At 36.4% G+C, this 72,089-nt stretch overlaps 4 protein-coding genes and 1 long non-coding RNA gene across 18 annotated transcripts; 1 reads left to right on the top strand and 4 right to left on the bottom strand.

Moving 5' to 3' along the window:
- Positions 1-14,799: 14,799 nt before the first annotated feature.
- LOC110694434 (NAD(P)H-quinone oxidoreductase subunit L, chloroplastic-like) lies at positions 14,800-16,739 on the top strand. Its single transcript, XM_021871604.1, has 5 exons — positions 14,800-15,134; positions 15,256-15,345; positions 15,435-15,545; positions 16,210-16,304; positions 16,463-16,739. Exons 1-5 carry the CDS (start codon positions 14,997-14,999, stop codon positions 16,608-16,610), a joined length of 582 nt encoding a protein of 193 aa, XP_021727296.1. The 5' UTR covers positions 14,800-14,996; the 3' UTR covers positions 16,611-16,739.
- A 1,686-nt stretch (positions 16,740-18,425) lies between these two features.
- On the bottom strand, positions 18,426-22,944 carry LOC110694433. Its single transcript, XM_021871602.1, has 10 exons — positions 22,249-22,944; positions 21,971-22,108; positions 20,976-21,164; positions 20,314-20,451; positions 20,075-20,196; positions 19,856-19,988; positions 19,648-19,777; positions 19,457-19,536; positions 19,216-19,350; positions 18,426-19,008 (listed from the first exon to the last, which is right to left on the bottom strand). The coding sequence occupies exons 1-10, from the start codon at positions 22,735-22,737 to the stop codon at positions 18,778-18,780; spliced, it is 1,785 nt and encodes a 594-aa protein (XP_021727294.1). The 5' UTR covers positions 22,738-22,944; the 3' UTR covers positions 18,426-18,777.
- A 5,532-nt stretch (positions 22,945-28,476) lies between these two features.
- LOC110694432 (tRNA 2'-phosphotransferase 1-like) lies at positions 28,477-40,489 on the bottom strand. 4 transcript variants are annotated; one of them, XM_021871601.1, is made up of 7 exons: positions 40,174-40,489; positions 38,384-38,643; positions 36,983-37,147; positions 36,559-36,670; positions 36,232-36,379; positions 35,280-35,369; positions 28,477-28,760 (listed from the first exon to the last, which is right to left on the bottom strand). In XM_021871601.1, exons 3-7 carry the CDS (start codon positions 37,041-37,043, stop codon positions 28,743-28,745), a joined length of 429 nt encoding a protein of 142 aa, XP_021727293.1. In that variant the 5' UTR covers positions 37,044-37,147; positions 38,384-38,643; positions 40,174-40,489; the 3' UTR covers positions 28,477-28,742. The 4 variants fall into 4 exon arrangements, 1 of the variants encoding a protein (XP_021727293.1); XR_002505849.1 differs by having other exon boundaries at positions 28,477-35,369; positions 36,232-36,431; positions 36,559-36,675; XR_002505851.1 differs by having other exon boundaries at positions 28,477-35,369; positions 36,232-36,431; positions 36,559-36,675; positions 37,034-37,147.
- A 10,152-nt stretch (positions 40,490-50,641) lies between these two features.
- LOC110694430 lies at positions 50,642-56,897 on the bottom strand. 11 transcript variants are annotated; one of them, XR_002505846.1, is made up of 5 exons: positions 56,207-56,897; positions 54,027-55,996; positions 52,554-52,646; positions 51,457-52,467; positions 51,263-51,323 (listed from the first exon to the last, which is right to left on the bottom strand). It is a non-coding gene; the product is annotated as an uncharacterized LOC110694430 (long non-coding RNA). The 11 variants fall into 11 exon arrangements; XR_002505848.1 differs by having other exon boundaries at positions 54,027-54,142; positions 54,728-56,896; XR_002505845.1 differs by having other exon boundaries at positions 54,027-54,760; positions 54,840-56,896.
- Positions 56,898-59,297: 2,400 nt separating this feature from the next.
- On the bottom strand, positions 59,298-60,676 carry LOC110694345. The gene is made up of 2 exons (XM_021871519.1): positions 60,438-60,676; positions 59,298-60,342 (listed from the first exon to the last, which is right to left on the bottom strand). Exons 1-2 carry the CDS (start codon positions 60,674-60,676, stop codon positions 59,298-59,300), a joined length of 1,284 nt encoding a protein of 427 aa, XP_021727211.1.
- Between the last annotated feature and the right edge of the window lie 11,413 nt (positions 60,677-72,089).

Genomic DNA, 72,089 nt, shown 5'->3' with positions numbered 1-72,089 from the left:
TTATTGAAATGGAAAGGGTAATGTAAGCACATAAAGAGAAATGTCTTGGGGATGCCTATGCTAGACTTATTGGGGAAGGGGAAAACAAGAATAAGAAAATAATCATGAAATCTTTGTCATTGGAGTCTGCCTCGTGCTTTGTGTTTATCATCACTTGGTCTTGTCAATCACATGACTCGAACTTGATTCAACATGCATAGATGGGGAAAGATCATTGTGTATGAAGGGAATGATATGTATGGGGAAAGCATGAAAGAGGAAAGTATGTGATGGTGGAAGGTTTTTAAGAAGGAAGGTGTAATGTATGAAAGTATGTGGAAAGGTATATGGAAAAGTCCGGGAATAGGATGGACCCTCAACACGAATGACGGAAAGGATGACTCATGGATGGACCTAAGATATGGCCATGGTGTGAAAAGAAATATGTACAGAGTGTGTGCAAAGACTCGTGAGTGAAGGTGATATTTACACGACTCGTGTCATGACCATGTGGTTAGACTCATACAAGACCAGGGAAAGACCTCATAATGACTTTAAACTGGTTAAACATGGAAATGGGACTCGATGTGAAGACTCGGAAGGAAAGACAAAACCAACGCGTTGCATTGGGACTGTCGCATGGCGATGGCTCTATCGCGGCGCGTCAAGCTTGACGTGTCGCTATGGTCGCCATCGTCTCGCGCCACAACTTAGAAATATTGCACCATGAATGGAACATTACAATTACTAGTTTTCAGTCGTTCCTTCGAAGGGTTTAAGCCTAAAAGTCTTCTAGGTTCGAGCGTATTCATAATTTAGGTTCGTTTTAATTAACCAAATTAATTAAGCAAAGTCCTTTGGGTAGTATATATAAGTCATATGTACAAGAATCAAGTTAATACAAAGGTTAGTTTAATCACAATCAAAGGGTTAATTTAATCACAAACAAGGTATGCACAAGTAAGATATGCACAAGTAGTCAAGTAGTCACAATATGATGCAATGAGTTCGCCACCAAACCATGGCTCTAGTTCTCTAAGGTCAAGGATTATAATGTCCAAGAGGGTCCATGGTTAAGAGTCTAGATGCATCGCGCGGAAGCCTTACCTTAGAAGGGTTGGCATGATGGATGGGACCCCGCAAGTTAAACTCAACTCCATGGTTTGGTGAATTCAACAAACTCGGATGCACCCATTATTGCACAGAGCGTTTATTAGGGTGGATGGAGCGTGAATTCCCAAGGGCTAAAACCATATGTAGAAAAAATTTGGGTTTCAAAAAAACTCAATCAGGAAATAAAATCGTTGAGACAGTACTAGAATCGGGCAAAACAAGAAGATAGAAAGCTGGCACGGAATCACCAGATCTGTCGCTGGAAGGCAGGAACTATCGCACAGCGATAGATCCATCGCGGCGCGATGAAGCTATAGTCTGGCAATGGTTTCTGTCGTCCTGCGATGGTTCTGACACTCTACGGTAATTTCTATGTTCAATATTTTTTTCCGATTTTTCGTAGTGTTTGTTCGATTTTAGTTTTGAAAGATATTTCCGGCCTTTCCTACGTGTATATTCCTATGTTTTGACGCATTACGGATGGTCTTTCCAATGCGAATCTTTTCATGCTTATCCCACAATGTTAATCAAAATTACGCACATGAATATCTACAATCTTTCAAGTCTCATCATCTCATTCTAAATCAATTGCTAAAAAAATTAGGAATCAATTTAGAAATCCTCCCCATTGTAATCGCCAAAAACTGTAGGGCATTTTTTAAACTCATATTTGAGCCTTACTGTGGTTCATGATTTTAGGCATGGCGACGTTCCAAAGAAAAAAATCTAGAGATAAAAGAGTCGCCAACAAGTTTTAGGAACTTGTAAACCGTTCACATGTGTGAAGGTTACACCCCATTCACGATCATGGAGATCACTAACTCCACAGTGGTCTGGAACCATGACTGGATGTTCGGGGACAATGGTACGAATCCAACCTAAAAGAGATTAAAACTGCCCTAAATAGGCCTCTACATACTTCTTATGATATTTATGTGCGCTTTTCAATCAACATTCATACGTCAAGTTAATTCTAAACCTGTTTTATCTACGTTGGTTGATTATTAATGCACAATCAAATCTAATATTGGTGATCACTTGAATTAAAATCATATTAAGCCTAAATTAAATAATTAATTATCTTATTAGGCGTGATTTCAAGTACAAATTCCCTTTAAACCTGCAAGAAGGGGCGTGATCAAGCAATAGCAATAAATCATGAATAATCAAGCAACATATGATATTCAACAATTATCATCATAATACATCATCAAAATATTATTAATAGTAAGATCCTAGGCATGATACTAAACGGATTAATAACAAATCCTAGCATGTCACTAATAATCAAATCAAAACATTATCCTAAATATGATACTAGAAATCATAATCAACATCCTAAGCATGATACTAGAAATCATAATCAACATCCTAAACATGATACTAGGAATTAAAATAATATTATAAAAGTGATTTCTACTCCAAAATCTAAGAATAATTAAGGGCAATTGAATTACTCACTTTGATGCCTCAACCTTCAAGCTATTAAAATAATACACATGTTAGTAAACTTCAAAAAAGTTAAATCAAGAAAGTAATAAATCAAATATGAATTGAAACATAGATCTGGGACCAAACCCTCAGAACTATCAACCTTTCACGTCGAGGATGGCTAGGAGTATTCAAGTCTCGCGAAGGAGGTATTGTGGATGATTTGCGAGAGTATCAAGGATGTGTTTAGGCTAAGGCTAAGAACATGAGGATCAAGAAAGAGAAAAGTTTATTAAGATGATTGATGATGGTTATGGATGATCTGAAACGGGGTTAAACGACCTCTATTTATAGGGAAAAAAGAGAGTCTGACGATCAGAATTTTGGAACGGAATAAAATAAGTTCCATTACGGGGCGACCGGTGTATCACAGCTCGATGGGGTCCATCGCGGCACGATGGTCCTGTCATCCTGCGATGGTTTTCTAAAGATAATAATGCGTACGGAGTTCGATTTCCAATATAATTGGGTCAATGAGACATCCGTACGTCTTCTATTTTGACCGGGATTAGGATTATCAAAAAAGAGAAGTTTTATTCGGCTTCGAACTCTTTTGATCTTTATCTTTTCAGAAAGGATAAATTAGAACCTTCTAGAGGGTTCTAGAAGCTCCTAATGAATCCTAATGAGTTTAGGATTAGGAATATGGTATTTGGACCCTCACATGATCATTGGGTCGTAGGTAAAGTGGACCTAGGCTCGGTTTAGTATTTTGGCCATAACTTATTCGTTTTAAGTCGGATTTGGGCTTATAATATATCGTTGGAAAACTCTTTTCAATCCCCATACAACTAAGCATAATTGGACCAGGATTATGGACCAAAATAATCTGGTTGGGACGTATTTTATGGATTGGATACAAAATAAACGATTTTAAGGATACGAAATGAATGATTTTGGGTTTAAAGACACGAAATAAACGATTTTGGATTAAAAATTTAGAAAAGGTTAAGAATATGGTCAAGGCTTAAGGAAACTTCACGAGACTCGTCAACTCTTTACCGAATTCGTTAATCAAATACATGAAAGGTACCCATCACTAGGTTTATTTGGTTTTAGGGAGACACAATCAGGTGTCTACACAAAGCCATTTGAAGATTTTACACAAGGAGGAATTTGCTGGTATTACTTCAAAAGTTGAGCAGGCTAGAATTGATCTTGATGATATTCAATCTCAACTTGTTAGGGATTATTCTAATCTTGAATTGCATTATCGTGATAAGTTCTGCATTGGTAATTTGAAGAACTGGCTGAAAATAGATGAGGAAGCCTGGAAACAGAAATCTAGAATTAAGTGGATATCTTTTGGTGATTCTAATAGTAAGTTTTTCTTTACTTCTATTAAACAAAGAAGACATATTAACAGGATCACTTCTCTAGCTGTATGATGATGTTGAGACCAAGCTCATTGATCTTGTTAATGTTTCGAATGAGATTGTTGGATTTTATAAGAAGCTTCTTGGTTTTACTGCTGGTGTTCTTCCTATGGCTAATTTTGTTGCTCTTAGATCTGGTCCTAGGTTATCTAGGCATTCTGCTGATTTTCACTATGCTTCTATTTCTTTATCTGAAATTGACAATGCTCTTATTTATATTGATGATTCTAAAGCTCCAGGTTTGGATGGCTATAATTTATTTTTCTTCAAGAAAACTTGGAGTAATGTCAAAGATGATATTTATTCTATTGTTCTGGATTTCTTTGATAATAATAGAATGTGTTCTAAATCAATATTACAACAGTCACTCTTGTCCCTAAGGTTGAGAATGCTTCTCATGTGAAGTCTTTTAGGCCAATAGCTTGATGTTTTGTAGTGTATAAAATAATCTCTAAGATTATCACTAACAGGCTTTAAGGTGTACTGTGATTTTTGAGGTGGTTAGCGAAAGTCAATCTGGGTTCATTTCAGGAAGGCATATTGTTGATAATATTTTGCTTGCCTCGGAGCTTATAAAGGGGTATGGTAGAGCTCATAAGTCCCCTAGATGTATGGTGAAAGTGGATTTAAAAAGGTATATGACTCAATTGAGTGGGGTTTTCAAAGGACAATTCTACATGAGCTGGGTTTTTCTGGTAAATTTGTCGATTGGATTATGACTTGTATTTTTACAGTCTCATACTCTATCTTGATTAATGGATTTCCTTGTAAACCATTTCCTACTAATAAAGGGTTGAGACAAGGGGATCCAATGTCTCTTTTTCTTTTTGCTATTGGCATGGAAATCTTATCTAGATGTATGAATTGAATCAGCTTCAGCAGGACCCTAATTTCAACGATCATCCAAGATGTGAGAGGCTGAATGTGACTCATATAATGTTTGCAAACAATCTCTTAATGTTTGCAAGAGCTGACATAAGCTCAGTTACTCAGTTAATGCAAGCCTTTCAAAAGTTTTCTAAGGCTTCAGGTCTTGAAGCTAATTTGGACAAGAGTAATATTTACCTTGCTGGAGTTTCTGCTTTTGAGAAGGATGTTATTATTGCTGCTATTAATAACCCTGAAGGAACCTTTCCTTTTAGATATTTAGGTGTTCCCTTGTCTTCCAGGAAACTTTCCTATGTTCAATGTAAGCCAATTATGGAGAAAGTTCTTAATAGAGCTAAGTCTTGAGCTAATAAATTCCTGAACTATGCTGGTAGGATGCAACTTATCAAGTCTGTTCTTTTTGGGATGCAAACTTTCTGGTGCTAGATTTTTGTTTTGCCAAAAAAGATCATCAAGGAGGTGGAGTCTTATTGCAGATACTTTTTGTGGACTGGAAATGTTAATGCTTCAAAAAAATCTCTTGTTGCCTGGGAGAAGTTAATGCTTCCTAAACTGTCTAGTGGCTGGAATATCAAGAATACTGATTTATGGAATAAAGCTGCTATTGCTAAGCTGCTTTGGGCTTTAGCTTACAAGAAAGATAAGCTCTGGGTTGGGTTTACAGCTATTATGTGTAGGGGAGGGATATTTTCACTACTATGACTATTCCTAAGACCTGCTCTTGGGCTCTTAGGAAGATTTTTTAGTCAAGGGAACACCATCTGGTATTTCATGGCCTGAGGTTATGGTGAAGGGCAAATTCTCTATTGGCAAAATGTATCGGAAGTTGCAGGGGTCTTTTGAGAAGGTTCCTTGGAGAAGAGTTATTTGCAACTCTAAAGCTAGCCCTAGAAGTAAGTTCATTTTATGGCTTGCTGTTCAAAATAGGCTTGCTACTACTGACAGATTCAGCTCTTGGGGTGTTGAGTGTTCTGTCAATTGTGTGATGTGCCAGGATGCTATTCTTGAGTCTGTTGAGCACTTGTTTTTTGCTTGTCAGTTTTTAGCTGATATTTGGAAAGGGGTTCTTCAAGCTATTGGTCTACAGAGAAATACTTGGCAGTTTGAGGTTGAGCTGAGACTTGTTGTTATGATGAGCAGGAAAGTGACTGGCCAAGCTAAAATTTACACAATGTGTTTTTTGTTGAGACTGTTTATCAAGTGTGGATGCAAAGAAATGCTAAGATCTTCAAGCAGAATTCGGAGGCTAAAGAAGTGACTATTAGAAGGGTTATGTTTAATGTAGCTTGTAATTGTAATGGGGAAATGAGGAGATGGTTGACTAGGTGTTAGTTGATGGTCTGTTTTTCAGGCTTTGTTTGTTTTAGTGTTTGATGTTTTGTAGGACAGTCTTGTCAAAGTTGCCAAAAAAAAAATGTTCAACTACACCTTAAGCATTATTCAAACTCCCGTAACTAGCATAATTAAACTAATCCCAACAACAACACACACAACAGAGTGCTCCGATCTTCCATTTCTTCCTTGCATTTCTCTATTAATCTTCTTCTTGTCAAAGTTGAGAGCCTTGCATTTCATCTTCAAATTATCTACTTCATTAAGCAAACACCTCATTTGTCAACCAAGGCCAACTTCCCTTTTATAGTCACTAATTTCTCCCTTTAATAACTTTTTATCCAACAACAGATTGTTGATCAGATCACCTTTGTTTGCCAGGCTGTCCCATCAAGTTGATCCACCCATTAAAATGATTTACAACCCTTTCTTTCAGTTATTGGATCATAGAACTTGCACGTTCTGAACTTCTGCAAGGATTCTCCCTTGTCCAACTGTAGACACCTACTTTTGGCCTCCTGTCCCGACGGAAAGTGCGATGATGTTACAAAAACTCGTTCTTCATGCTAGATCAAAATTGAAGTTTTTATGGACTCCGAAATGCATTATGAAGTAATTTAAAACCTGTATTTGAGACCAAATTATCTTAGAACCTAGTCCGATTACTAATTAGGCCTAAAACATGTTCATACATGTTTAATCTTGATTATTAACGGACCTAAATGCGTCATGTGCAATGATTGGATCAAATGGATCTTACATTATTAAAAATAGAGCCAACCAGAATATTTAACAACCAAATATCCGTTCATGGCCTATATATATGGTTAGCCCTTTCAAATAGCTTTCTAACGGTATATTATAAGCCCAATTCCGAGTTAAAACAAAGAAGTTATCATCAAAATACTAAACCGGGCCCTAAAACCGACACCCTTGCACTCAAACGGCCATTTAATTTGATCCATTACAGATTTTAAACTAATTTTAACAGAATTAGAAATTAGACATTCAGAGCTTTCCAATGATATCTTATTTTTCTCAATCCGACTTCGCAATCAAAAGTTATGGAAGTTTTTAATACGCGTTTTCGTATAAGGCAAACCGCACCGCGTGCAACTCTCAAAGTTGCGCGCGCCTGCTACGCGCAAGTGTTAAATTTGCGCTTGGCACTCCAGCGCAACTCTGAGAGTTGTGCGCGCCACCTGACGCCGCGGCTCTAAAACCCAAAACCTAGATTCCTACGCCTATAAATTGGGGTCTTCATTTAGCCCTAAAGATAACAGAAATTTCAAAAATAAAAACCTTAAATTCTGAAATCCCTAATCTCTCAAACCCTCTTACTATCATAATACTTTTCCTTTCTCTTCCCAACTACTCTTCAACCATAATCCATTCTTTTTAAATTCCTAGGAGGTATGAAGAAGGAGGAAAGTCCATAAACGCTAAAAACGGAAATCTGGCAAAAAAGGAGAATAGTTAGTTTCCTGAGTACTTAATTAAATCACTTTTCCTTTCTTGTTTAAATAACTTTAATCAATTAATTAGTGTTGTTTGATCATTTTAAAATGGTTTTTAATTAATTAATTTTACATAGTATTCTTGCGCTAATTAAAGACTAGAATTGAATAATTAATTGATTATTTTATCACCTAAGCCTAGGCGAATCTTGTTTATTTATTGTTCTTTTCACGAATTTGGAATAAATAAGAATAACGACAACCGTTGCAATGTAATATTTATGTGGTTGACACGTGTAAATAAAATCGACTAACTTAATTTTAAGTACCACGTTGCATATACTGTTTGGTGATGAAATAGTGAAAGGAAGAGCTAGTAGAGGCTGCACTTAGGCTAGGATAGCGATTCCCCCCTAAAGGGAACGTTATTTTAGTACCCTCACTCCCGAATTCATTTTTGGTACAAGTAGACCAATTTGGGCATGGGTACACTTATGATTCATGCTAAATATCCCTTGAACTTTACTTAGGAGAAAGGCATGGACGAGGTTTATGAGTTTTCGTAAAACTCATTGGCGACTTCCTATTAGTTTCTTACAAAAAAGCTTAATGATAGAATCAATTCTAACTCAAGCTCCCTCAAACAGTCAGGAATTCAAATCCTAACACACCTTCAAAAATGTAAAGTCCTAGGATTTTAAAGGGTCATGGGCATAGAGGAAGTGGGATCCCCAATGACGGGCTACCCTCCTCACACCAACTAGTGAACTTCGCAAATGAAACACCACATTTACACTTCATCTCTCTTGAAGGAGACGAGCTTATGAAAGACATCATCTGCATCAATATGCCATCCACAATCAACCACATCAATTTGCTCTCATCAACTAAGCATTTGAAACAAGGAAATTAAAGAATCAGTCCCAAAAATCAAAAACGCCCAAATCAATTTTGCAATAAACCCTATTTTTAATTTTTGACCAATTCGGAGATAATATAAACAGCTACATCATGAATTAAGCAACAATATCATGATTAATTACACAGACCTACCGCACTATGCAATTAATTCACAAGAAATATAAATTTACAACAGATTGAAGTATAAAATATAGGGGTTTTTTTTTTTGGAGATTTGTGTTCACACTGTTTGCCAAAATCCTCCTCCTACCAACAATTACTAAACACCAACAATGTTGTTTAATTTGAATAAATTTTTGCAGTTTGATTGTGGATTTCCCCAAATTTGAAGCATGTAATTGTGTTAACAATTCGACAAATGAATGAGTTCGAAGGAAATCGCAAATATTTAAAAGAGTTTGAGCAAAATAGTTGTGATAGTGGACCCCAATAACAGTTCCTCTAACGGAATGCTAAATTAGGTGGTGAAATCAATTTTTCATGATTTTTAATGTGGTTTTATAATAAAACTTTTAGATTTTGTGGTGTTATAATCAAATTTGTGTTTTTTGTGGTGTTATAGATCAAAAAAATCCTAATTAAAATTTTGAAAATTAAAGGAAGTGGAAAAAAAAAGAAATGTTTTTAAATAAAAACCTCAAACACACACATACACCCCACCACCACCAACCATGGTGACAGCAGCGGCAACTAGCCAATGTTGGTTGCCCCGTGGTGGCTGGAGCTGATGGTGTCGATGTCAATGGCCGGCTGCCGCCCTTGGTGGTGGATGATTGCCCTGCTTCCTTTCTCTTTTTTTTTTCTTTTCGAAAACACATAATAATCATAATGCTTATTTAAAAAAAAATAATAAAAAAAAAAATGGGTAAACTTTAAAATTTATGACTAAAGGGTATTTAAACTACTCCTTTTGTGTCATATTAGCCTTAAAATATTTTAGCTTGTCCATCATGTTTAGTGAATTGACATAAATTAAAGGGAAATTCTACATGGTAGCCTCCATGTTTTAATTTTTCTACGTGGAAGACAAACTTTTTTCCAACTCTCTCAAGTGGCACTCTGGTTTTGCAAAATTAAGTGTAGTGTCCTTTTTTAGGTTTTATGGCTAACTTTTATAATTAAAATTTTTAACCTAAGGTTTTAAAAATTAATTAAATTATATTTTAAAATAATAAAATTAAAAAAAAAAAAAACAGCCCCCAACCCACGACCACCCTCACCACCACCATCCACAACCCCAACCGAAATCCCCACATACCGCCGGCGCCTAGAAACCCTTTTCCGGAGCCGGCGACCCCGTCCCCCTACCCACTGAACCCACCACCTGAAAACCCCTTATCCCCAACCCGAAACCCCTAAAAAAACCCTCTCCCACCATTTTAAACCCCAAATCAGGCCCTCCCCACCCTCGAAACTCCATCGCCCAAGGTTTCGAGGGTGGGAGAAGGTCGATCTTGGGGTTTAACGTGGTAAGGGAGGGTTTATTGAGGTTTCGGGTTAGGTATTTGGGGGTTTCAGGTGGTGGGTTTAGTGGGTAGGGGGGAGGGGGAGGGGGACGGGTTGTCGGGGTGGGGGCGGGCTGGGCTGTCGGAATGGTGAAGGCTGCCGCCTTCCAGGATGGTGGTGGTGGCTGGTGAAATTTCCTTTTTTTTAAATTTTATTATTTTAAAATATAATTTAATTAATTTTTAAACTAAAAAACCTTAGGTTAACCATTTTAATTATAAAAGTTAGCCATAAAATCAAAAAAAGGACACTACACTTAATTTTGCAAAACCATAGTGCCACTTGAGAGAGTTGGAAAAAAGTTTGTTTTCCACGTAGAAAAATTGAAACCTGGAGGCCAGCATGTAAAATTTCCCTAAATTAAAAGAGCATGAATTACGGTGAGAATTTTTTCAAAATAGAAGCTTTAGGAAATTTTAAAATATCTTCTAGAATAAAATATATATATTGCTTTATTTAATAATTTCTTCTACAATCTATTAACCTATACTAAAAGCTAACCTAAAATGACACTTGTCACAATGTCATTAATTATTTTCCTGCCACTTTCATTATTTCCTTATTTAATTATTATATTTTATTATATTATTATATTATATATGCACAATTCTATTACATGATATTATCAATCATAAGATTCTATTACATAATAAGATTCTATTACATAATATGCGTGATTAACTATGGATTTATAAATATTGATTGACGCAATTTTTTTATTTTTTTTTTTTTGAGAAAGGATTGATGTAATATTTTGGTTAGTGTATAATGTGTTGCTTATTTTTCTTACTGTAATTGATTCTATTACATAATATTATCAATCATAAGATTCTATTACATATTATGCGTGATTAACTATGGATATAAATCATTAAATCTTATGATTGATGCATGATGATCTAAAATGTACCCATAAAATCAAAGAATGATAATCTAACATATACCCATAAATCTTCGCAGTGCTTTTTTTTTTTTTTTTTTGAAGGGACCCATAATCTTACTTTATTAAAACAATTGAGTGATTCATTATGAGTATATGCCAATAGCTAAGCTATAATATCTCAATTAGTAGATACTCCACTTTATTTGGGATAAACCCATATTTTTATTATTATCAAAGTATTATTTATAATTAAGAGAGATCAAAATATCATCATTCCACCCTCTTCCACCCCTTTTAAGTTCTAACATGTCAATTATGCTTTTTAGGCTAATATTATTGTTAAATAAACTAATATAAGAAAATATATACATAGTAAATATATCAATCATATCGTTTATTAACTATCACAAAGTAAAATAAAATTGAATAAATTTGCATAATACATTGTGTTGAACAAAGTATCTTAATAACAAATTAAATTAGGGACGAAGGTTATATCCTTGAATGTGTATCGTATGGGTAGTAATCTAAAATTTTCATTTTTTATTAGGGTTAATATAAAACCTCAAAGTCCATAAATTTCTTTTATTTTATTTTATTTATTAAGTCTTTTGCATCAATAATATTGACATCTTTGGCATGGGTATAAATTAAAATTCTAGATATTTTGTTTCCCTTAAAATATACTTCGTAATATTTTTTTGGTACATAATTGTTGCAATATAATTCATTAATTATAAAATTTAGTAAAAAACCGTGCATGGCACAGGACTTAAACTAGTATTCACTAAATAAGATGGTCATGTTATTCCTTAAACTTTAATGATCATCATAATTATTTAGGATATTATTTTAGAATATTCTACATATATTCTACATAATAAAATCTATGTAATAATAAATTAATATTGAAATAATACATTTAAGATATTTAGTAAATTCTTGAATAAATACTTACTACAAAATTTGTATTTTTGTATGGTATAAATACTCTACAAATATGGGGAATTATAGGTGTTCCAAGAAAATAGTTTCATATCAGGTTGCAAGTAGATACATTCCTAATCCTTTCATAATCAGCAAATTGAAAGGGCAACCCATGCTTGACAATAGCAACAACAAGCAATTCACGAAAAACTTCATAAATAAAGGTAGGACGATTATTCTTAGTTTTAAGACCATCAGAATTAGCTTGCAAAAGCATCCGACCAACGTCTCTACTAACCTTCTTCTTACAATTAGATGAATGTCGAAGCAAATTACCAGTACTATACTTGTTATCCGCACTATAAATCTGGCCATTTTTCTTACACTTACACCACAAATTACCTTCTTCTAGGTTAGGTTCCAAAAATTTTAAATTCACCCATACACTAGAGGTAAGTTGTCTAGAGCTTTTGAAATTATTACCAAGCTTGTAGAGATGCCCGAGTTTCTTTCCTTTATGTTTATTAGCCCAGGTCTCCTTAAGAATTTCAAACTCTAGCTTGCCAGATTCTTCCCCAACAATTTAAGTTGATTTAGGATCCTCAAATTCCATCTGAGAGGGATGATATTAATTAGGAAGCAAAATTGAATCAAAATCAGTAAAAGTTGAACAAAGTAATAGATGAACAAATGTATATAATCAAATCAATAAAAGATGTAACATATCTAAAAAAAATATAAATTTAGATTCATAAAAGAGATTACCTTAAATAGATGAAGACTACAACATGAGTATTTGAGTAACATATCTAAAAAACAAAAAATATTAGGACAAACTATATAATCAAATTGAAAGGAAGAAAAGTTATTAAAGATATTAGAGCGAGTGAGATGAGAATCATGAGATTAATGCGAGAAAGATGAGATTAAGGAAGAAAGCTTGCCAACAATGGCTGTTATAGGTTAAATAAGGTTTTTTTAATTTTTTTGATTGACGGTTGTAGTGAATGAAAATATTAGGTTATTTTTTTATTTTTTGGGCGATTATCTTTTTTTGGGCCATAGTGAATTAGAAGAATTTTTTAAAATCTTAAGTAGGTAAGCAGGTAAACAGGTTGACCCGAACACTACCAGCTTATTAACCGGGTTGGCTAGTCTTACTTTTGTGTTACAAACCCGACCCATTTAACTAGTTGTGTCGTGTCGTGTCGTGTCAACTCATTTAACTAAACAGATTGAAAACCCTTCCCCCCGCATTTTTCGTGTCGTGTTAAATAACATTAGTGTTATAATCAGTCTCTAATCTAGCCTTACTTTACTGTCATAATTAACCTAAAAAGGACTAACCATGATGAATAACATTTAATTTACTAAATTACCCCTTCAATTGAGTAAATGCAAAACCCAACCTTCACATAATACCATGGAATCCAACCTTAAAGCTCCAATTACCATCAATGCGTGGTGGTGATTTACTCTCCTCCATCTCTGTCACCACTCCAGGAAGAAGACTACTATGACAATGATGATGATGGAGTGTATCTTGGCTCATAGTTCCTAGGTGTTTTGGAAACACATAGGAGGAAAAAATAGGCATTTGACATTCATAATGGTATTTTTTATGGTTACAGTGGTATTTTTGGTGTAATTTTATGCATGTATATTATACCATTAGAGTATAGGTTATCTTAATAGTATTATTATATCTCATAGTGGTATAATATTTGATGTACAATTTACATACTTATTTGTACCATTAGAAAAATATTTATAATACCACAACATTAATGGTATTATTAACCTATTTAACGGTACTTTATACTCCGTTAATATTTATAACTTGACCATCCTATTTGTTTCAAAACAAATAAGTCCTATGCACCAATACTTATCCATGATGATGATTTTTACACAAGTCACTATAGAGTATTAGTTACAAAGAAATAAGGTAGTGCATGCACTAAAGTGTGTCTCTTTTAAAAGAACGTGATGATTGAAAAGTTTTACTATTTGTTTTATCTAGCTAGTTTAAACTTGAATATGGACCCAAAAAATTTAATTACCAATAAACCTTCTAAATCAAGCCCAAATTGAGCCAAAATAAGCGTCCATTGAATTTAAACTCAATCCAAACCCAATTTGAGCCTTAGATGATGAACCTAATAGGCTAACATGGCTCAAAAACCCATACAAATAACCTAATTAAAGATCGCTCAAAAACCTAGTAAAACCTCTCTGAGATGGCTTTGGAAGCTAGCTCACTACACTAGATTATATTCTAACCACTACTCTGGAATCTATCACAGTGCATTAAATCTCAGGGTGCAATGATGCACTGGCGTTAGCAGTGGCGGCGACAAATTTCACCAATTACTATCAACTTCAAATGGAATACACTCAAATTATGAGCCTAAAACCTTAGCTCCTAATGCACCATAATACACCCTACAAATACAATTCAAGCATTTCAATCTATCCTAAGACGTTTTTAAAGGTTCATTCAAGATTGTATTCAAGACAAATAATTTAAAAGACGATAAAAGGTATGATGTCCCATGTGGAATCTTACTTGAGAGATTCTAATGCAAATAAAATCTTGCATTTTAATGACTTTTTATTTTTAAAAATATCGTCATTTATGATCATGTTATTGTCGACTCGAAATTTAGTTGTCAAACATGAAATTTTTATAATTTTTTGTAATATGTAATATTATATATTATATATACAATATTGCATTAAAAATTGTACAAAAAAACAAATGTGACAAACATTAAAAAACAGAGGGGATGAGTAAAATCATACGAAGTAAAAGAGTAATATTTTTTGTATATAGATTCAGACGAAAATCTAACATGATCAATTTTTTTCTAACTTAGGATCATCAATATAGAGTCTGCAAGTAATGACAAAACTTAAAATATGTGAACTAAAAAAGACCTGAGAAAGTAAATGTTTCACCATTTCCATCCGTATTCATGTGGTGGACAACCCGTCTCAAAACAAAACCAAAAAAAAAAAAAAAGAAAAAAAAAAGGGACAAACCAATATCGTCCTCAGATGCATGGCATGCTTACCATGGAAACATTTGGTTCTGATTAGAAGAGATAAGACAGCAAAACCATGAATTGTACAATCTTCCACCCTCTCAAGGCTCTGCCTTTACTCTCTGCTCCGAAATGCCGAACCACTTTCTCCATCACTTGTGCGCACAAACACAAACTGCTTAGCGCTTCTAAATCCAACCAACAACCATCACCGGTATGTCTCCTACATTTTCCCACACACAGAATAAAAAAATGCCACAACAACTTTATTTTTTTTTTTTTTTTTTTTGGATGATTTTAATCTGTATTTTTTTTTTTTTTTTTGCTTTAAATAGATTAGTAATGGAAGCAAGATTTCATTGAAGCCTAGTGATGGGATTAAATCCAGTTGGGTGTTTCAGTTGGGACTTTTGGCCACCACAACTGTATGATCTTCATCCTTAATTCAATTGATGAATTATTCGAATCGTATTTATTTTAGTGGTTAAGAAGATGCAATAAAATGTATCAACAGGTTGCTGCAGAACCAGCATTTGCAGTTACAGGAGTAAATTATCATGAAGATTTGGTTTGGGTTTTGATTAAGGCTGGAGTTGTGGCTTTTTGGTACTTTCTTATTATGCCAGTAAGCAAAATCATCCACCCTTTTCTAATCCTTTGTTCAACATTTATAAATTGATCTTTTACAAAACTCGTAATTACTATGTCCGTTTGCATGATGTTCTTATTTACTACCTCCGTCTCAAATTATTTCCAACAACGATTGACAAAACTCGTAGTATTATGTTCTGTTTTCGTTTGAATTGTGATGTTTTAATCATAGTTGGGCAAATCTCATAATCTATAGATCATTCAAACTTGGTAATCCATACACCATAGTAGTGTATAATAATAATAATAAACCAGACTATTTAGAAAATGTAACCAAAATAAAAATGGAATTCAAACATTCTAGAATATTTAAAATGATTTGCTAATGTGGTTGGATGATTCTCATACTCTATGCATCACTCAATCTTAGTACATAGTACCTTAGTACAGTATAATAATAGATACTCGTACTTCATATTAATCATAAAAATTATGATAATATAGAGAACATTACGAAAAAATAATTCGACATACCATAGTAGCATATGGAGAAATAATCCGAACAAGTTGAGCATTTTTTCAGTTCATTATCGAATCAAAGCAAACAAAAAATGGTGATTTTTCAGGTTATTCAATTACTGATCATATACTCCGTAGTAGTTTATATTTGACATGCTTGATTTTATATTTCATGACAGCCGATAATCATGAACTGGCTAAGAATAAGATGGTACAGAAGAAATCTACTTGAAATGTACTTCCAATTTATGTTCGTCTTCTTGTTCTTCCCTGGGTGAGTACCTTTATGCTCCTTAAGTCAATTGTTTCTTCCTTCCTCTAATTTAATACTCACGTTAATAGTGTAATTTAAACTAGTATACGACAATTAAATTGAGTAGTATTGAACAATTAAAATTATTGTCATTTAATTATGGAACAAATGTGATGCAGGATTTTGGTATGGGCACCATTTCTTAACTTTAGGAAATTCCCAAGAGACACAACATTGAAGTATCCATGGTCTAAACCCGAAAACCCGTCAGAGGTTAAGGGTGGGTTTCTCAAATATCCATGGGCTACCATTGAAGATTACGAATGAAGAATTGTCTCTGATTGTCATTATCAATTGTATAGTATATGTATTGAAAAATTCATATTTGTAACTTCTCACTCTTTTAAAGGATCACAATGTGATTATACATATAATATATCCGATTTACAGAAGAGACTCCTTATTTGATTATCAATCATATTAGATTAAATCTTCATTGAGAAATGAAGATTGAAGAGGCTATACAAGTCATACTTCCTCCAGTTTTTATTTTAGAGACTGGCGCAAGAGATAGGGAGAATTTATTAAAAAAAGAAAAAAAAAAAAAAAAAGTGATGAATAGAGAGAATTTATTAAGAAAAGAAATTAAAAAAAAAAAAAAAAAAGCAATGAATCTAAATTGGTGCTTCCATTTATATTTTGGATGTTGCTGCTGTTTCAACTACTTTTTCCTATGCTAGCTTAATTTCCTATCTTTTGGATGCCATTCTTGTTGATGGCATCAATAAGGTCTGTAATATGAATCTTTTTAAAGGAGATTAGTCTCCTATTTATGTTGTGATATTTCCTCAAGTGGAAAAAACGGGGAAATTATCAATGGTATCCCCCAGGTTTGGGTTTTTCTCCATGGTACACTTACTCAATTATTCTTTATCAGTAGTACACCCAAAGTTTTACACACAGCTATCAGCGCTACACCTACCGTACCCTTTCTGTTAAAAAAAAACGTTAGTTTTGGCTTTTTTTACAATTTTTTTTTTAAAAACTAACACTGTGATTGGTCCAAAAAAATAAAAATAAAAATAAAATAAAATAACTGACACATGGCGACACCTGATTGGTCCAAATAATAAAATTAAAAAAAAAAGTTAAAAAAATCAATTAATTAATTTTTTTTTAAAATCTTAAATTAAAAATAAAAAAATAAAAAATAAATAAAAAAAAAAACCTTTCTTCCTGTTCAGTAGCCCCCCTCCACCTTCACCCCCCTCCCCCTCCCCGTTCAGACCCCCGCCACCTCAAAACGCTCCTGAACCTAATAACCCCGCCCTCCACCTCCACCGACTCCCGCCACCTCGAAACCCCTCCGAATCGAACCACCCTGACCATGGCAGCCCACTCCTCTTCCCGATCCCCAACTTCACCTTGAAATCCCACCCAACCCTAAATTGGAAACCCACCCCACTGCATCGAAACCCCACTGCTTGCCACCCCCACATCGAAACCCCACCACGTGATTTAGGGGGCTGGGCACGCTGCTTCAATGGAGAGCTCGAGGAAGAGGAAAGAGAAGGGGAAGGGGTGGGGATGGCTCGGCCGACGGGGAAGGGGAGGTTTCCAGGCTGACTCCGGCGGAGAAGAAGGGAGTTATTGCTGAGGCCGGGGGATGCAGTGGTGGTGGTGGTGGGGGGGTGGCGCCATAGTGTTGTTGGCCTAGGTGGTGGAAGGGGTTGGAGGAAGGCCATGGAACGGAGACGAAGGAGAAAGAATAATTTTTTTTTTTTGAGAAATAAGTTTAAAATAGTTAATTAATTTTTTTTTTTGTAAGTTAAAAAATTGAAAAGAAGTCAAAACTAACGTTTTTTTAACGAAAAGGGTACGGTAGGTGTAGCGCTGATAACTGTATAAAACTTTGGATGTACCACTGATAAAGAATAATTGAGTAGGTGTACCATTGAGAAAAACACGAACTTGGGGGGTACCATTGATAATTTCCCAAATAAGATGCATAAAAAAGGAGGAAGCAATAAAAAAGTTTCAATTCAGCAACTTTTTTTACTTGGTAGATCAATTTAGTTGTAAATAATTTTCAATTATTCTTGTTTTTTAATCTTATACCAGACCGAAGGGAGTACAAGAGACTTGGTAATTTAATAATTTCATAATATTAAAACCTGTAAATAAAAGCATACGAGTCTACAAATACAAGCATGTATGTCAAATATTCTAAAAGTTAACAGGAAGCTGAAAAAAAATAAAAACTAAAATAAATAAACAGAAAATCCAATCGGTCAAAAATGTCGAGGACCGAATTGAAACTATCAAATACAGCCGAAAGCCTTATGGCATCCTCTCATTCTAACTCCTTGTATCCGATGATCTATTTAGATGGTTATTGTTGGATGTAAACTTGCTGGTGTTGCTTCCTCTCAATCATATTACAAACCAAATGAACAGTAGAACTGACAGTGCACAGCCACTAAGCGTTCTTATTTCAGAAAGATTGGAAGGAGCTGAGCATCACAGACACCCTCTTCCAATCAAAGGACTCCACATTTGAAGACATAACAGCAGCACCCACAGCTGTTGCAACTGCAACAAATACCAAGGCTTTCACACAGCCATGACTTCGCGATAATCTCCCCAATAACACTTTACAGTACTTGTTAGCATCCTTGAAGAGAGCTGCTTGTCCCGAATGGTCACCGGCCAATGCTTTTTCATTCTACGAGAAAAGCAAAAGAATGTCAAATCAATGAATTATACAAAGTCACATACAATCGTATTATGGCCTGCTTTTTCAAGAACAGAATTAGCAGAAGCTGATTCTCTCTATCAATCTTTATTTTTTTATTGTATTTTATCCGTCAATCTACGGCTCCAGATGTGATTGAATAAAATAAAAAGGTTGAGTGAGGATCATGGAATCTACCTTCTGCTGGAAACTCTTCAGAGTCTGCTTTACAGTTTCAAGAGATGACTGGTTCAGATGCTGTTCCCTTCTTTCCTCAGAAAGCTTTTTCAGAACGGCAACACTTGCCTCCACATTATCCAGGTATACTTTGTCCTGCAAAAATGAGCACGAAAATCAAGTAAACCACAAAAGATAGAATGCCAATATAACCTGTCAAAGAATTGAATGCTCAATAGTAAGAGTAGTAAAATCAATTTACCCATTGCTTGTAGATATCACTGTTATGAGACAAGGACCAAACTAAGATGTCAGTGGCTTCTTTAGCCAGCTCAGGTTTGCCTGTGAAATCAGTAAACAAAATATACACATAAATTTCTCAACAGAGTTCTTTCTTAGAAATGCATGTTTATGTAAGAAAACAAGGATGCAAAATAGCATGAAAACAATTACCTTCTCCGGCTGCTAAAATTGCAAATCCAAATATCTGCTGAGAAACTTGTTTCATAGCTTTGCTTCCAGGCGCACCAGCAAGAGCAACTTCCTTCAGGACAGGATAAACAGCCTCAAATCTTTCAGTTGCCTGCAAAGAATCCCCATACAACTATTAGATACATATTCAATAAAAGGTCATGAATGATAATCTCTATGAATTACACACCTTTACTCTGGCAGATGATACAGGGAAAGTGGCCCGCATAAGGATCTCAAACTCAGTTGGAGGGATCAGACGTTCTCCTTTCCTAACAGCTCCGTTAACCAAGATAGAACGGGCCTTTGGGGCAGCCAAAATTCTGCAATCAAGCACATTTCATTACAAACGTACAATACATTAAACACAAATGATGTACTGTATCAAAAATATGCAACTGTTTCAAACCTTTCAACTAACTGCAAAATCAGATCCCTACAAAGTGGATTGCTAGTGGATTTGCTGTTGAGCAATGGCAAGAGGTTATGAGCCCATGCAAACAAGCCAACTGCCAAATCTCCTTGACAGGCCTATACAGAATAGATTACTTTGTCAGGATAAGACAGTGGCAGTCAAATAGGACAAGCATAATAACAATTCAAACTCAATACCCTTCAAATAATTTGAGGCATTTCTCCAAAGACTACCTGAGATATCATCCATATGATAACTGAAAGCTTCTCTTGTCCATGATACTTGGGGTTCTCTCTTAATGTAGGCAACAAACTCACGAGAACATCTGGTTTACGCCTTAAAACCATTGCCAAAACCGCAAATAAAGCAACCTGTCACATATAGCAACATCCATAAGACAAAAACAAAATGACTACATAGGATGCTTTGAGAGTGGAGAGTGATATGACCAATTATTGTGAAAGACCTATGAGCTAGAAAGTGAAAAGAGTGGCAGGCTGGTAGCACAGTTAGTGTTCTCCATAAATTCCAATGACATAGTAATTCTGGCAGAACTCGATACTTCCTTCCATAGTCTATGGTGGGGAAAAGGGAAGAGGTAAAACAAGAAGAGACCGGATAAGTGACACTAAGATATAATAAATATAAAATGATAATCATAAATCATTGTCAAAAGCATTAGTAATTACATTGCAGCAGACATGCTTCAAACCAGCATCAAAGTCATAATTTCAAAATAACATATATAAGCCTGCTGTAGTACTGTGTACTTTGAAATGAGGTGTAATCATAAACCAAGTGTAAGAAAAGCAAATCAAATTCTTAGATATAAGAAAGCATTTAAAGTTCTGCTAGGAGATAGACTTAAAGATGATCACATTCTGTACAAAATTACCTGAGATTTGGATGTTGGCTGCTGAGTTGCCTTTTTAGCATTCTTAACACTAGGAGCTTGAACGTTCAAATCTGCGAGAATACTATCTAATAACAAAATTGCAAAGGAACTAAGAGCGGGTACTGAACGTTGGCTGATCCAGTCAATTGATGTCTTATAAACAGCATCTGGGATATGGGAGACAGGGATCTATTCAGAAAAACAAGTAAAAGCGGATGAGCAGACAAGCCTAGCAAGAAATAACAGCTATGTAATTATACAAAATGTGAAGTCAAGCAAAAACCAGTTGACGAGGCTGATAATGAATAATAAATCGTACTTTGTATAAACAAAGAAAGGAGAGGCAAAAGAATCATATACAAAGGGAAAACCGGTTCAATGTACATAAAAATCAAATTACATAGTCCAAATATCCAATACCTAGAATCTTTTCACCAAAGAAAACATATGTTACTCAAAGACATCCAAACAAATCAATATAATATACAGAAAGTTATATTCCTCTACAGTCTATAAATTAGATAATACTCCGTACATAAGTTGTAAAGCCCAAAAAATTTACAGTAAAATTCTCAACCAAAAAAAAAAAAAAAAAAAGACATTCTTTTTAGTTGGAGAAAGATAAGGTAGTCCAAATGCCAGCAATTGTGGTCCGCGGATAATAAAACACATTCATGAATTTTATATACAATACAAACCCACGTGTTTCACAAGCACATAACTCGTATTGGACATCGATTTTGCCCAGCCAATTCAGCTCAAGCATTAGTATCATCGTACAAGATGTATTCAAAAACAAAATGGTTTCAGATTCAGGCTATACTAAATCTAAATTGGTACAGGATGCATTCAATCACTAACATATTTCGAGTTTTGAGCATGAAAGATCTAATTAACAAAGCTTCAACAAAATTAATCATCAAATTTGAAATTCAGCTAAAGATCTAATTGCCAAAGTTGTCACAGAATTCATCATTATGCTTAAAAATTCTCACCTCAGAAAGTTTAGCAACTGGAGATTCCCTGAATGTCTTAACCCACGGAAATTGGGCAGAACACACCCCTGAAAAAGCCTGTGCGAAATAATCTGCGAATCGCATCAATTGTATGTCCTCCTGATTTTCATAAGAACCCTAAAACACAAAAAACCACTCAAATCAATCAGATCACAATTGAAATTCAATTCAACGAAATTCAATTCTACAAAATTCAATTCAACCCAATTCAATTCAATAATCAAATCAAACATTGATCTACACCAAAAACAACTCACCGACAAATGGATAAGAAATGCAGATAAATTATCGGCATCCATCTTCGCAGCGGCTTCGGAAACCGAAACCTTAGGTTTTTTCTCAACCTTCTTCTTCTTTTTCTTCTCCTTATTATCATCCTTCTTCTCAACAACACTCACATTCTCTCTCTCCTCCGATTCACTATCATCGAAATCATCGCGCTTCTTCGATCTACCATTCCGACGAACATCATCGTCATCATCGAAAAGAGCAGATTTTTTCTGCGCCTCCACAATTCGACGATGCCGATCCTCCGACTGCTGCTCGATCGCTCGAAAAACATTCCCATCCTTATCAACACCAGAATCAGCGACAGTAATTCCGGAAGCGGCAGCAGGTTTCTGCTTATTCTGCTGCTGATTCTTCCTGCGCTTAGCGTAGGTAACCTTCTGCCATCCATGATTCGGCACGGCCGTGGCGGCAGCACTGACATCGTCAAACTCGTAGAGGTGGTTTGAATCCTCCATTGTTGTTTCAGAGAGAGATTTTAGAGAGAGAAAGAGGGTGAAAGAAAACAGCAGATTTAGAGTAAAGTTAGGAAGAAAGAAATAGAAAGAAAAGTAAGGGAAGATTGATTGTATTTATGAAGGAGGAAGAAGTTAGGAAAAGGTAGCCCGTGTTTGACTTGGGTTTTGATCAAAGTGTTTTGACATCGGATCGTGCGGACTAACAAGGGGGTAAGAAGGGGACGAATAGAATTGGAAGGTTACATATGTGTTGCTTTAGGTGTGGCGGAAGTGACGTGCAATTGAGATACACTATGACTATGTGACTATGTGTACATTATTCCATTAATCCTTTGTAATTCTTTTCCTATTTTGTATAATGTAATCTTATCTTACCTATTATGCTAAAATCCAATAATTTTATCCAATCTATATCATTTAATTTATCCAATCCACTAATCAAGTTGTCATAAGCCAATAAATATAATACTTGTAATTGATAAGAAGATAAAAATTATGACGGAGTTTGAGTTCTATTAAATTACGGTTTATTAATGTTTGATATAACTTTGAATATATAATCAATTAGGTTATTGAGTAGGTTTTGTGTATACACAATGATTTTAACTTTTATTACAAAGTATTTGTTATTTTAACCATTTTTTATAAGAAAAAAAAATAGTTTAGAAATATTATGAACAAAAATTGACCAAAATATATTTATTTTCTTATTATCTCATGTAAAAATATTGAATATTGTATGAAGCAGTTGATTATCGATATGTGTGTCTTTAAGCCTTAAATAATGCATATTGATATTTTTAAAAAACTTCGTTATAAATTGTTAGTGTTTTTCTTCTTGATAAACAAATGAATATTTTTAAAATATGTATTTAACCATATGAGGAAAAAAAATGGACAAATTAGTATTCCATTTTACTTTAATTTAGATCATCTAAGGTTACAAATAAGCTCACCCACTAATAACCATGTGTCCTACTTGTTGTAAATAGCGGAAGTGTAAGCACGAACATTACACTAAGCCAAGATTACCAAAGACAAAACAAATATATAAACTTCTTTCTTTAAAATCAAAACTAAGTATGTATGCGAAGAAATGAAATAAAGTACAGTAACACAAGATTGTGAAAAGAAAGTAGCATAAATCAATATCATAAACAGAAAGGATAATAAAAATCATAAAGCAAAAGGAAATTATGTATATAACTATATTGGTGCACTACAATTCAAGTATATAATAGTTTGGTGCACTACAATTCAAGTATATAATAGTTCCTCTATAGGATTTTGGCAATGATGTTAAATGTTTAATCTTTGTTTGTGATATTACATAAAGAGTTCTATAATCAAATAGTTAGTGGTATCACATCCAATTTAAGTCAAGAGACTGTAAGCTATATATGTCAACTAAGGTATTATGTGAGCTTAGAATATTCATATGCTTGCTCCAAAGTTTTTAGCTATCAAGTAATTAACCGATAAAGTAAAAAATGCATAAGGAACTAGACATATGCAATTAAGGTGGAAAGTAGTCTACAAACTGGTAAACACGGTAGGTTCATCGTTTAGAAAAACGATAGTAGATGCTCAAAAGCATGAGCAAGGAGGTAGTCCTGAGAAGATAATAGCCACAACAAAAGTAAATTCAAACGATATTACAATAGAAAAAACTTGGGAGAATTGTGTATGAACTCTACGTCTAGCAACAAGTCAAGTAATATTGATAGATAAATCAGGGTTACTTCATCGTGTGATAACTAAACCCTAGAATGCAAAGGAGTCTAAGTCTAAGAACACCAAGTCTAAGTAGACAAAATTTTAGCATTAGAATATGAAATAACGAGTACATGAAAAGTCCAAAGAGGAAGAAGCTAGAAAAAATATTAGCTTTTATAAAGAGAGTAAATTAAATGAGATATATGAAGCTAAGAAAACCTTAAAACAACCAGCAAGGCATAGCATAGATATTGGTTCATGCTCACATGTAAAAATAAATTAAAATCCTAATGAACTTATTATTTTATTGAAAAAAGAAGGTAATTGGATGCAAAACCAAAACTTTGAGTGAGCCAGTATATGAAGATGAAATTAATATCAAAATAGAAGCTTTTAATGAAGAGATTTAGACGATGCTTTAAAAGAGGAATTCGAAGTCTCCTAGTGCGTCTAACCGGGAGGATTCGCCCTGGCTAATTAATCAGGCGAGCAAAACCTTCGTCACGGCAAGGTTTAAGGGAAAAAGGAGGATAATCAACTCTTGTCCGCTCTACCAGGCAACTTCGCCTTGACAGACCGGTCAGAGCTATGCGGAGCCGAAAACCTATCTTTTAAGATTTTTATTCTTGTGTTAAAATACCCTTGTAAAACTTGATTAAACACACTTATTTTATTACTTATATTTTAAATACTTTATTTGAACTCTAGTTTCTTCTCTACTTAGGTTTTTAATTGCCCTTTGAAGATCAGATGTAAGCTTTTGTTATCAACAAATGATTCTCTTCTCAACTCAAGTATTAATATTCATGCATCTATATCTTCTCTTCTACTTTTATTTTCATGACAATCATGTTTTCTTCATTGATTATCGGTTTTGCTTTCATTATTATGTGTGAGTAGTTTCCCAATCTATGATTAAGTGGAACCCAAATATGATTGATGTGTGTGATACCTCTTTAAATTCTCCAATAATTGACTTAATTGACATGCTTAATAGATTGTGCTAATGTCAATACGAAGTACTAGATTAAGAATAATTGGTATTGTTATTATCCCTTTGTTTCTATCTCAATGAAAGTTAACGGGATTTATTATATTCAATGAAGGGTTTGGAAGTTCTTTATGAAAGTAGTAGAACAATATATTACGAAGTTAGAGTATAGAGTTTAATGACCTTAAGGGGATAATTTCCTATCAAATTGGAACCCACAAAGTTCATGGAAGATAAAAAAAAATGAACAAAAAGTTGTCACAAAAAGAATAAAGCAAAAGTGAGTAAATTTTATAAAAACAGATGAAAACGAAAAGTGAGTAGAACTTAGGGAAACAGAGGTATAATAACAATAATATATACAAACAAAGAAACAGTGGAAACTAGGACTATGCATAATGTAGATACTTTTGTTAATAACGAGGAGAGAGATAGCGACAAAGAGATTTATTAAATATTATTGAGCCTCATATAGTGGGGTTGTAGATGATTAAAAATGAATAAAAGGTTGGTATGAATTGAATGTATAACCTTTAATAAAAGCAAGAAGTGGGAAATAAGAATTACATATGAATAGTGTGTTGTCTATTTTGCCCCTCAAATAGTCTCACTACAATTTTGTCCTTTTTTCTTTTCTTTTGTCTATTCATCTTCGATTTTGGTCTAGCTGAATTCCCTTCCTCAAAATGTCGAATACACACTCTATCTCCTCTTCTACACACATTCTCTCCTCTTCAACACACATTCTCTCCTCTTCACCCATTTTTCTCTCCTCTTCTCATTCTCTCCCTTCTTTTAAAGATAGCAAGCGAAATAATGCAGGTGATGAAGAGCAAGCAAGCACCCAACCATGGCCAGGTAGTCGATCTTCTTCCCTCTTTTCTTTTCTCTCTTTTCGCGAAGAGGGTTTTAAACAACCATAAAAACTTAAGTATTGTTGTTGCTACTCCTCTCCTTCTCCTCAAATTATTCAATTTGTAGGGTTCTTTAATATGAATCTTCAATTTATAAGGTTAAATTCCCTTACTCGATATTCATCGATAAATATAGAGTAACTAATTAAATCAAATTAGTTGGAAATGTCATATAGCTAGTGTGTTTCCAAAGTATAATACATTGGAAATTAATTACTCGGTGAATAGTTGAGTCAAAGTTTTGGTGTCGGTCAAGTTACGAGTAGGCCTGTTCACGGACCAGATATCCAACTGAAATGTGATTTCGATTCGGATATCCGAATCTGATCCAAAAATTTTAGATATCAAATATCCGAAATCATTAAGATCGGATGCTTAGGATATCCATTATCCAATATTAAGTGAACTGCTAAACAACGCTCCCATTTTACAGGATATCGCTCCCTATTTGACATGGAAGAACGATATAGCCCTTTGTGTAAATTGTAGTATATAATGGTATAATATCATTCTCGACCCCTCCACTTACTACCACGTGGTAAAAAAATTTCCGACCCCACCACATCAAACCCCACCACATTCGATCCAACACCAAAAATCCGATTTTTTTTTTTAATAAAATTTTTTTAAGCTTTAGCGATGGGTTTAGGACGATGGACGACGACAACGGTCATACACCGAAGGCATCGTCGGAGTATTCTGTAAGTCCTCGTACTTTTTTTTTTGAAATAAAAACATCCGTCTAAAATAAAGGTGGATCCGCTTAAAGTTTCCGAATCCACCTAAATTTAAGGCAGATCTCCACATCCGCCCAGAATTTCCGGATCTTCCTAGGTGGATCCAAAATTTTTAAGGGGATCCACCTAGGTCGATCTGAAAATTCTGGGCGGATCTTTTTTCTTTTTTTTTAATTGATTAATTAATCAAATTTATTAATGTAATCTTTGTATTATTATTATAATTTTTATTGTGATCATTATTAATTTTGTGATAAATTGAGTAATTAGTATTAGTATTATTATTGTTGTTGTGATCAATGTTGTAATTAGTTGCTTATGTTGTTATTACTTGTTGATATTAGTTGCTCATTTAATCTCTCTAAAAAAAACAAATTAAGTAAAAAAAAAAAAAAAGTAGAGTTCCGCCTGAAAATTCCGGAAGTACCAAAGAGGATCCAGAATTTTCGGGCGGATCCACCACCGAACATCCGAAAATTTAAGGCGGATGGGTAGATCCGCCTGAAAATTTCGGATCCTCCTTGGTACTTCCGGAATTTTCAGGCAGAACTCCACTTTTTTATTTTTATTTTCTTTCCAGATTTTACATAATTTGATTTTTTTTAGAGAGATGAAATGAGAGTGAAATGCGTTGTGATTTCATAAATGAGTGTTGTGAGTTTCGTGAGTATTCATTTACGAGGGGTAAATAAGAAAGTTCATATAAAAAATGCGAGCGGTGCCTAGTAAAATGGGAGCGACGTTTAACAACCCCCAATATTAATTAAGATTGATTATGATTAATTTCTAAATTTAACTAATTTTATCGTTTTTTTATCTCTAATTTGTACAACGTATTTTAACAAAATAAAAGAAAATATATTAAGAATAGTATAATAAGTTAATAACACGTGGTTAGTTTCATATGGACATTTTTAAAAATTTATACTTCATAAATATCACTATTTCAATTTTTATATTTCGAATAATTTTCGAATATCGAATATCCGAAATTTTGAAAACCAATATCCGAATCTGCATCCAATATCCGCCTTTTCGAATCAGATATTCGATTCAAAATGAAAACTCAGATTGGATATTCAATTCGAAATGAAAACTCGGATCGAATATCCAAAAAATCGAATAGGTTGCGGAGCGAATTCTCGAATAGTTTTGTACAAGCCTAGTTAGGGGGTGTAAAGCTTATTCACTTCACCTTAAAAAATAATATTCTGTAAAATTAATTTCAATTCAATAAATATAATTTCAGATCAGCAAAAGTAATTTCAGTTTAGTAAAAAATAATTTCATTTTAGTAAAGTAAAAATAATTTTAATTTAGTAAAATTAATTTCAATTCAGTAAAAATAATTTTAACAAAAATACTTTCAATTCAGTACAAATAAGTTGAAGTGAACAAGGTCTAATGCTTTTTAAGAGCATAGAATACATTAGAGTTTTGTGCTTTTATCCATTTTGGTTAGTTTTTGAGTCATTTCGGGTCATTTTAGGCTGTGCATGAGTCAATTTAGACTAACTTGGAGTATTTTACCAATTTTTATCTCAAGTTTGGAAATCAAAACAGAGTAATTTGCCAGCAAGCAACATGGAGATCTGAGTACTTAAGCGCAGTGCATACCAGGGATCTCTTCAGCAAAAAGGATCAGCTTCAACAAACTCTCACTCTCTACAGATTAAATAACCAAAGAGAGAAATCACAGTAGATTAAACGATATGGAAAAGAGTTCAACAAGAAACATCTATTGTTTCCTAAAAAAAAAAAAAATAAATAAAAAAAAAAAATCAGTTTTTTAAGAGAGAATAAAACAGCAAAGCACTAGGTGGATTCCCCCCAAGCTCCTAAGACTACTTCCCAAAAACCTCACATGGAATGGGAAAGCCAAGGGCCATGGCCATATAGCTGTAGCCAATGTCCATGTGGTAGAAAAAGCTTGAAACAAATTTGGATGGCAATTTAATGGACCGTGGTGCAGGTCCTTACCTATGCCAGAAGAAGACAAAGAATACCCACAAAGGTTGGTGGCAACAACACCACCATCTCTGCAGCATAACAGAGAAGCCGCCAATAAGAGAGTGAAATGAGAAAACACATCAGCCAGTGAGCAGCCACTTAGATAATTTAGGGATTGAGAATGTACATAAATAAAAAAGAGGGGAGAGAGAGGCATTGTATCAAGCGAGTTTTCTTGAGAGTTGCGACCTAAGTCACTAATTAAAGAGTAGTGAACTAAACTCACTGTTTTGCGTGAACCATTAAGCGTTTGGTTAATTAAAGCTTTAATCTTTTACCTCAATTCTTTCTGTTTATTGCTTTTTGTGTGTGTGTGTGTGTTACAGGCAATATACTCGAAAATGGCCATTTTTGCAGACATATGTTAACTCTTCAAGAAATGGAAATGCAACCCTCGTTATGGTTGGGATCTACTAACCCCATCCCCCCCCCCCCCCCAAAAAAAAAAATAAAAAAAAATCCAAGTGTTTACAATCATTCCATTCCCCTATATTGCTATATATTGTTGAGGATTATATGGTGATAACAACTATCAAGAACAACAACAAGAACCTTCGAGTCGTGAATGATAATCACATTGTAATCTTTTAAAGGAGTGAAGTTACAAATATCAATTTATCAATACATATACAATTGATAATGACAATTAGAAATAATTTTGCAATCGTAATCTTCAATGGTAGCCCATGGATATTTGACAAACCCACCCTAATCCCTGATGGCTTTTAAGGTTTAGACCATGAATATTTCAATGTTGTGTTTCTTGGGAATTTCCTAAAGTTAAGAAATGGTGCCCACACCAAAATCCTACATCACATTTGTTCCATAATTAAATGACATAATAATTTTAATTGCTCAATACTACTCGATTTAAATGTCGTATACAAATTTAAATTACACTATTAACGTGAATGGGGAAAGTATTATGGTAAGTTGAGAACATTTGGCCAAGGGTTGAAGCTATGAGGTCCATGAGGATATATGTAGGATATATTTACAGTATTGGAGATATAATTAATGTTAGTTTTGCTTAATGAGCGTGGTTAAGGTGATGCTAATTAAGGAAAACAAAGAATTAGAGCAAGAGCGAAGCACAAGGGCAAGGGCGAAGCTCGCTCGATCGGGGTCATGCCTGCCAATCGGGCACACAAGCACGCTGGAATAGCGTCGCTCAACCGCTCAATTAAGCAGGATCCGCCGGTCCAGCCCGCATGCTTTTCATTCTCTTTGTTTGTTTATTACTCTCTCTAAGATTCATCATCACAAAAACTTGTTTTCTTTGAATTGCTATTAGACTACTCCTAATTGCAATTGCTTCGTTGTATCTCCTAAGCGATTCCGTGATACCCCAATAGTACAGGGTCAAAATAAAGCTTTTGGGAAAGTGATATCGTTCACGCCTCAAAGGTTCTCATTGTTGTTCTTGATCATAGTTATTTCCATCACCTTTGAGACCCTTTATTTCCATATAACCCCTAACAATCCAAAAGCTTTATTTTTAAAATAGATTGCTACCATCAAGGAATTGATGGCGAATTTTCAAAAGTTAGACAAGTTCGAGGGTGTCGGTTTTTGTAGATGACAAAAGAAGATGCACTTTCTCTTGACTTCTTTTGGTGTGGCTTATATTCTTACTACCCCAAAGCCATTGGAGGAAGAAAGTGAGACATTAGAGACCACAAGGAAGAGGAACAAATGGGATAACGATGGTTATATTTGTCGTGGTCATATTTGATGACTTGTTTGATATTTAACAATTTTATGAATCTACTAAAATTCTTTGGGATGATCTTGAATCAAAATACATGGTTGAAGATGCATCTAGCAAGAAGTCTCATCATAGTAATTCCAAAAAATTTAAGACGAGTGATAATAGGTCTGTGATGGAACAATTTTATGAACTACAAAGAATTTTAGGAAACTTTAGACAGCAAACATTAATGTTGATTAAACATTTGTAGAATCTTCTATTATTGAAAAACTCCCACCACTTGGAAAGATGTTAAAAATTCTTTGAAACATAAGAAAGATGAAATGAATGTAGAAGAATTGGGTTCCCATCTTCGAATTGAAGAGGGAATTTGAATTTAAGATGGACTTAAGGATGAAAATCCAAGTTCCACCGTTAATATGGTGGAGGATGGTAAGTCCAAGGATAGTCACAATCATAAGAGGGATAAAGACTCTAATGGAAACAAGGGCAAGAAGCCTAAAGTCGATGGTGATGCATCAAAACCACGAGCTTGTTGGGTATGTGGTAAGCCCAATCACTTAAAAAAGGACTGCATCATATGGAAGAAAAAGATGAGCAAGAAGAAGGCTTAAAAGGGAAAGGCAAGTTAAGCCAATCCCAAGACAAATAAGGTACTTGTACACAAGTTTCATTTAAATCAATATTGGGCTATTTGTGTGTGATTCCTAAAATCCATTGTGTATAGGGTAATTCATCGTGGTATATCGATTCAAGAGCATCAAGACATGTATGTAAGGATCGTTCTTTGTTTAAGACTTCCATTGAGATTACTAATGGAGAGATTTTATACATGGGGAATGATTCTACCGCAAGAGTTTTAGGCAAAGGACAAGTAAAATTGATGTTTAGTTCTAGCAAATCTTTAATACTTAGTCATGTGTTATATTCTCATGAGCTTAGAAGAAATCTTGTGTCTAGTGCTACTTTTAAACTAGTGTTTGAATCTGATAAGTTTATTTTATCTAAGCGTGGTATGTTAGTAGGACTTGGATATCTTTCTAATGGAATGTTTAAGTTAAGTATTTGTAATAATGTTTAAGACAATGTTTATGTTGTAAGTGATAACTCTTCTCTATGGCATTATAGACTTGGACATGTTAATTATAAGAAGCTTTACTTTCTGAATTATGTTGAAGAATGATTTAATTCCATTATTTGATCCAAAGTATAGAGAAGTGTAGAACATGCATGTTAATAACAAGGAATCCATTTTAAAATAATATAGAAAAGAATACTACATTGTTTGATTTGGTGCATAGTGATCTATGTGATTTTCATAATACTCCTTCCTTAGGCAATAAGAAATATTTAGTAACATTCATTGATGATTTTTCAAGATTTTGCTTTGTTTACTTCTTATTTTCTAAGGATGAAGCCCTTGACAAATTTAAATCTACAAAAATGAAGTAGAATCGCAAACAAACAGAAAAGTTAAAAGACTGATAAAGGTACTATGATACAAATTATTTTCAATCTTTAGGTATTATACATGAAACAACCACGACATATACACCACAACAAAATGGTGTAGCAGATAAAAAGAATAGGACTTTACAGGAAAAGGTTAATTCCATCTTATCCTATTCATGAGTGATGGATTCGGGGAGAAGCGGTGTTATATTTTAAATCAAGTTACTATGAAAAAGAATAAGGCAACTCCATATGAGCTATGGTACAAAAGGAAACCAAACTTGAGTCATCTCAAGGTTTGGGGATGTAGGGCATTTATGAAAGTGTCGGATCCCAAACGTAAAAAGTTAGGGTGAAAGAGGAGTTTGAATGCATTTTTATAGATACCAGTTTTATGTTATTAAACAAAATGACTTTTGGTCAATTCGCACCACCATAAAGTTAAAGGATGCATTATTTGATTAAAACAAATATTCATCAATTCCCAAATCAAAGGATGTTACTCCAAATACCAATGCTTTAAGTGTTGATAAAATACAGTGTTGATCAAATTGCACTTGATTAAGATTTAGATGGTTAAGCTTAAGTTGAAAATGAGGCATTTACATCATCATCTCAACCTAGGAGAAGTAAGATGGCTAGGAAAGAGAAATCTTTTAGCCCAATTCTTCAACATTCATTTCTACTTCTTATGTTTCAAAGAATTTCCAACATCTTTCCAAGTGGGTCGGAGTTTGTCAATAATAGAAGATGCTACAAATGTTTAATCAACATTAATGTCATTTGGCTTAAAGTTTCCTAAATTTTTTTGTAATTCATGAAATTGTTCCATTACAGGCCTATTATCAACCATCTTAATATTATTGAAATTACTAACAAGGAACTTCTTGCTAGATGCATCTTCAGCCATGTATTTTGATTCAAGGTCATCCCAAAGCATTTTAGCAGCTGATAAATATCAGACAAGTCATCAGACATACCGTTAAAAATGTGACCACGACAAATATAATCATCGTTCTCCCATTTGTTCCTCTTCCTTGTGGTCTCCAATGTCTCACTTACTTCCTCCAATGGCTTTGGGGTAGTAAGAATATAAGCCACACTAAGAGAAGTCAAGGGAAAATGCATCTTCTTTTGCCATCTACGAAAACCGACACCCTTAAACTTGTCTAACTTTTGAACATTCATCATCAATTCCTTGATGGTAGCCATATTTGCAAAAAAATAAAGTTTTTGGATTGCTGGGGATTATATGGAAATAAAGATGGAAATAAAGGGTCTCAAAGGTGATGAAAAAAACAACGATCAAGAACAACATCGAGAACCTTCAAGGTGTGAAAGATATCACTTTCCCAAAAGCTTTATTAAGGCCCTATGCTACTGCTTGGGTATCACGGAATCGCTTAGGAGATACAACGAAGCAATTGCAATTAGGAGTAGTCTAAAAGCAACTCAATGAAAACAAGTTTTTGTGAATTTGTGATGATGAATCTTAGAGAGAATAATAAAAAAACAAGGAGCATGAAAAGAAAGTTAATTTCTGATTTTCATTTCTTATCTTTCATCATATACAATATGTATATATATAGAGCAACTCACGAACAAAAATAACCGTCAACAACTACCTAGAAGTAGGTCGATCGAGCGTATACAATCCAGCGAATATAGCAGCACTCGCGCCCGATCGGCGGTCACACAATGCTTCTCCAGCGCACATGCGGGTTCGACCGGGCAGATCCTGCTCAATCAAGCGGCAGAGCAGCGGTATTCCAGCGTGCTTGCGTGCCCGATCGGGCGAGCTTGACCCCGATCGAGCAAGCGCTCTTGCCGTTGTGCTTCGCTCTTGCTCTAATTCTTTATTTCCCTTAATTAGCAACACCTTAACCACGCTCATCAAGCAAAACAAAAATGAATTATATCTCCAATACTCTAAATATTTCTACATATATCCTCATGGACCTCATAGCTTCCTGGCCAAATGTTCTCAACTTACCATGATACCTTCCCCATTCTTACGTCTGCAAGCGCAACACCACATTAAAGCTGAAGCATCAGCCACAACAAATCTACCCATCACCGTAAAATTAGCAGCTCATGGCATTTTTACCACCATAATAACCAGAAAAGAAACAAAAAGAACATACTTTAAAATGCCATAACAATGATGAGCTGTAAATGGTTAAATTTGACCAGCAAGACTCCAGATTAAGAGCCTTCATGGTCAATTCTACTACCAATGAGAGAGAGAGCTAGTAGGAAACTTGTGAACTCATAGAATTGTTAGCGCCTTAGCGGAGGGGACTGTGAGGTGGGAAAGGTAAGAGTGAGTTAGCCAGCAGATGGAGGTTGTTAGGGGTGAGGGGCTATAGAGAGGGAACAAGAAAGAAAATGTTTACAGCAAGACAAAGGTGAAATTGTCGGTGATGGATTCAACAGAAGACGCCATAATGAGGGAGCTGAGAAAGGGACACTTGCCTTGAGGGATTAAGGAGGTTTTATTCCTGAGTTAAACCACATCACCAAAAAAAAAATGAAAAAAAAAATAAAAAATTAAAAAAATTAAAAATGAAGAAGAACAGCATACAATGGCCCTTCCCCTCAAAACAAATTCCGTAAATTAGGGGTTTCCTTTGCCGTTCCCTTCTTTATCTGTACCTCCTATTTTAATCAAACAAACCCATGCTAGGAACAAGGAATATGTAGCATGGCAATGCCAAAAGATTGACTTCATCTGTTACTTCCATTTTCCATTCACGAAATAATTATTCATTTACACCTATGTATATCTTCCACTTCAAATTCTAAAAGTCCTCCATCATTTCCAGGATGAGTCAAGTCAATTTCAAATAGCTTATGAACTGTACTAAAAGTGGAATCCAACAATCTAGATCTTCTCCATTAGTCTAGAACATTGAAAAGATCAGGAATTGGAATAATATTGACTCATGGAGCAGTTCTTGACAATTTTAATTAATTTAATACACAATAAAACTACTGCAAAGATAGCTAACCTTTATAGTATGACCTTGGTTTGCACGTATCCACAGTTCTCCATCCTCTTCCATAAGGCTAAGCCTCTGCTTGTTGTCTATCCTTACAGCCTAAAAATTTAGCACATCAGTGTCAAAGTGTATTAAGAAGAACAGAACTAAATGAATCAATGCCAAAGACAAAAGTATGAGCTAATATAAAATGAAATAACATAAAGCCTTGAATTTATTTGCATGTTTTTAAAGAGCCAAGAAAATAAAAGCCCCAAATTACTTGTAAGCTTAAAATCTAAAAGAGAGCAAATTTCAAATAACAAGGTTTCGAATTGGCAAAGTTTATGGTAAATGGTACTCCGTAATACTATACTTGTATCAAATTTTGATTTAAAAAAAAATAATAATCTTCAATAAAAGGAAATTCAATGTCTAAAAATGTACTGTATATCTTAATGACTATTGCTTGTCATTTTTTTTTTTTTTTTGGGAAAAGTAATGAGTTAATATCAATACTTGATCCAAAAGGTTTAATCATGATATGTGAAAGGATTTTTTTTCCTACATAAATATTATAAATTCACTTCCAACAGAGAAAATTGTAGATAATTAATACCGAGTATGATGATGAGAAGTTGATCTCAGAGATTTTCCAAAATCTTTTTGACATTAACCAAATTTATAGAAATAATACATCAGACTTTTGGTCATAAATAAGGGGTAGGAAGGCACAAAAAAATTGAAGGGGAAAGATTGCAATGACACCTATAAAAGATAAACTAGAAAAAAATATGTCTATGATGGTTGATAAATGGTCAATGAAAAAAGGTGGGAATGGAGAAAACTGTGACTTACGCCTAAGGCTTAAATGAAAATTGGAAACACACTGGAGCTACAATCCTATCATAAAATCTGTATCAACTTATCTTAAAAGATTGGGTGATCATCAATGTGTGAGAAAAGCAGCGACAGGACTTACTTCTCTAATTTCATCAATAGCATGTGAGCTTAATGGAATATTTGACCGTGTTTTCATATTCAGCTTCAAAATATCTTGAAGCTTGACATATCCATCACTATGCATGTCCAAATTCAACTCCGTTGCATCATGTCTCAATACACGTACCCTAATAAACACAAAATGCTTGATCATGTTTCCAACTCCTATATTTCCAACTCCTATACAAAAACAATATGTTTACAGTCTTGAGCCTTGTGAAAAAAGGATTACAATGTTTATAAGAAAAAAAAGTCTTCAGAAGGCAAAAGAAATAATAGACAAATAAAAAGGTTGTGTAGTACTTACAACAGTCTACCAAGAGTATCAACTCTATCTGAAGTACCAGTAGGAGCACCACAACCACGGCCTCTTGATCCACCACGATTGCCTCTCGTATGTCCATGCTTTCTTCCTCCAGCTAAACTACAGAATACATATTACAAAACAATAACACAAAGTTTGAAATGAGAATTCTTAGACCTGTAAATAAATTATTTGGATGAAAAATTATGTTCATTCAATCACTTTATAAATAACTTTATTGATACGACAATTGGTTTTCAATTCCAAATTGTCAAATAAATTAATAATCACTAGGCACACCCATACATGACTTAAACTATCATCATTTTATAAGAAAACAAAACTGAATGTAATTCAAATCACCGTTATACTAAACATATTTATCAATCAACTTCAAACATAAACATAGAGAATGAAAGAGATAAACCTAGATAAATCGTGAGCAAAAGATGAGAGAAGAAGCTACAGCTTTCTCTACCTCTGGACATTGCCAGGAGAGAAAATTGTCTAGGAGTGAGACAACGAAGGAAAATTGGGTAATTGATAGGTGTTGATGCTATTGTTACCGGCTGTCTTCAGAGCATTAATGTTCCTATAAAAAGGAGTCATAGGTTAAGATCATACATTCATACTACATAGAACTGATAGAAGTCATAATATAACACTTTAATAATTCAACTTTTTGTTACACTACAAAATTCCACACCCATATAATTAATCATCAAATGTTAAATATTAATAGTCTTTACTAACCAACTTCTTACTCCTTATGCTAGATATTGTATGAACAAACATCCTAATTTTATGCACACTTTCATAAAGAGAGGACAATGATTTGTAAGCATGTTGGCAAAAAATTGTACGTTTATGTTCACAACATGACCAAAATAGTTGAATTACTTTCATTGATTTATAAAAAATAAAAAAAATAAAAGAAAAATAAATAATTTAACAGAATAAAGACAAACAGAAAAATGAAAGTCATCCGATTGCCAATCTTAGAGCTTGGGCACCGGTGAGGTCACCAGCAGAGAAGAGGCTTGGGCAAAGTAAATGATGTATGAAAATCTTGAATGGGGACGAGCAGTGGAAGTGAAGATAAGGAGGGACAAAGAGAACCAATGAAAGGATAGATACATAGAGATGGCTATGAAGTTCACCTATATACATGCCCATATGGCGAAAGACATGAATTACGCCAATTGTGACTTGAATTCTCTGTTATCTGATAGAATTCAAATGCTTTTTTAATGAACAATGACAAAGAGAAGTGAGCTCACCAAACAACTTTGATCAGCATATTAACCTAAGAGAATGGAATATTAGAGCAAACTTGAGAATTCTTCAAAATAACAAGTGTATTCCCATAAAAATTACTAATCAGCTACATTGACGACATTTTACAGTATCCATAGTTGAAATATGGAAGAGTTGTAACTACTCCAAATATTTCATGAAATCTTCACTAAATGGGAAATAGTTTTCTCATTGATAACCATCAAATGGAAAAGCACTGGGAACAAAATTGAACGAGGGTAGATGTTCTAGATAAGGAAAAGCATAAATCTGAACGTTTTGTCCGAATTGAAAGAGGGTATCACAAGACTCAGTTTCAGTAAATAATTTCTTAGCCATGGAATGAGTGATAGATCAAAGTAAGTCAAATGGGCATACCAACGAAGGAATCACAGATACTAGTCATACTAATAAATCATCATAAGATTTGTTTAACCTATGCAATATTTATTCCCAAAATTTAACCGCCCAGATTGCAATATAGAAGCAGAGTAAAACAGACTTTAAGTGTAAGTATTTACACCCTCCGAACCTGCATTGATGTCGCTGCCGTTACTGCTGTCAGCCAGCTGTGTCTGGCAGGGGCTGCTGCCAGCCTGCTGTGACTGCTTGGCTATGACCTGCTGCGGCGTGCAGTGGCTGGCGACGGCTAGCGCCTGCCTGCAAGGGCTGCTGCCGGCCTATTGTGGTTGGCAGAGGCTGCCGGCCTGCTGCGGCTGGCTTCCAGACGGTTGCTACGGTAGGAAGGTGTGCATCTTGGTACGTGTTGTGCGAGAACAATTACATCCGATCCTATACTTACCAAACAAATCCAAAAATGTTAAAGCGAATCTAAATAGCTTCAAATGAACTAATTAAGGCTAGAACTGAATGAAATTAACTATAAATGGGTAAGATACAACAATTTCACCCCCAAAATTGCTTAAAAGTTCCAAACTAATCAATAAGAGCCTAAATATATCTGAATGAACTAGTCAACACTAAAAGTTAATGAATTATAGTATAATGTGATAAGATTGAATAAGTTCACATCTAAGTTGGCTTAAAAACTACAATTGAGACAAAACAAACCTACATAGCTCAAAATGAACTAATTAAAGCCAAAACTTGATTAAATGAAGTGTAATTTGCCAAGGTAGAACAAGTTCACCCAAAAGTTGCCTAAAACTACACATGATACGAGACTAAATAGAACTAAGTGAACTAAATTAGGCTAAAAATCAATGAAATGAGCTATAATTTGGCAATGTAGAACAACTTCAATAGATCATAATGAATACTTGATAAAATGAGCTATAATATGGTAAGATAGATCACATTCACCCAAAATTTGCCTACAAAACTACACATGAGTGGATTCGATCTTAAATCGAAGGTGGAGATGTGAAACAAACATGTGATCAAAACTAAGATGAAAGGAAATCTCCCTAGGTGGAGGTGAAAACAAACAATTTTAACACATTATATACAGTATACAACAACCCTCCAATATTAATCCACAATCAGAACAAAAAAATAAAAAATAAAAATCACAAGCTAGCCAACTGAATAGCAACATTTGACCAAGCATTTAGAAAAAGGATTTGCAAATGTCAACACTCAAATCCATAGAAAAAGTTTAAGAAGGAATTAGGTGATCGAAAACCACCTTGCTAGGGAACCACAATCTATTAATACACTCCATACATGGGCATAAAATTTCCGGTTCATCATCTTCCTCGACGTCAATGGTTATCAATTATTTAGGTTAAACTAATAATAGCATAAACTTAATTATCTAATTTGATTTTTTTTTAAATCTAACTTTCCATTCTCACAAGTAAATTATTCCAATGCATAATATATCTAATTTGAAGAATTCGCCTAACATACTAAGAATCAATACAACAATACTGAAATTAAGAAAATTCATAAACTAATCACTTATAGGAAAAATAAAAAATAAAAAATAAAAAAAGGAATGTGCATGTATTAGCAAAAGATCACAATTCTAACTCATATAGAATTAGTTTCATAAGCTAACAGTTGAATATGCTGCAAACCCATTTTATTAAGAAACCAAATATCAACTAGTTGCAAAGTTATGAAGTAACAATATTATGAAGAATACAAAAATTCCAGATCGAATCCAAGTTAAAGTGCTCGCATAATTATCAAATTTCCAGAATTATCCTATATAGTCATAAATCATAATATTATAGTAATATCAAATGCGGAGTATAGTTGATAAATAAAATTGATTTTAAAAAATAGTACAGTATTTGATGAAATTGGAAATTCCAGAATTCAAGAACAACAATTAGGATCAAGAATAATCCGTACCAAATTAACGAACAGCAAGTAGCTAGTTGAGTCGACTTGCTGAACTTACTTGTCTTTGTTCCTTCCTCTACTCGCCGCTATCTTCATTCTACTTCATGATGATACCAAAAAATTTGTGTTATTTTCTAATTATCTTCACTATACTCCAAGAAATTATAAGATAATACAAAAAAAAATCGAATTTGGCACTCAAAAAAGCCAGATTTAAGGAAAATTTAATAAAGAATTTGGAACAAAAGAGGGCTTGATCTCTTGGGGTTTTACGAGTAATTTTTTAGCACTACCTTAAGTATGTTTTACGAGTAATTTTGTTGCATTACTTTAAGTAAAACGTTTTGATTATTTCAGTATTCAATTTATCTTACTAACGTTAGTGATTAATTAATATATGATAACAAAACAAAAGTCGTGTGAATAATGGTTGAAATCATGTCAATGAATAAATTATTAATATTCAATTATTACAATTTTTTTCTTTACATATTATTGTCAAAGCTTTGCATTGGCATACATATACATAAGAAACGTTTTACTTAAAAACTATAAGAGGGTGTTTTGTACATGGGAATTGAGGGTGGGAATGGGAATTTTAATTCCAAATAAAAAAATTAAAAAAAATCTCTTGTTTGTTAGATGGGATTGGGAATAAAGAAGTGAATATTGGGAACAAATGGGGTGAATTCCCACCATTTTATTACCTAGGGAGGGTAGGATGGGAATGGGAATAAGTGGAAATGACATTTTTGCCATTAATGAAAAGAATGGAGGAGAAAGGTTAGTAAGGGTAGTTTTGTATTTTTATTATTTATTCCCTATCTATTCCTATCCACCACCCAAACAAGCATTGTCATATTTTTATATATTCTCAACAATCAATTTCCAATCTGATTCCCACATTTTAATCCCCAAACTCCCATTCCCACACTCCAAACGCCACATAAAGGGAGTAAGTTAAGGGGACTATGGCATGTCGTATCCAGCTAATAAGACTTTAATACCCCTCCTCGTTGATATAAGTAATTTAAAAAAAAAAATCAAGCAATATTAAAAAGAAGGTAATTTTGTTAAAAACCACCTTTAAATCCTTGTTTTTGTGAAAACCCACTTTTTTAAAAAAAAAATGTTGTAAAATCACCTTTTAAAAAAATGTTGTAAAAATCACTCAATTTATAGTTTTTGTTGTAATTCACCACTTACTGTAAAAAAAAAGAGCTTTGACTGCTAACGATTTAATCGTCATTTTTCTGTTTTAAAGGTGGTTTTCACAAAAATAAGATTTAAAATGGTTTCTGACAAAATTTCCAAAAATAAAAGAACAATTGATCAGCACAAAAAGAAACCACATCAAAAATATGGCAAGTATAGATACAAGAATATTAATACATCATCAACTAATTAATCAATTAACTAATCAATCAATCAAATAAATCAGTTTATACACAAATATAAATTTTCATACCATCAATTTATTGGAAATTGTTCATATTAAATCAAGCATAATTTAAGTCATAATTACCAATTAGAAACAAAATAGATGGTTTCAATCATTTTAATTGGTGTTGTAATAATAATTTATAATTAATCAAGCTAAATTTAGGGATAATATTTATAAACCTACCTCATCAATCACCTCCCCAAAACTCCAAAAGTCAAAAATAAGCAGTAATTTCTACCATATAAATTAAACGCAACACCCTCCCCATTTTAATCACTCAGAATATCATCTCTTTTTTTTTTTTTTTCTATTTTTCTAATGCGTGATTAATTGATTATGTTACACATTTACTTTATAGAATATTGAGCATTATTAGTGGTTGTAATTTGGTGGTTATTTCCACTTTCTTTTGCAATTACGATTTTATACTTGTCATAAATACTTTTGATGGCTCTATTTTATCTACCATTTTAAGATTTCCAATCATTATTTTTATTATTCATAAATGTGTTTTTTTATTGATTAATCAAGTTCTTAGAATTTTAATTTTTGTAGCAACCAAAGAGTCAAACATGATGTTCATATGTTCTTTGCTATCCCGATCTATAAAACAATTTCACACTATAATTAACATTACTATAACAATTTTTTGATATTCTATGTATCATATAAATTGTTATTAAATCAATCATTGATGTAATAAAATTCTATCATTCTCATCTATATATCACAATGCATGAAATTATTTAAATGCAATTTGAAATTACGTAGTAACTATTCATAATGTAAAATTATTTATAAATTATTACTAAAAGAAATATCATGTTAAAAAAATTAATAATCTAGCACTTATGTAATAATAAAAAAATATATAACCAATATAAAATTAGATTTTTCATGAATTTTTTTATTACTTATTTATTATGCTTTAAACCTTAATCATGAGTAGTTAATAACATTAAATTAAACTTGCCAAAAACGTTAAAGCTTTTATTTGACATCAAAGGACATACCATTGAAGTTTATAGTTGTTTTTATAAATATTTAATTTTTCAATTAGTCATTTGTTTTTTTTTTTTCTTTTTAACGATTAGCCATTTGTGATAGAAGACTCAAAGCGATATACACCCATTACTCCATTAGTTAGGTCACCTAAAAAAAATAGTTAAGTTGACATTCTACGACATTAATTATTAACTTGTTAGTGTTAGTTTCCATGCATATTATATCACACACGTATCGCATGCATAAAAAACTAATAAGAAATTAGCAAATTCAGTTTAATCACCTAGATAAACCAATTTCCTTTATCAAATAGCGCTTTAGTAATTATTTTGCATTGAAAATCGTGTTGGGTATTAAAACTTAAATTTTCTTCTATTTATGCCAGGCGTCCTTGAGGCCTCTTTTAAACGTCATTCAATCACCATGGACAAAATTATTCCCTTCTTTCTCCTCCCCTTCCATGCCAACACCGATCAATCACCTAAAACACCGCTTCATGACTGTAAACCACGCGGTCGGCTGAATAAATGATACCCAGTAGCAAAGTATGTAAAGTGGGGTCATACGAACCTTTAGGGAAAGGATTTGCTAATTGTCGTTGTCGTGGGTCGTGGCTGACAATCATAAAAGAGGCGGTGATGGTTCTTATTATTGGGTTTGAGCAGTGTAGCTGGGATCATATAGTTGGAGCAGAGCAATGGTGCTAGTGGTCATGTGGTGGGGAAATTTGGTTTGGTGGTGGGTGGTTGTTTATTGTGGTGATGGTGATAGAATAGCTAGAGGAGAGAAAGAGGGTGGTTGTTTATTAATGGAAGAAGAAGTGGGTTTAGTTTAGAGGAGAGAGAGAAAGAGAGATTAGTATTAGTTTCTAATGGCAAATCCTACATTGTTATAATGGAAAATGACAAATGTCTCCTTATTGTTTATAGTTAAAAAGTCAAAGGTTTCCCTTGGTTATGAACTTAGATTTCCTCATAAAAATCAAATAAAGAATATCATAAAATACAACTTTGTTTCTGAGATAAACCTTTTTTGTTTATTACATGACATTTCTGTAAATAAATCAACAACTTTTTCAATAAAAACTGTCTCCGCCATCGATGATGACTGGATAAAGTTGATTTATATACCAAAATGTCATGTGATAAACCAAAATTGTCTATCACATAGATAAACTAGAGTATCCTTTCAAAATATTGAGGATAAATAAATACGTGATTTTGTCATAAATTTCCATCTTTATTCCATTTTAGAAAGTCTATTTAATGTTTATATGTCGTCGTATCATTACCCATAATAATACAAGTAATAATTAACCCTATATGCAAGCATCATGTAATAATTTAAAAAATATTTATCTTAACTATTTATATGATTTTGTCACACATATATAATCGAGAAAATGTTAAAGATAAAATATTATATGAAAATAAATATATTTATTCATGAATATGAAAGGATGAATGTGGATTGTTGGGCTTGGTACCCCAATTAACAATAAAGATGGTATGAGTTTGATTGACAATATTATGAACATCAATATTAATGCGGAGTATAAAACAATATCAAATTTACTAATATGTATAGTTATAATGATTTTGATTGTACAAATTAATTGATTGATTGAAAATGCAGAATTATTTATTAATCGATTGATTGTATAGACATAAAATATATATAATGTAACTAGTGACCCAGGTTTTACTTCGATACTTTGAATGATTTCTTTCTTATATATGATGCTTTAAAAGTTCTGTTAATTTTTTTTATTGTGAGTAAATTAGAATACAGTGACAACAATTAGGATTTTTTTTAAATTGTTTTTATTCTACATTCTAATTCTTATATGTATTTATCTATAAGTGTGGATTGATATGGCAATACGTGCATGTGCTTTTCATTCAATAAGCTTTGGTGTTCAAATATCTTTATATGCATTTTTACTTTATGATCTCATGAATAAAGATTATATTGTTGATTGATGATGTGGCGTGATGCTTAAGGTTGTTGAATGATGATATGGAGTGATATTGGTGTAAGAAAGGGTACACGTGGCACAAAGGCAATTTTAGGAACGTCTTATAATATATAATAAATTTAGATATATTTATTTATTTATGGACTTAATTCAAGTAATTGATTTTTAATTTATGTAATTATTTGCTAATTGATTAATCTTTACTTTTTTCTTTGCTGGTTGATTAATCTCCCTATTTCTTTGTTGATTAATTAATCTTTTTTTTTAATTGACTTCTTTTATAGTTATCTTGAATCAAATTTAAAAGGAAGATGAGTGTTATGGTTTCTTTAGGTGTACACCACAGCCTCCCCTTTCACTTATATAATAACTAGACTTTATTTGCACACGATACGTGCGTGAACACATAAATATCAATACTGATATAAGTAATATATAAAAGTACTATAATTTCATTATATAAGGTAATTATTTTTTTGTAGACGAAAAATTTGATTAATGGAGGTAATAATTTTACTATAATTGGGAAATTATGATTTGATTTTATGAGTTATGTGTAGGGGTGGTTATTGGGTTGGGCTACCCAATGGCAAAAGGGTCGGACCTAATATCAAAGGGTTTTGACCCTTTAATTTTTTAATGGACAGGGCTTTTATAGGATCTTATTTTGTAGGGCTTTTATAAGGTCTTATTTTTTAATGGACAGGGCTTAAGAATTAAAATATAAAGCCCAATAATAATGGTTAAGGGTCAGCCTTACTTCCATTTTCTCTCTCTTCTCCTCTGTTCTTCCGCCCACCTTTCTCTCTCCTCCATTGAAGCGCACTCAGAATTCTCCATTGAAGCCGCTTCAGCGTTCATAAGCTCAAAATAAGTTCAATTCAGATTGACCTCTGTTTTTATTTTTGTGAATATAAATTTCTGGGTTCTGACTTCTTCAATTACTCGTTTTTTGTTAGAACCTTTGATCATTTCCCAGTTACATAAATCAATTCCTTATTCTTCTTCATTCATACTTTGATTTCTTGGTATAGTATATGGTTTTCGTAACGCAATTTGAAATTGATCATCAAAAATGTTAGGAGATTTCATCGGAAGAGGACTTTTGTAAGTGATTTGTTTCATTATGTTTTTACTTGAATTTTCAATTACATTTGTTTGGTTTTGTACTCTTAATTCGTTTTATACAAAAAATTGCGATTCAAGTAAAACCGTCTGATACAAGAATTTGCAATAGTAGTAGTATTAGTTGATTCGTGTTAGAGAAATTTTGTGATTTTTTTTTTTTTTTTTGTTGTGTGTGTGTGTGTTGATAATAATTGGATATATATTGTTAATTGATTGATAATTATTGATGTGAAATTGGTACATTCTACTGTATCTTGAAATTTAACAATTATTTGCTAAATTGAATATTGATTATTATATTCTCTGTTACATTTTCCCGTTACTTGCATCAAGTTTTCATTGATTGTATACAATCTTTACGAAATTCTGGTTCAAAATTTCATACTGGAGTAGTATTATTATTAAAATTTCTTTGTTCAATTGCACCATATTTTGTATAGAACGGGAGTATTTCATACTGGCCCGTTAATGGCCCGTTTCACTTTTACCTTGACCCTGACCCACATTGACCCTGACCCGACCCTAACCCGCTAAATATTCACCTTGACCCGCAACCGACCCGCAACCGACCCGCTCTGTTAATGACCCGCACCGACCTGCCCAATAACCACCCCTAGTTATGTGATTGATGAAATTACGATGATTGATTGAAGACTATGGAGTAAATCATGACATAATCTTACGAGATCAATTGAATGAATTAAGTCCAAAAATAAATGTAGAATTATTTAATGAAAAATGGAAACTAATAATCCCCACCTTTGTTATTTCTGCTCAAAATAATCTTACTTTTTCGAAATCTAGAAAAAATTTCACATTTGACCCTCATCTGTTCAAAATGATCCTTTTTACCTCCAACTTGTTCAATTGGTAATTCTTTTTTTCTTTTTCTTAAATCTCTCTCCTCCTTCATCTCCTACCTTGACCACCTGAAAAACTCCATAACCACCGCTTCCTCAATAACCACAACCTCATATATAACCACCACCACACCATGACACTACCACCTAACCCATCCAAGAACCTTAATCCCGTATGTCCAGCAATCCCCACCCACCCAATCTCGAAACCCCTCACGTGGTCCGGCAGCCCCAGAACCCAGCTAACCCGTAACCTGAAACGCCAACCCCCCACCCAACCCACGTGGTCCGACAATGGGGACTGACTCCGGCAGGGGGTAGAACCGTAGAAGTAGGGGAAGGGAGAAGGGGAGGGAATCGAGGAAGAGGCAAGCTGGGGAAGGGGAAGGGAAATGACAGTGGGTACTAACTTCGGCAGTGGGTGCTCCGGCAGCGGTGGGGGTTGCTGGTTCAGATGGGTCGTGAAGAGGGAACTCGGGAAGGGGAACAGGAAAGGGAAGAGGGTGGGGCTGATTTTTTTTTTTTTTTTTTTATTATTATTATTTATTTTAATTTTTTAAAAAATCAAAATAGGACCAATAAAAAGAAGACACGTGGCATTTAACCTTCATCAACAAGTTAATAACTTGATAATCTGGTAAAAAGACTCATTTTGAGAATATAGGGGTTAAAGGTGGGATTGTTTCCAGATTTTACAAAAGGTGGGATTGTTTTGAGCAAAATTGACAAATGTGGGATTATTAATTTCCATTTTTCCATTATTTAATGACATTTATTTTAAAAAAAAAAATCAATTAGCGGCATAATTGATTGATAATTAATGAATGAACGATAAAAAAAAACAATTAATGTAGAATTATTTTTTAACCTCTTCTTAGTATAAATCAAGAGGGGTATTAAAGTCTTTTTGAGGGACACCACAGCCTCCCCTCTTGGCTTATATAGTAAAGATAATAATATTGAATGAAGTTTGGGTTGATCCATGACGAGTAAGGTTTGTTCTAGTTAGGTCATAATGGTCAAGATTACCCCCTTGACCAACCTAGGTTTAGGTAAGGTTAATTTTGAAACAGAGCAATACCTACCGGAGTTAGGCCGGGTTAGGATTAAGTTAACTTCAGATTGGTTCATACTAAGATTAGAGTATAATTAAGGTTCAAAACGAGCTTGAGTGGGTCAAGTTCGCGTCAGATGACTTTGAGTCGCTTTGATTACATTTTGTCAAATTTTGATTCAATATTAGGTCAATTTCAATTTGGACCCTTTCGGGTTTGATAGGATTTTGGTCATGGATGATCTAATGGCCAAATTGAATAACCACCTTTGTAAAAACACTATTTGATTTTAACCACCTTACTTAATTTTTTTTTTTTTTTTTTAATTTTTGTATTTAACCACCTTTAAAAAGAAAAAATTATAGATTTTACCATCACATGACGGTTTTCATCTAGGGAATCGTTAGTGGAGCCTAAATTTAAGGATGAGGGGGGTCATTTCCGCCTTAAAGGGCCAAAATTGTGCTCGAAATCATAAAAAAAGCAACAGAAATGTCTCGTTTTACTGGTTAAGAAATGTCTCGATTTGAGTGTCGTGTTTTTTTAGCCAAAAACATTACTCAGTTAAAGTTTTAGGAATCATTTTGGTCCTAAAGGATCCTAATCGAACTCGAAAATGTTAAAAAAAATAACAGAACTGTCTTGTTTTGCACAAAAACCGTTATGTGGTGGTAAAAACTATATTTTTTATTCTTTTTATGGTGGTTAAATACAAAAAAATTTAAGTAAGGTGGTTACTTTCAAATAGGGGTTATTTATAGGTGGTTATTTTCAAATAATTCAATATTCGAAAATATTTGTTTTTAAATATCGAGACTTATTATTATTATTATTATTATTATTATTATTATTAGAAAACAACACCCAAAAAAAAACCCGATTTTGATTATAACACCATAAAAAAAAAAAAAAAAAAAAAAAAAACTTTGATTATAACACCACAAAAAAAACCAAAAAATTGGTTTCACCACCACTTAACTTCGCCATCCAAAAAAAACCGTTAAGTGGGGCCCTTAATTGACACGTATCAATCATTTATTGGTTTAAAAAATTAAAAGAAAAAAAAGAAAAAAAATTAAAAAAAAAAATCTATCCCCAACCCCACCGCCGGAGCCACCTGCCCCAGCAGCTGACACCCTAACTTAGGCCGTCGGCATCCTCTGTCCCCACCTAAAACTGACGAAAACCAGCCCCACCACCCCGTTCTTTCCTTCCCACTCCCTGAAAACCGACGAAAACCACCACCCATTCTTGTCTCCTACCACCGCAACATCATGCCACCACCACCTACCTCAGCAACATCACCAAACTCCCCTCCCTTACCCAGATCTGTCGCCGAAACCCCAACCCACACCCAAACCCAAACCCAAATACCGCTTTACATCTCTCACCCTCACCGTCACCGTCACCTGAACCCAAACCCGCACCCAAACCAAATCGAATCAGGGCTGAGGCTGGGTTGTTCTGGTGGTCAGCTAGGCTGGCCTGGTTTTGTCGGTCGGCTAAGGGGAGTCGGCAGCGCGGGTTGGGGTGACGACGGTGGGCAGAGGGAACAAACGCCGGTGGTGAAGGTGGTGGCTGGGTTATTTGGGGTTTTATTTTTTTAAAAAAAGAAATTTTCTTTTTTTTTTTATATTTTTTTATTAATTTTTTTAAACCAATAGTATAGTGACACGTGTTTTTTATCCAATAAATAATTGACACGTGTACAATGTGGGGCCCACTAACAGTTTTTTGGATGGAAAATTTAAGTGGTGGTTTTGAAACCAATTTTTTCGTTTTTTTTTGTGGTGTTATAATCAAAGTTTAGTTTTTTTTTTTTTTTTTTTTTTTTTTTTTTGGTTGTGGTGGTGTTATAATCAAAATTTAGGTTTTTTTGAGGTGTTATTTTCTATAATTTCCTTATTATTATTATTAGGCCATTGTTAAGTCATTCATGGGTCATTATTATATCGTGTTGTTAGCATCTATTCATCTCTCATCATATTGGATTGTGTTACATCGAATATTTTTGGGGTCAATTTTGAATTGGGCTGAGTCTAGATTGAGTCAAATTGATGTCAAGTTGAGTAAGGTCATGAAAATTCCAAGTTGATTGACTAATTTCTAAAAGAACAATTGATTATTGGTCAGAGTATTATAATTGCATGATACTTATAAGAAATACTTTCTATATATGTTTCTTTTTAATCTACTAGTTGTGGTATTGCGCACGTTACGCGCGCTATCCCAAGTTATCGTAATTCCTTTATTGCAATTAATAATAAAGTTGATTTAATTTAAATATCTTGATTATAGTAAGATAGGTTCAAGACTAATTTATATTCTTATTTGGTTGGTAAGGAGAAGGGTTTTATTAGGTCAGAACCTCTCACATGTCCTTCCGGCCTAGGTTAACGGGTTAAGCACTTTAAAAGTAGGGGGAGGGGGGGGGGGAAGGGTAAAGGAATCCCCACTTCAAAGTACATCTAGTGGGGTATTCGCAACATATGTATGTGACACACTACTTTTGTATGAATGTGAATATTAGATCATTTTTTCAATTTATATATATGAAATATATCACTAATTAATCAAGGTGGAAAGAAAAAACATCTCTGGTCATAAGCACAACAAACTCCCATTTTTTAAACGTTGAAAACACTGTAAAAGCCTTACCTATTCCCTCTTCCATTTCAACAATGTCAAGAAATTATTTTAGATAAAATATACTCCATACTTTAATTTTTTATTTTATTTTTTATTTTTTTTAATAAAGAACTCCATACTTTAAATTATAGATGTCCTTCTAGTGGAGTACAATGTAGATGAATTATATATGTCTTTCTTCCATACTTTAAATCTCATATTCAACCTCTGAAGTGTATCAAGAAATTCATACCACCTCAGAAACAGCAAAGCAGTTTCTGCAAAAACTTTGTATGATGAGATTTTCAAACCATTTGACCAAGCAAAATTGTAAGTTTGTAACTATAACAATGCAGTGTAGACTACTAACTTCCTGAAATAATACTAAGAAAATTAAGCGAAGACAATATGAGAAAAAAATTTACAGAATGTGAAGTAAAATGAAACAAAAGGTAAAGAACACGTCACATGTAAATTTAATAAACACCACAATATGCAATCTTTAAAAAGCAAGTTGCTAGTCACAAGTAAGCTTGCTATATAAACTAAACACATCAAGCAGCCTCAAAGATTTTAAAATAGATCTCTTGGGTTCAGTTCTTTGTCCCGGCATTGCTATGTCAAGCCCCTTCTGGTTCCAGCTACTGATTTTTCATGCTCAGCAATAACCCTGTCATCAGGAGCATATTTACCATTATTATTGAAGACACTGTATATAAAGAGAACGGATGCAGTTCTGACATATATAGTGGATAAAAACAAAGGCTTTGAAATATGGTGAACAATGTATGTAAAGAGAAAGTGTTGTTTATCGGGTGATTCTTGAACAATGCAATATTCGCTAATCCTCGCTAATCCAAAACCCAGAACCTTACCTTAATCAAGTATAATTGAAACAGTTTAACAAAGCAATTAAAATCTATTTTAAAAAACTAAGCTATGAGGGATTCATCCAGCTTGAGTATATTATTAATTAATCAACAAATAAAAGAATTCATGCCTTGACAGAGCTCACTAAGGGTAGAATGGCTAACATCGCTCTTGACAAAGGTCAGGTCTTCCTGTTTGCATCCAAGACTGATGTTAGGTGATCCTTACTCTCAGAAGCAGATTCAATTATGGGCTCTTCAAACCACAATGAGTCCTACAAACCACAAAATTAACAGTAACCTAACAAAAAGAGAGGCTGCATACGATTTTGATTGTCTGTCCACAATGGGCTCATGGATCTTTTTGATGCTGCATATGTCTTCTGTTGGGTGGTTCAGTCATTCAGATTGATCCTCCTCCATGAATTTCTACTTCAGACAAAGAAGCTTGTCTGTGAGGTTAACAGCCTGAAATCAAAGACACCAAAGAATATAACTCATACTGTTAACTACTAATTATCATATAACTATTGTCGAGATCAATTGGGATAGCCGTATATGATTCTGTTTTGGCATATTCCGACTCAAAATGATAGCCGTTTCAACAAAATCATATCCCATAATCCATCATCCAAGTTCAACGTAGCATGCATGTCACTGGCCACATGAGAATCTAATTGATTATTTTGCTATAACAGTGACGAACAACAGAATACAACCGGTTAGAAATAGAAAAATAGAGAATGAAACATACAAGAAGAAAAATATCAACCTTGATAGATATTCCCTTTGCTCTCCCTTTACAATGACAAACTTGAGTTCGCATTGTAATAGAACTATGCTCTGCCTTGATCTTCATAAAAATAACCCTCCAATTTTCCATGGGAACTTAAAAACTCACTAAGGTCCTTAATGCCAATTTTAATAGCAAACTTGGTGAATTGGGAATCTTCTTTTTTATCCACAAAATGAGACTCCTATCAAAAGCCAACATTATACTGCATCTTAGTGTATATTGACTTGAAACTGGAGTAGTTACTTGAGAATCAATTATATATTCATTTGGAATGATACTTCTACAACTCATTACTGGTATAATTGCTCCAGGAATTGTGAAGGATGTCAATTGTGCCTTGAAAGATAAGCTTGACTTTGTATTAAAATTTCAGCTGGAGACTGACCGATTAATCAAGCAAGAATACTTGCTCAAAATGGCTTTAATGTTCTGCAGCACACTCCACAAGAGAGTGAAGAGCCTGAACCCTTTTGAGCTTTCAGAATTCATTGAGCTTTAACTCCCTAAAGAGCCTCCTTCTCGGTCTCCTTCTCTTTTGCCCTGAACTTTTACAAAGCAGACCAACAATAAGAAGTATGATCATTCTCATAATCAGCTATAAACCTATCAGAATCAGTTGTCCTTACCCCGGGATCAAATCTTATGCTTGAAATATTTACTTTATTTTGCTTCAAAATGTCGGCTAACATGAAGTCATACTTATCCTTCCAATTCCCCACCTAATTTTAGAAAGGAAAAATACATATTCAAAACTAAATTATTATTTTAATGCCCCGTGAGCATTGATTATCTTCAATCAAAATACAAAGCAGCAAAAATCCTACAAAAATCAGAAAAGCATAAACACAGAAAGCATCAGCTCAAAATCCTCGGATATTGTTTGAAGCTACATGTACCCACATTGGAATTAACGCAAAAAGTTAGTGCAGAGAGTAATAAATCATCTTAAAATACTTCTTATTACTACCATTTCCCTGCAAGAAACTCGGACTAATCACACAAAGTATCGATTTTAGTGACATACATCTTTCACAATGATAAGCTTGTGGGTGATCACATCGTTATTGCTCAAGGAAGAAAGTTTACCTAATTAACATAATTTTAACCTCTATATATCTCCAAGTGCTCTAAAATGAACATCAAACACAGCAAACAAAATGAATTTAACAGCACAAATCCAAAATTATAAGGATTATAGATGCAAGCACAATCTCATGTTCAAGTACTCCAAAAGAAAGTTGTGTTTGATTTATCAAATAATCCCATAATTGACTGAGTTATATGTTATTACTATGTACATAGTATAATCTAAGTATATTTTCATTCGTATAGGATCTGAAAATACATGCACAATACTTTAGATCGTCTCACTCAGCGTAAATATTCAAATTAAGAAATTTTGTAATGAATTACTAACTCCACTTTTGTACTCCCCCATGTCACAGGATACATACTAACATTCTGTATTTTTTTATTCCTAAAATCAAACCCTAATTCAATATTAACCTATATCAAATTAATTTAATTGAAGAGGCAGCCCAAATACTAAAAATGTTTGATTAGAATTAGTCCATGCCAAATACCATTTTTTGTATACAAAAAATAATAATGCCATCAAAATTAGAAGAAGCAAAATCAAATCTACAACACTTGTATAAAGGATTGGTATCCCGATCAGCCAAGGGTAAATTTGGTATTTTACATTAGCGAAGAAAATATGGCGAACAATCTAAGACAGGGCTGATTATTTGTAAACTTTAAGACGCTTCCTTATTGTGTCCATTCACGTCATTTGGTTCAGTCCCTCCTTTGAATGGATATTTATTAAAACAATAGTTGGTTGCTTGCCTATGAACAATATTTTTATCCTAAAATTTTAATGTCAATGAAAGCACCCCCTACCTCCTCCCCTCCCCCCCCCCCCCTCCCCTCCCCTCCTAACCTCCCCTCTCCTGGTCATGAACATTTAGGCATGCGGCAAAATTATACATAGTATCAAGATCAAGTTTGTGTATTAGCCTCCTTTTAGAAAGAACAACAGAAAAACAGTACTCCAACAATTTAGTGTAGACCGCACTACACCTTAACATTCAACATACCTTGTAGACCAGCAAACATGATGATGCATAGGTTTCCTTTCTTTGGAGTGTAAGTTGGCTTCTCGGGCTCCAAAATATTGCTGAGCTCATTAAATACAGCCTAAACCACATAGTATCTAATTGGAAAAACACTAAATAATTTCACTATATATACAACAAAGTATAAGTACCAAAGAAAACCAGTAAAACAAGGCAAATTACATTTTAAACAGGAAAATTGAGCAAATTATAAAATATACAAATCCCACTTAAAATTGAACAAATTACCATTAAAGAGGGAGAGAAGAGCAAGAGAAGACTTTCTACCAAATTACAAAGTTTATCACAACAAGGCAATTATCTGAAAATGATTTCAACAGCATTAAAAAACACATAACCTCAAACAAACTGGTCGAAATCCAATTATCCAACCCACAAGATCCCTGTAAAGGTCTTACAATAAGTCTAAAAATAGTTCCCAAGACATGTCAAACACTTAAACTTGCTTTAGGCGATATACATGCAGATGGTTTGCCTGCTTTTGTGACGTCAAGTGGAGAAATTCTTGCAGTATAATAATTGGCATAATTTAATTAGCTCTCAACTTATTGTTGACAACTTGACAATGAGATGATTAAATAATTGATTTATTATTTCAAGATCTTAGGCATATAGACAGTAGAGTATGGACTATGGAGGGGTATATGACATAGATTGGTTACCCAGAATGCAGGGGAGCAAGTAGTGGTGTTTTTCTGCAAGATACAAAACTTGGTGTTTAGTTGCATGGACTTTATTTAATGCCTAAGAAATAAGCAAAAGTTCAGAACAAACCTGGGCAATTTCAAGTCCTAGAATCGCAAATCAAACGGCAAACAATATGGCCAGTGACCCAGTGTACATTTTCTCTGATAGATACCTTATTTATTTACAGAAGAATCAGATCAATATTTCATAAGAAACTACACATGATTCAAATAGTAAGCAACATTCCGTACTTTGTAGGAAATTCTAATATTATTACTCCTAATAATAAGCAATACTCCATCACCAAAGAATAATTTCTAGCAAAACAGAAAACTCTAATAACAAACAAAACAATTCAATCTAAAGTTCTTTAATTTTCTACTTTCATAACTAAATCTTTTTTTATTCTCTCCAACCCCCCCTGTTTATATCATTTTCTAACCATTTCATCATTAATATATACGATTAGGTTCTAAACCTTAAGAAAACTAATACGTTTGTTCTGAATTGGTGAATTAAAATTAAAATTAAACCTTAATAAAGAACAAAACCCATAAAGTTGAACCCTCCTCGACTCCTTGTACAACTTGTAAGAGGCACCATGATCATCTACATTACTTAAAACTTTCAATTCACCTGAAGTACCCATATTGGATTCTCATCACTCAAGCATAGATACAACACTTATACACTTCATTCCGGCAAATATCAGGCATAAAAGGGTACCAAAAAGGATTGAATGAGATCACCAATAACACCCAAAACTATAACATAAATAGCAGACATTGCATCCAGTTCTAGCATCAAAAACAAACATCGAAAACTAATTACTAATTGCAGTGTCTGTAAACTCGGGATCATATATGCTATCCTAACTCTTCATTTCACTTCAAGTACCCGCAACAAATACCCAACACTCCAATACAGATACAACAACACTTTGACACTCCATTTTGGACCAAAATCATGCAAATAAGATTCGAAATTGACAAGAAAAAAAAACTCAACACATGCAGTATTAATTTTAAAATACCCTGTTCAATAAAGCAAAAAAGGGAGAATTATACTACCAATCAAAAGAAAAGCGCTAGCTTCAGGAAGATAGTGAAATTTATGGCGACGCAAAACATGACCAAGTACAAAAGCAAAACCAACATCATAATTTGAATCAGAATTCCAACTCTTGCTGGTTGCTGCTCTTACTATAGACTTCCACGCGCATCTGCCAGAGATATCAGCTGATCCTGCATTTAGGTATCAATTTTACACGAATTTCGTAAAATCCGCCAATTAAAACCCACAAAATGATGATTTGATATTTTGATTGATGGGGTTTTGTGATTCTTTGAAATTTTGATGCAAAAAATTGGGGATTATTGGTGAACAATTGGGTTTTTGGAGTAAGATAGAGGCATGAAACTCATGATCCCATCATAATCAGCCCCAAATCTCACCTTAAACCCACCACCAACATGACCGGCGGCGACGATTTCCTCCTCCGCCTGATCCAAAACCGCCAACACCGCCAACATTAACCATCTCTTTTTCCTCACAATCTCTTCCCTCCTTCACCTCCTTCTCACACTCTCTCTCTTCATCCCGCTATCGCCGCCATCTGATCTTCTGTACCCCACCACAACCACAATTAGCAAGATTACTCACTCTCGCTCTCCTTTCTCTCTCTCTCTCTCTCCTCAAACCTTAAATTCGAATTTCTATTATCAAGGGTTTCATCCGCATCTTAATTTTCATAACCCCTCGATTTTTTCTACTCCTCGTCAGCATTTTCATCTTCTTCGTCGCCAGAAACACCAGCAGCAGACTGGGCTGGAACAATCTGGAACTGGGTAATTTTACCCTAATTGTAGTAATTCGGTTGAGAATGAAGAAATTGGAGTTGGAATTCATTAATTAAAGGACCATGAACTTGATACAGTTCCTTCAATTTGAGTGAACAGTTGGTTGATTCAATTCTAGGAGAGGATCAATCGCCATTGATGAGAGAGAAAGGGAGGTTGATGAAATGGAATGAAAAATTGGAGTCATACGATACATGGCTGTGAAGGAAAGCATTGCCGAACAAAGCTGGAAAAAGGACAAAAAAGTCCTATCACTATTCATTTTCAACAGTAACCGTGTTATTGTTCATAAGCTACACTAGCAAGGTTCTCATATTTGAATATATATATATACTCCCTCCGTTAAATATTATCTGCAACTTTTGCCATTTTTGTCCGATCAGGGTTATGTGCAACTATCTGTTTTATTTCCTTTATTAGTAAAAAAAAACCCTTAAAATTACTCTTTTACCCTCACTTTATATTTCTGATTTTCTAATTGTTGCCCTTATGTTTGCTTAATCACATTAACATTAACATAATCTGATTACATTAACATAACAACTCCCTCCATTTGTTTTCTGATTCTCCTCACCTACTCACATTCAATTCCACTTCCCAACTGTCAACAATTAATGCGGCCTGGATTTCCCCTTTTGTTCATCAAGATTAAGAAGATGAACCCTAGTTCATCCTCTGCATCGTTCTGTTCGTATTCCTCTCTCCTCTTCATTCTTCTTCTTCTCCACCTTTCCTCTGTAGATCTGAAAATCTAAAGTCAGATCTCCATAAAATCGAGTCCCAAAAGACCATGGTTAACCTTGACCTTTACGTGATGCATACATAGCCACTAACGACAAGGGCGAGGAGAATTTGATTCTCTCCCTCATCCACTGCTTTGAGACCGGATCTCCCTTTCCTCGCTGGTTTTACGAATCCGGTGAGGTTGGTCCTTACTGTACTTCTGAAACCTAAAAAGCTTTGGGCCAAGTCCTTCAGAGCGTAGAGGAGGAGGAGAAGAGAGAGGGGCAGGGTGAGTCAAAAGGCAAAAAAACCCTCGATTTCAGTGGTATGGCTGTAGATCCGGCGTCTGAAAGCGGTGAAGGAAGTTCTGTTGCAACCCACAACCCCCAAGCTAAGAGGGCAAGGCCACCAACAAAGATCCGGGCAACCAGGAAGGCGGCGAGGGTGGCCTTGAGGCGGATCCGTGGCATACCTGACGAGGACTAGGTGATTTTGTCCTCTAACGATGACCCGGACATGGCGGCGACTTCTGCTACTCCTCCACCTAAGGTTACTGTTGGTGTCCCTCTAGTTGAGGCTGATGAAGCGAGGCGGATGAACCCTAAGGTTCAACCCTTCAAATGACAACTTGCGTAACGACTCCTAACCCTAACATCTTTAATTTGTTAATTGAGTCCCTTTTTCTGTCAATATACATGCTGGTATGTTGGATATGTGTTCATGACTGTGTTGGTTGCCTTGATTTTTGATGGTGATTTTTTTAATTGTTGGTTACTGGTGGTTGATGCTGTTGTTTGGTTGGTTATTGGATCTGTGGTCTTCACCATTTTTTTTTGGAATTAATTTTGGCCCCTATTGTTATTATGTATTCCATACTGTTGGATTGTGGTGTATTTTGGTGCCTTGGGTATACTATGTTGATATCTCAGTTGGTTGGTTTATTGTGGGTTGCTGTTGATAATTGGTGTTGGTTGAAGATTGATTGTGGTGTATTTTGGTGCCTTGGGTATACTATGTTCATATCTTATTTGCTTGGTTTATTGTGGGTTGCTGTTGATAATTGGTGTTGGTTGAAGATTGATTGTGTTGTATTTTGGTGCCTTGGGTATACTATGTTCATATGCCATTTGCTTGGTTTATTGTGGGTTGCTGTTGATAATTGGTGTTGGTTGAAGATTGAGTGTGCTGTCTTTTGCTAGGTTGAGTATACTATGATCATATCTGAGTTGCTTGGTTTATTGTGGGTTGCTGTTGATAATTGGTGTTGGTTGAAGATTGAGTATGCTGTCTTTTGCTTGGTTATGTATACTATGTTAACATCTGACTTGATTGGTCTATTGTGGGTTGCTGTTGAGAATTGGTGTTGGCTGAATAGTTGTTGTTTATCATGTTGGAAATGGTATTTTATAAGGGGAATTTGATTGATGAATGATGAGGCTAGTATGTAATATGGTTTGCAAGGGCTACATTTTCAGTCCCTATATGTGTTTTGAAAGAGGAGTCTCAATTGGTTTTCTTATGATGCACTCAAGTTGTGAGTCCCCCATCTAAGTTTTCTTAAAAATTGGGTGCTTATTTGTAATCCAAATGATGAAGGGACTCCATTGAATGTCACTTCACAGTAGAGTTTTGCTCACATAATTTCCTGGTTGAGATTGTTGTTTGAGGTACCTCTACTTTGAAGTGTTGTATTCAACAATGTGAAAACTCTACTGATGGATCACTTACCCACATATCAAAAGTCATTGTCATGTTCATTCAATTATACAGGGGGTACAAAAATACTATCATCTGACTGCCTTTCATGCTTGCATCATACTAATATCAACAAAATACACCTAACCACCTATTCTTGCACATAAACTTAAACAACCCAAAAAAAAAAAAACAAAAAAAGCTAGATGGTTATGTGTGGCAGTCAGTGTTGTTCACCTTCCCTAATTTCAATGGTTTTTTGAGTCCCCTAGTCTGCATCAACCTCCATGTCTTCTAGTGCACCTTGAGTACCTTGATTGGCTGGCCTAAACATGCTGTTTAGATATTCCACAGCATCCAACACAACTTCCTTTCTCACTTGCACTTGATCTGGTAGAATTCCCAGATTTTCAAGTTTTTTTTTGTTCATGTGTGGTATTTTGTACTTGTTACCACCTTGTGCCTTGAGAATTTTAATCATGCATCTTTGAAAAGTCACCCAAATGTACTTGTTCACTTGGGCCTTGAATGTGTTATAACACTCAAGCACTTTATCAACTAGCTCATCAAGGTCCTTAGGGAAGGATTGATATTGCAAGGACTGCATTGACCTAAATAGCCCTAGATCCAACACATTTAGATCAGGTGATTGTGCTGGTTGGAAGACCAGTTGAATGTTGAACCCATTTGATGTGGTTGCTGCAATGAACTCTGCATCTTTAGGAACTTGGTGAGGCCTTGCATTGTCCCATAGAATGATGACATTTTTGGGTAGACTTTCTAGCCATTTTGACTTAATTGCTGGAATGACTTTTGTTAATAGCATGTCCCTTATAACATCTCTGTTGACATTTTGGAGTGCCTTGGTTACCAATGTGCCTGCTGCTCTGTTTTTGCTTGATTTCTTTGCTAACTCTTTGACTGTGAATGGGAATATGCCATACTTCCCATCATGTATGAGTCCCCCACTTGTGTCATACAGTGGCTTCCCTATTAAGGCCATAAACATTGCCTTTAGTTTGAATCTTCTTGACTGTTGTGCCATATAAGGGTCTTCCTCACCTGACAGGAGATAAAATCTTCTCTTGTCAGGATTGAGGTAAAACCACTTTTCATCTATATGTAAGACTTGATCCATTGCAACAAAAGTGGGGTCCCCTTTTGCTGTGACTGGGTTAATGTGTGACAGTACCCATTTGAGTCTAGCCACCTTGTGATCTGCTGTGAGAGCAGGCTTGTTGCTGCATGTATGTGTCTGAGCCTCCCCTTTTTCTTCAAATTGTGAAGAGTTACATGTGAAATCTTCAGAGCAGCTGCATAACTTCTCTCAGTTTGCCTCAGATACAGAGGAACTGACTATAGGAATTCATCTGAAAATTCCCTTGGCTTTGGACCAGTTCTCCCATACTTTTTAGTCCTGACATCTATCATATTCCCCTGTGCCATTTGCTTTTTAATGCCAGTGAAAACTCTACTGATTGTTGACTTGTGAACTCTGAATTGGATTGATAAATTTTTCATGTGTCCCTTAGGTAACATGCCATCTTGCATTGTAACCAGCATTGCATCAACAATCTCTCTTTTCTTTTGCAAAATTAGCTGTTTTCTACTAGCAGCTTGAGTCCCTTGCTCTGCCTCTTGTTGCATGTGCTGGTTTCCCTAACTGTGCTCTGTGCCCTGGTCCCCACTGTCTGTTTGTTATTGTTCTTCTTGCTTGTTTTCATTTTCTGATTCATATTGCTCAATATCCTCATCTTGCAATTCTTCTTGTTCATCATAATACATTTCTGCCATTGCTTCCTCTGATAACAGTTGGTCCACATCTAAAAACAACTCTTCATCAAAATTGATTAGGGGATTTTTATCCACCAATCACCATCTGACAAGTGGACCAACCAGGTTCCGCCACGTGTCCTTCACAGGGGCAAATAGGAGCCTGCCACGTGTCAATCAGAGATACGTCCACCATGGACCAATTGTGACATGACACGTGTCCCCCCATGCCAAATGGGAAAACCGGCCAACAAGGCCCAATCCTTGTGGGAGGCCCAGTCAGCCCTAGGTTTAACCTAAACCTAGAGAGTGGCACGCATCCCAAGGTTATAAGTACCTTCATTAACCCTCATTAAAGGAAGAGGACACACAAAAAACACTCTCACCTAGAGAGACTCAATCACGTTATTCCGCATTAATTACTCCCTAAACAAGTACTAACTTGACCGTTGGAGGCGGATCTCCGATCACTCGGAGTATCCGTTTGTTTTGCAGGTGTAGGCGTCCGGTTCCAGTCTCGGAATTGTAACTCTCCCGCAGGACATCAGAAAACCCCGAAACATTTTGGCGCTGTCTGTGGGGAGAGTACTTTTGAGATGACATCCATGTCTGTACCGACTCCAGAAGAGAGGCGTCCCCTGGACGACCCTCAAGTTCAGTCGGATCATGATACCGAAGAAGAGGTTGAAGTTGAAGCACATACAGCTTCAGACGGGACCCTAAGGGCCTGGCGTACCCGTCATACCGAAAGGAGAGAACGGGAAGATCCTCAAACTGGACTCAGTAATCCAGTCGGCGCACCGCCTGCTCAGCAGCAGCCGGCTGAAGGATCTGCTCCCATTACAAGAAACGAACTCATGACCTTCATGAGGGGCTTCAAGGGAGAGATTCAGGAATTGATCAACAAAAGGATGCCTGCTCTGGCCAAGGAGCAGTCGGCTAAGAAACCTTCCTCTTCAGGGAAGAGGAAGCTTGTTCAAGGACGAGAGGCGACCCCTCATCCTAACTCTAGGAAGTGGGAGCCGCCTGCGCTTGATTTCACAAATTACCGCTTTCCTACTCCAGGAAAGAGGAAGCCCGTTCGTCATATACAGGCGGATGGGTCGAAGAAAACATACACAGACGCTCGGCTATTGCTAGAACAGAAGAAGAACGACCGACTGTCCGAGTCGGCCTCTACTTCAGAGTTTCAAGATAGTCTGTGCAATACCTCTATGAGGTATACTCAGTCAAATCATGGGAGTCAGACAGACGGTACCTCCCGTCGGTCTGGTTTTCATAACGACCAGGCGGTACCAAACTTACCCTTTGTACCGCAACAACAATACTTCCTGCAGTCACCTATGTTTGGAGGACAGGCAGCAAAAAATGTCCAACCTCTGGACTAACAGCTACAGTTGCTTAGACTTGGAGAACAGCCGTCGGCTTTCTCCAAGGAAATTACTGAAGCCGCTCAGTCGGCTTAAGTTAAAAATGTGTTAGTAGGTGCCTATGACGGCACTACTAACCCAGAAGACCATTTGATGGCATTCACCAACCTGATGTACCTTCAAGGGTTGGATGATCCCACTTGGTGCAAGTGTTTTCCAGCAACTCTTAAAGGAATCGCACAACAATGGTTCGGCAACCTGTCGACTGGTTGTGTGAATAACTTCAGGACACTTGCTTACTTGTTCACCTCCAATTTTGCCATGAACATACCTGCGAAGAAGACGACCCTTGATTTAGGGACGATTTAGCAGGGCGAGAAGGAGGGGCTTCGTTCTTATATCAGGCGGTTCAACCTGATGAGGATACAGATTCAAGGGCTACCGGATGAGGTGGCCTATACTGACTTTTTCAGAGGTCTCAAGGACGGGTCGACCTTCAAATTTGATTTGGTTCGAAAGAGGGTGGCGACTCTTCAAGAAGCCTTGATCGAAGCAGAAGCTTATATACAGGCGACTGATCTCTGTAGTACTGGAAAGCAGTCGGACGGAAGGAGGTCTGACAAAAAAGAAGGGCGACAGAAGCAGTCGTCCAACAAAGATGATAAGAAGAGAAAAGAGGTCTGGGCGGCTGATTCCTCTAAACAGCCGGCCCAGAAGAAGAAGAAATAATTCAAACCATACTCCCCAAAGTATGCGTTTAACAAGGATAGCCAAGCTATCCTAAAAGAAATTAAGGGACGGATCTCAATTGAGAAGCCGGCCCCCATGAAGGGTTCTGCAAGCAATCGGAACCAAGAAAAATTCTGTCATTATCATGAAGACGTTGGTCATGAAACCAACGAATGCATCAGTCTCATGCGGTATCTGGACCGCCTGGCTGAACAAGGCGATCTTGACTCTTATGTCAAGAAATCTAAGGGAAACGCTTCCTCGAAAAAGCAGTCGGCCAAAAAGAATCAACAAGCCGACAGCTCTGATACAGATGATGCAGTCGTCTACACCATTGCAGGCGGCTTCTCAGGAGGCGGCCCCACTATCAGGGGCAACAAGGACAATATCAGGCGGCTAGACGTCAATTCCGTTCACCAAGAGCGGCCCTCCAAAAATTCATTTCCTGAAATTGTCATCACTAAAGAGGAATTAGGAGGGGTGAGGGGCCGCATGACGACCCCATTGTTATTGAATGCAAAGTGGCCAACCAGAGAGTTGGCCGAATCCTCATAGATACCGGCAGTTCCTCAGACCTTATCAGTAGCAAATGTCTGTCAAAGCTCAAATACCAGACTGATTGCATACACCCGGTATCCCACCCTCTAGTAGGGTTTGGAGGAGGAGTCGTCCACCCGGTAGGACGAGTGGATTTACCCGTCCGCCTGGGTGAAAAAGGGGAAGGTCGCCACATGGTGGTCCGGTTCCTGGTAGTTGAGGAACTCTCGGCCTACAACATGATTCTGGGACGACCAACCCTGAATAATTCAAAGGCTGTTATAATCCCGTCTCTTATGTTGCTCAAATTTGAGAGGGATGACGGAACAGTCGGCTCCCTAAGGGGAGATCAAAAGATGGCCCGAGAGTGATACCTCTCGGATATCAAACCCACTGTCATGGCCGCTGGGTCAAGTGGTGGAAAAAACAGACCTTGACGTTGTCAAGGAGAATGCGCCTGCTCAAGAAGCAGGCGACAAGAAAAGAAAGGCTTCCTAGTTGGGGGCCGCAAGAAAAGAGAAAAGATAGTAATCATTGGCAGAGGAGCGGTCAGACGAATTCCGCCCTCAGCCGGCTGTTGAGCATTCGGACCTGATCCTAGACGACTCGCACCCTGACCGAACAGTCAAGGTTGGGACGACTGCTCTGAGAGTTCTGGGTAAAGATTTCCATCAACTTTTGAAAGAATACAAAGACATATTTGCATTCGAAGTCCATGAAATGTCAGGCATCAGTCCTGACCTGGCGGTACATAAACTGGCCGTGGATCCAAAAAAGAAGCCGGTAAGGCAGAAGAAGCGGAACCATGGCGAAGAGAGAAGTCAGGCGGCAGCCGCCGAAGTTAAGAAACTCCTTGATGCAGGGTTCATTCGGAAATGTTACTTCCCATACTGGGTTGCAAATGTAGTGCTTGTTGAAAAGCCGAATGGTACCTGGCAAATGTGTGTGGACTACACGGACCTAAACAAGGCGTGCCCCAAGGATAGTTACCCTCTGCCCAAAATTGATAATCTGGTTGACTCAACAGCCGGCCATGCTTTGATGAGCTTTATGGACGCGTACTCTAGCTTTCATCAAATTCCTTTGTGGAAGAAAGACCAGGAGAAGACGGCCTTCGTCACTGATCAAGGGTTATACTGCTACACGGTCATGCCGTTTGGTCTGAAGAATGCCCCGACCACCTTCCAAAGAATGATAAATACTGTTTTCTTTGATCAGATTGGGAGGAACGTCGAGGCATACATTGATGATATGATTGTTAAGTCTAAGCTTCAGATAGATCATCTGTCAGACCTCCGAGAAACTTTCGCCACACTCAGGTGGCACCATGTCATGCTCAATCCCAAGAAATGTGTATTTGGGGTTGAGTCTGGGAAATTTCTCGGATTCCTCATCAATCAGAGAGGAATAGAGGCGAACCCTGAGAAAGTGCAGGCGGTCATTGACATGCAGTCGCCTCGCACCGTCCGAGAGGTTCAGAAGCTAACAGGTTATCTGGCGGCCTTGGGAAGATTTCTAAGCCGATCAGGCGACAAATGCCTATACTTTTTCTAGGCCATTAAGATGAAAGCAAGGTTTGAATGGGGGCCGAATGCTGAGGCGGCCTTCCAAAAATTGAAAGTTCATTTACATTCCTTGCCGAGGCTGGTCAGTCATTTGCCCAAAGAAGAGCTTTACATGTATCTGGCCGTCTCAGATCATGCTTTAAGTGCTGTTCTTCATTCTGAAAGAGACGGCTGCCAGCTCCCGGTCTACTTTGTTAGCCATGTACTGAAAAATGCCGAGTTGAGGTATCCCTTAGTGGAGAAGTTCGGCCTCGCTCTCTTCATGGCCGTCAAAAAATTGAAGCCCTACTTCTTGGCACATGCAGTCGTTGTGTATACAGATCAACCTATCAAGCGGCCACTGACCACCATGGAGTTGTCAGGCCGGATGATCAAATGGGTCATAGAAATTCAGAGCCTCGAAGTCACCTTCGAGCCTAGAAAAGCAGTGAAGGGGCAAGCCTTTGCTGATTTTATTGTTGAAATGACTCGTCCCCCTGATTCTCAAGTTCCAGACCAAGTCTGGAAGGTATATGTGGACGGGAGCTCCACCTCAAATGGTTGTGGAGCAGGTGTCATATGTCAGTCGCCAGAGGGCGACATGTACGAGTATGCTCTACGTTTCAATTTTCAGGCCTCAAACAACGAGGCAGAATACGAAGCTTTACTAGCCGGAATCCGTATGTGCAAAGCGGCTGGGGCTAGAAAGATAGACGCCTGTTCTGATTCACAATTGATAGTGAGCCAGTACAATGGTGAATACGAAGCGACCCATCCGGCAATGATCAAGTATTTACAGGCGGTACGACAAGAAGTCGGATCCCTTGAAGATTTTCATTTGATTCAAGTACCAAGGTCTGAAAACAACCAGGCGGATGCTCTTTCAAAGTTAGCATCCTCGGCCTCCTGTGATACTCCACGAACTGTTTTCTGGGAGGTGATGGAGAAAAGAAGCATCGAGGAAGACCCTATTGGAATCTTAGATAGAAGTTCAACCTGGATGGATCCAATCAGGGCATATCTGACAGACGGCACCTTGCCGGATGATTATCACCAGGCGGCTGCACTGAAAAAACGAGCAGCCAGCTTCGAAATGATAAGGGGAGAACTTCACAAAAGAGGGTACCTCCAACCTTTCTTGAAGTGTGTTACTCCAGAAAAGGGGCGAGAGATACTAGACGATCTCCACTCAGGTTACTGCGCTTCCCATATAGGCGGCAGGTCGCTTGCTCAACGGGCAAGGCGGCAGGGTTACTTTTGGCCTACTCTAGAAGCAGATGCAATGGAGATGGTGAAAAAATGTGACCAGTGTCAAAGGTTTGGCAAGCTAATTCACCGTCCGGCTACCAACCTCACTACCATCCATAGCCCACTACCGTTTGCTAAGTGGGGCATGGATATTCTGGGTCCCTATACGCCTGCTACAGGCGGTAGGAGGTACATACTTGTGGCAGTCGACTACTTCACTAAATGGGTGGAGGCGGAGGCTGTCAAGGGAATCAAGACCAAAGATGTGATTTCATTCGTCTGGAAAAATATCATCACTCGGTTCGGGGTTCCCATGTCTATGGTTTTTGATAATGGTCCCCAATTTGAGACGGCTGTTCTCAAAAGCTGGTTGGGTGACCAAGGTATCTCACATTACTTTGCATCAGTCGGCCGTCCACAAGCAAACGGCCAAGTAGAAGCCTTTAATAAAATCATCTCAGACGGTCTCAAGAAAAAGATTGAGCGAGCAGGCGGCCTATGGGCAGATGAACTACCGCATGTTCTCTGGGCCATTAGGACGACTGAAAAAGGGTCGACGGGAGAGACTCCATTCCTCCTAACCTATGGTGCGGAAGCTGTTCTTCCAATTGAACACTACGAGCCAACTCTTCGAGTAATGCTATACGACGAAGAGGCGAACTGGGAATCCATGCGCCTGGCCTTGGACTCACTCCCAGAAAGGAGAGGCAATGTAGTCTTGCGCCATGAAATTTACCGCCTGAGAATGACCAGATCATACAACAAAAAAGTACACACGCGTCCACTCAAAGTTGGAGACTTTGTACTAAGAAATATGGAAGCAGTCGGTAGGGCAAATGAGTCTGGAAAATTAACTCCCAACTGGGAAGGACCCTACCGAATCTATGAAGAGGTCAAGGACGGCACCTACCGCCTGGAAACACCAGACGGCCAACCGTTGCCTCGAACCCGGATTGTGGATAATCTCAAGAAATATTATTTTTGAATGATGTAAATAGCCGAGAGCTACCTAATAAAAATTTGCCATTTCATTCCATTTAATTTGTACTAAGAGGGGCATGCCTACTGACAAACAGTCGGCTACTCTCAATGCTTTAATTTTTATACGCTTAATTAAGAGGGGCATGCCGCTTGTTCCACACAACCGGCTACTCTCCCATAACACAGTTCACCAAGAACTATCAAAGGCTCATGGCCGAAATGATCAGACCAGGCGCCATGCCAACTGATCCAAATATTAAACTAATCCGACCTGTCCCAACATCATAGCAGGCGTCCGGCGGCATCCATTCGGATGAAATTCGTCGCAGAGAGCAGCTCCCTTTTGGGTGGAACATTGTTCTATAAAATAATTGCACGGCACCTACACGACTGTCTAACCAAGACAACCACGTAGCCATTTCTAAGACAAGGATACCTCTCACTTACCCGACTGATCAGGTCCAACAAGTGTTTGAAGTAACCATCCGTGTCAAATAACCGACTGAACTACTTGGGATAAGTACAGCCGGTACTTTATGAGTTAATATCCAACAAGCATTGGCGAATAAAGGGGAACAATCGGCCACCTCCGCTTGATACCCCTACTACTCAAACAATAAGTGGCGACGACAAAGTAACGAACATGTTAGTCACTTCTTAAAACTTGGTGTGAAACTAAAAAAGGTGTTCATATATCGCCTGTTCTTACTAAGTTATCACAGCAGGGACTAGCCGGCCTAGGCCGCTTAGTGTCTCTATGGCAGGTAGGAAATCACTTTCCTACTTGGTTAATTCTAAAAATGATGGAACCGCCTGCCTAGAGGGGAACCAGTAATCAAGATGTGTTAGAGACCGGTTGGACAAATGGCCGACTAATCGCTTAGCTTGGAAACAGACAATCAGTCGTCCAGGGGCATAGGCAGTGTACATTTTACCTGTCTACAACTATCGGCCATACAAAACAGTCGGTATAGCATGCAACTGGATATCAGAGTTTCGATACTTAGCAAAATAAAAGCACAATTCGAAATTTTGTCAAATAAGGCGACCTAAAAAGATGGTCGCCTAAATTCTATTAACAGTCGGCCATAAAGACCGGCATAAATATTCAAAACCCCGGCCCCTTGGCCGGGTAAAGACAAAAAAGAAGCCGGCCATAAAGACCGGCAAAATATTCAGAACCCCGGCCCCCTGGCCGGGTAAAAGAAAAACAAACGGCACGCAGGCCGAAGAAAAAAGAAGACAAAAGCTTAAGATGGGGGGAGATCTTCAACAATAGCAGCTGCCGCATGGTCAGCATTCTTCTTGCTTGACTCGGCCTCAGCTGCATCTTTCTTCGACGCATCTACCCCTATCGGCACTATGGCCACTATCGGCTCCTCCTCCTCCAATGCCTCGTCCTCGGCAGCCGCTAGGATCTCTTGATTATACCTCTCAGAGCACTGGCGAAACGTTTTTTCCCATGAGGCAAAGTCGGCATTTGGGAAGAGGCGGCCCCAGGTCAGGCGCTGGATTTGAGCCGAGTCTTCCATCATCTCTCGGACCAGATCCTTCTTTTCCTGCTCGGCCTTTGTCGAGAGCTCCGCAGTAAGACTCTTCTCCTGGGTCACCAGGCGTTCCTTAACGCGCTCCAAGGATTTCTCCAAGGAGTCGTATGAGGACATTTTTTGGCGAAGAGGTCTCAGCTCGGCCTTGAGATTGTTGATGGTCGCCTCCAGCTCATTATTTTTCTTCAGGGCCGCCTCCAACTGAGCCCGGATAGCAGAAGTAGCCTGAGCATGATAATAAAGGATATCAGTTGTCAAAATTTCATTTTGGGCAATTTGAAACATTGCCTTATCACAGTCAGAGGAGGCCATAGCTTTAGCAGCCTTTACCTCTTTGTTCTTCGCATTAAGTGGCTTGCGAAGGCCGTTTACTCGGAGCAGGGACTGAGCAGAAGAAAACAGGCGTCAGATATAAAAACCAGGCATCCTGGAATTAAAACAGCAAAAATACGCTAAGTATACCTCAGCAAGGAGCCCTACTATTCCATCCAGGTCAAGGGTGCCGACACCCCTGACCGCCTCTCTCTCAGCCGGAGGGACGGCTTTGATCATGGACTTGGCCACTTCCACCAAGTCCGGTTCTTGAGGGCCGGCTGCATCAAGCATAAACAAGAATGTTAGATAAAGAGCAAGGAAAGAAGGTCCAAAGCTAGAATGGCAGTTTCATACTTCTAGGCGGCCTGCTTAGAGTTTGAGAAGGAGTGGCCGGTTGTTTCTCAGCCGCCGCATGTTTCCTGGCAGTACCAGGAGAGCTCGCAATAGTCGTCTTCCGGGCCTTGGAGTCCGGCTGTTGGGAGGAGGAAGTTCTTGGTGTGCCCGTCTAAAAAAAAAAAAAGGGAGAGCACACGGTCAGTATATGTATAAACCCAACCTCAAACATAAAAAGGGGAAAAGGTGAAAGCTCGGAACTTACTAAGGGCGCCTCCTTGTTAGGGGAGTCGACTGAAGATTGTTGCATGATAGAAGCACGCAACATAGCAGCCGCAGTTTTTGAGGCGGTAATTTTGCTCATGGTGTCCGCAGCAGGAATAAATACCAAAGGTAACAAAAAATCATAACAATAATTTCTGTAAAAAAGCGTATTCGTCAGGCCGGCTACCTCTTGAGCACCGACTGCTGAGGCCACAGGCGACCAAAAAGTACTCGTCATAGAGCCATTTGAAGCTCGGGACGCAGGGGTACTTGCTCTCGCACCCCTGTAGTAGAGTCGACCCTCGTCTCTACTTTAAAGAGTCCTTTGTCCAGGATCTCTTTTTTAGCTCTTGGGGGAACAGGCGGCATGCTGCGACCGCCTGCAAGAAAAGGCGGGTCTCTGTTCCACCTGTTGAAGCGCTGGTTCAGTTCCTTGTCTGAACTCTCAATGATAAGGAAGGTGCTTCTGCAATCCTTCCATTTGTTCTCTTTACCTCTTGTCATGAGGTAGCCTCGGTGGCTCGTCAATTGGTACCAGCCGGTACCGCCTGCCTTAGGGGTCTGGCTGAGATAGTTCATGTGGGCAAAAGCCTCGAAGTTTGGCTCCACCCCGTGCATTTCGCACCCGGCTACATAGCCGAGAACGTTGAACCAGGAATTTGGGGCTAACTGCCATAACCCCAACTCATATCCGTCCAGGATGCGCTGAACGGCCGGATGTAAGGGGAAGCGCAACCCAGCTCTGATGGCCGCCTCGTAGCAGCCAAAGCAGGCGCTATCGTAACTGGTACCAGCCGGCCAGACGACCGTGTCTTCCGGATCCGGCACAAATACTAAAAAACTAGGGCCCATTACGTGGTTCGCAATAAAGCTCCCCACTTTCTCTTGCATGGCCTTGATCTGGCCTTTTGGAACCGTGCAGTAGTAGGGGGTGTTTTGCTCTCTATAGGAGGCGGATGGCTCCGCCCAATTGTCCCCTTTCTCAATTGCGTGAGAAAGCCTCGCCTGTTGTAGGCGGTTGTTTTTCTACTCTGTGTCTAGAGAAGCATGACCAGATGAACTAGAATCGGACTCGTCCTCTGAAGAGTCCGAAGAGGACGACTTCTCTCCTCTCCAAGAGGGGCCCGCCTCCTCTCCTTCAATAGGAGCAGGAGAAAATGTAGACATGTCTACGGTAAAATGGGAGGGGACCACCTTGACTCCTCCCTCAGAGCTGTCGGCGGTCAAGCCGCCTTGGTTCACTTCAGCATCTGGCGCCTGGTCAGATGTCTCACTAATCGGCACCTGGTAGGAGGAGCCATCCGAGTTTGTGATCCTAGCAGTTCTTTTTGTTCTGGCCATTATGTTCTGCATAGACATTGAGACGATCGGACTTTGTATAAAGGCAAAGATTGGTTCGAAAAAGGGCAGGCGGCACTCCTAGTCCTAGATTCAGCCGTCCCCGGTGACCGGCTGATCACTAACCTAGGTCGTGTCGTGTGCTTCTGTGGTGCCATTTCAAAAAGAAAAAAATAAAGAAGTTAAAAGAGTGAGAGAACCGACGGTTACCTGAACGAGTGAGAAGTTGACGAAGTTCTGAAAATTCTGAGTAAACAGCCGACTTGTCAGAGCAGGCGGTAGGCAGAAAGTGTCCGGAATGTCAGAGCAGGTTCAGGGGTCCGAATGTTCTCTTAAAAAGTTCTCAAGTGTGAAAATGACTATGATTACCCTGTTGGTATTGGTTTTGGTATTGTTAGGGGTCCGAAGGTTCAGGGGTCAGAGCAGAAAGTGCCGTTTCCCCCTTGATTGAATTGCCCTTGGGAATTATGATTCATTTGATTACCCTGTTGGTATTGGTTTTGATTTCCAAAACCACCATGTTGATTATAGGGTCCTTGGGAATTTTGGTCCCTTTGGCCCCTATTTCCCCACTGGTTTTGATAATCAAAATCATTACCTCCCTGATTATAATTGTTCCCTCTTTGATTAGGTGGCAGATATCTATTATTATTATTCCTAGGTCCGTTATCATAAGACATAGCATTGACCTGTTCATCATTATATCTATTACCATCATTATTATTAGGATCATATGAGGGATCAAAATTACAGGCAGAGGTATCATGATCATAAGACCCACAGTTTTCACAGAAAATACATCCTACAGGCATATTGGAAATGGAAGGATTAGGATTCATACCTCTCCCCTTAGATTGGGAGGGAAGATCTTGCAATGGTACGGAATCGAGCTTGGCTTTAATCGCTGACATCTCTTTCCCGAGGTTCGTAATTTGTGATGTTAGGTTGCTAATGGCATTGAGGTGGTCCACTGAATAGACCGCTCCTCCACTCTTGTTCACAGCATCTCGCTCGCCGTCTTGCCAATCCATGTGGTGTCATACCACATCTTCGATAATATCTATGACTTGCTCTTCAGTTT

This window comes from Chenopodium quinoa, unplaced genomic scaffold (genome assembly GCF_001683475.1).
Source record: "Chenopodium quinoa cultivar QQ74 unplaced genomic scaffold, ASM168347v1, whole genome shotgun sequence".
Classification (NCBI taxonomy): Eukaryota; Viridiplantae; Streptophyta; class Magnoliopsida; order Caryophyllales; family Amaranthaceae; genus Chenopodium; species Chenopodium quinoa.
Note: the sequence above shows the minus strand (reverse complement) of the source record. Positions and strands in the feature narration are given on the sequence as shown.

Coding starts and splice junctions, on each gene's coding strand:
- LOC110694345 (XM_021871519.1), bottom strand. CDS start 60,676: ATGCAACAAGAGGCAGAGCAAGGGACTCAAGCTGCTAGTAGAAAACAG. Junction 60,343..60,437: donor ATAGATGTCAGGACTAAAAA/GTATGGGAGAAC, acceptor GAAGTTATGCAG/CTGCTCTGAAGATTTCACAT.
- LOC110694432 (XM_021871601.1), bottom strand. CDS start 37,043: ATGTCCAGAGGTAGAGAAAGCTGTAGCTTCTTCTCTCATCTTTTGCTC. Junction 36,671..36,982: donor TTTGCTCACGATTTATCTAG/GTTTATCTCTTT, acceptor TCTGTAGTTTAG/CTGGAGGAAGAAAGCATGGA. Junction 36,380..36,558: donor GATACTCTTGGTAGACTGTT/GTAAGTACTACA, acceptor TGTGTTTATTAG/GGTACGTGTATTGAGACATG.
- LOC110694434 (XM_021871604.1), top strand. CDS start 14,997: ATGAATTGTACAATCTTCCACCCTCTCAAGGCTCTGCCTTTACTCTCT. Junction 15,135..15,255: donor CCAACCAACAACCATCACCG/GTATGTCTCCTA, acceptor TGCTTTAAATAG/ATTAGTAATGGAAGCAAGAT. Junction 16,305..16,462: donor GTCTTCTTGTTCTTCCCTGG/GTGAGTACCTTT, acceptor AATGTGATGCAG/GATTTTGGTATGGGCACCAT.
- LOC110694433 (XM_021871602.1), bottom strand. CDS start 22,737: ATGGAGGATTCAAACCACCTCTACGAGTTTGACGATGTCAGTGCTGCC. Junction 20,452..20,975: donor AGCCAACATCCAAATCTCAG/GTAATTTTGTAC, acceptor TATATGTGACAG/GTTGCTTTATTTGCGGTTTT. Junction 19,009..19,215: donor TGAAGAGTTTCCAGCAGAAG/GTAGATTCCATG, acceptor CTTTTCTCGTAG/AATGAAAAAGCATTGGCCGG.